General features: G+C 43.7%; 1 protein-coding gene across 1 annotated transcript; it reads left to right on the top strand.

Annotated features, from left to right (window-relative positions):
* The first annotated feature begins 15,804 nt into the window (after window positions 1-15,804).
* LOC139387835 (protein mono-ADP-ribosyltransferase PARP14-like) lies at window positions 15,805-54,031 on the top strand. Its single transcript, XM_071134095.1, has 17 exons — window positions 15,805-16,103; window positions 16,268-16,386; window positions 41,202-41,229; window positions 41,484-41,720; window positions 41,886-42,113; window positions 42,309-45,076; window positions 45,314-45,550; window positions 48,266-48,487; window positions 48,641-48,755; window positions 48,879-49,034; window positions 49,305-49,367; window positions 49,602-49,787; window positions 50,453-50,656; window positions 50,787-51,374; window positions 52,102-52,247; window positions 52,508-52,682; window positions 52,860-54,031. The coding sequence occupies exons 1-17, from the start codon at window positions 15,905-15,907 to the stop codon at window positions 53,141-53,143; spliced, it is 5,955 nt and encodes a 1,984-aa protein (XP_070990196.1). The 5' UTR covers window positions 15,805-15,904; the 3' UTR covers window positions 53,144-54,031.
* The last annotated feature ends 18,058 nt before the right edge of the window (window positions 54,032-72,089 follow it).

Below are 72,089 nucleotides of genomic sequence, written 5' to 3' on the forward strand. Positions count from 1 at the left end.
CCCCCATCATAATTAACATTATGATGATTATTATTTTTGTATATATTTATTTTACATTTGCCATGACTAGTAAGCCATACATCCTGACTCTATATGAGCTACCAAATATGTACCTGGGCACATTTGGGAGGGGTGGGACCACATACATTTCTATGTAATTGAGGAAAGAACATAATTGCTATATTGTAATTAAAATCATTGACCCATAAGAGAACACATGAACAAAGCAAGGGATGACCCATATAGAATTAAAACAACATTACTCTTAATGAGAAATATAATCTAATAAACAAATATTTGCATAACCAAAGACATAACAACTGGCTCCAACATTGTATTTAGCTGGGTATTGTTATATAAATATTCATACACATAGCTCATATAAACAAAGACATTCCGTCGTAAGAACACATACACCCAGCCATAAGACTGACCCCCTCTTCCTTATATAAACACACATCTCATCTCCCTCTAACTGGCCGGTCCCAAGAGCAAAGAACTTTTGCTGTGCACCAATGGGGCCCGCTCTGGCTAGAGCAAGGCCCGCCTCCAACCCTCCGACCAGTCAAGAAGACCGAAACGACAAGACTCCACCTACTTTATTCTATGTATAAAAATGTATGTAACCATTGTATAGGCCTCTTTTTCACCTGGCTCCTTGCCGAGTTATGTGAACTAGGTCCGTGCACGTAAAACTGCGGGACAAGATATCCCCGACTCATTAAAACTGTCTTTCGTTACAACTGAAATCCACTCTGTCCAGCGTCCGTGATTTGGTCTCAACTCTCCAGTATTTGAACACTAACAGAATTGGTAGCAGAGTTTGGTTGTTCTCGAATTCGATCTATTATAAGTTAGTGTGAGAGGACGAGACTGATCACGGCTAAAAAATCAGACGGAAGAGTGACTTCCCCAGCCATTCATCTTGCCTCAGGAAATCTGATCGGAGCGCTCTTTATAAAGGTGAGCAGAGCCCGTTATATCGAAATCTGCATATTGTATTATAGCCTAAACCAAATTTTGATCAGAAAGTACTGGGCGTGAGTATGAATCGGTGCCCAAATTTTTTACATAAGAACCTAAGACATTGATCGGGGAGATCTTGTTTTGCTCGTTTTTATTTTTTATTTGTATTTTTATTTTTTATCAATTGGCCTATTATTAGAAGTGTAGTATGCACGTAAAAGTTCCTATTGAATAAGTTCTAAACTGTTTAATTGGTTGTGTTTAGAGATTTAGTTAATTAATAGATCGACTGAATCTGCATGTAAAAGTTCCTATTAAATAAGTGCTTACTGTTTAATTGGTTTTGTGTAGAAGTGTAGTATGCACGTAAAAGTTCCTATTGAATAAGTTCTAAACTGTTTAATTGGTTGTGTTTAGAGATTTAGTTAATTAATAGATCGACTGAATCTGCATGTAAAAGATCCTATTGAATGAGTTGTAAACTGTTTAATTGGTTATGTTAGAGGTGTAGTCGAATAGATATAGGATATGTAAGTTTGGCCTTCCACTAGACAGAGATCGGGAATGATGTGGCTATTGCACATCAAACAATAAACATAAGATGAACCAGAGTTGACATTCCATGATTTGGAGATGGGGGAAATTAAATTGAAAGAAACGTTTGTCGCGGAGTAGGTTGGGATACGTAACTGGGCTATTATGCACACGTGCTGGTAGACAAAGCCACCTTAGTATCGAATGGAATACTGATTTTCGTTTTTTTCATTCCTGTTGATATTGCCTAAAGTTTAAAATTATTCTGACAATTGCTATAGAATCGCTGGAATTTACTGATATAAGTTCATAAAGGAACTTACTGAATTGTTTCTAGAAAGTATTTAAATAAGCCGCCGAGCTTAGTACAGACTTTGTTTGACAGACGCTAAAAGCTACACACTGATTTTTGGGTTTTTCTATTCTATCCATATTTCCTAAAGATATGTAATTATTCTGACAATTGCTATAGAATCGCTCGAATTTACTGATATAAGTTCATAAAGGAATTTACTGAATTGTTTACAGAAAGTATTTAAATAATTCACTGAACAACTCTTGGTTGTCTAGACATTCTATCTATATTTCCTAAAGAGCTAGAATTACTCTGAAAATTGTTATAGAACCGCATATATTCACTGATATATTGTTCCAAAAGGAAATCGCATAATCATTTATAGAAAATACCTAAACGAATCGCTGAACAAATTCAAATAAAATACCGGTGAAATACACACGTGGCGGGCGTCACATACTGATAACCCCCTTTGTCTCGACCAGGGACAGGCTACGCATACAACGATAGAAATAAACACCACATAGTAAGAATTGAATATACCTAAATAACGCATTATACACATTATCAGACGAACTAGATAAAATGTCTGCAGCTACCACGCCCAAACTAAAATTCAATGATTATTTAGATCAGAGTATGATTGATAGAGCGGGAGGTAAAAAACAGTATGGGAAAGTGGAGAAAGTGTGGAAAGGATTACGGATAAGATGGACACAAGCAGGTTATTTTAGCGGAGGACCACCTACAGGGGGGAAACTCCAAGATATGCAGACAGAATTAGAGGACGCAGTAGAGCATGCAAAAGCGAGTGAGGCGGAGAGAAACAACATACACAGGTTCAAAAAAGTAGGTACAAGAGAGAGAGAGAGAGAGCAGAGGGGGAGCTCAAGATAGGTACATGGGCCATACAGGAGAGTAGGAGGGTGCTGCCCAAAAACACACCAGACATGATGGGCGTGGCTATTGTGGCGTCGGGGGATGTTAAAGCTCCGCCTGAGAACTTGCCCACGGCTCCCCCTGTGGCCGTTTCTCCCTCACTATATCCACAATTGACAATGGAGGCAGTTCAGCCCCCGCCATACTCAAAGGGACAAAATCACCGGAGCCCGTCACACAACCCATTCCTGCCCAGGGCACCTCCCACAATACAGGCTCCAGTTCTGAGAATAGACCAAGGGGAGTTAAAAGGGGAAATTACCCTGGGGATAACGGCTGGCCATATGGTATGTGAACAGTTCGAAACTGGGATTCCAGGAGCAGGAGACCTCCCCCAGGAACGGAGGCCGCAATGCTCCTCTGTGAACTCTCTCACCTCTGAAACCAGAGGACACCTACAAACAAGATTAGATTCAAACCACTTCTATCAGACGGATAGGGAGGACTGTCATCAGAACATGGACATCGAAAACGAAGAAGAAATTGACATGGTGCTCACCCCAGCTCCGATGGGAGCTCCAAACGTGACTAAGATGCAGGAGCTGCTGAAATCATCAATAGCTCGAGATAAGGAACTCAGGGAGCTAATAGCTAACCAAGATAACAACAGAGAGGGAGCCTACCGTGTGGAAGGCATAATGAGAGGAACAGTAACCAAAGTTACCGAATCAATGGGGTCCGAAACACTCCGTCGGTCCTCCAGAATTGCTGATAGAAGAGAGCGAGAGCAGGAGATGGCAGGACAGTACCCCCTGCGACCGACACCAGGTGATGCACACACTGTGGAGTACCAGCCCTGGAAAATGACTGATTTAACAACACTGATGGGACAGATGCCTAGCCTACATGGAGGAGCTTCAGCGTGGCTACTTCAACTGCAGACACTTACGTCAGGCCTGCAACTCTGCCTAGGAGACATGAAAGCACTTCTAGCAAGAGCCACCGACCACGGAACCATGGAGGCCCTCATGACAGCAGCTGACCTTGGATGGCGGGCCCCAACACTGCCCATAGACCACTTCCGTACCAGATTATGGGAAGTTCTACGGAGAGCATACCCTACAGAAAGAAACCATGCCACCTTATCCTCCTTTACAATCAACCCAGGTGAGCAACCTGCAGCATACCTGGACAGGGCTAAGACCACATGGAGATCGGTCCACGAAGAACCATTCGATCACACTGATACCACACTCAGCATGTGGAAGGAAATGGTGGTCAACGGGTGTCCCGGAGATGTTAAAACCAAACTCAGAGGAACGGTAGGGTTGTTTGCACTTCCTCTGACCCAATTCAACACTCATGTGCACCACCATGTGACCCAGCACAACAAGGAAAGAGGGGGTGCTGAGAGCCAGGTGCAGTCCCTCCAGGTACAACTCCTGAAACTCCAATTGAAGGAAGCACAACAAGGAGAAAAACCTAAGAAACAGATGGTGGCGGAAGAAACGAAGGAGACGGGCACCAAAACAGACATCTCTCAAATAGTGGCCCAGACTATCTCCCAGATGATTCAACAGCAGGCCGGTCCTCAACCAGCCAACCCGGGGCCTTGGTATCCCCCGCAACCACAATTTGCATACCAGCCGCAATGGATACCAGGCCATCCAAAAAGAGGGGTTTGTTTCAACTGTAGAACTCCAGGGCACTACTCACGAGAGTGTCCATACCCACTCACACCACAACAACGCCAGTGGAACTCTACGAGAGGTCCATATGGGAAGGAAAGGGGTGGAAATAGACCTCAACAGTACGAACATCAGCAACCAGGACCCACACCCATGCATCAGCAACCCGCATACAACCAACCGCAGTTCCAGGGAATGACTGGGAGCACCATCCCCTGGTCATAGAAATGCCAACCACCCACGGCAGAAGAAGGAAACAGCAACTCCCAGACGGTTCACATGTCACCCTTCAATCAGCCATCAACCCTCAACCAGCATCGGCCAAATTAGCTGAAATCATCGGATTGACGCAGGTCCTCATCAGAGGAAAAGGAAAGACTGAATATCTATACAGACTCAGCCCATGCCCATGAAGCAGGCCACACTGATGGACCCAGAACTTTTATGAGAAACACATGGCCCCACACACGAAGGCAAACTAAAGACCCTCCAAAAAGGCCTCGCACATCTGGTGGCACCCTCACATAAAAAATATGACTGACTTATTTTATGACGATGATTTATTTTGTGACGAATGCAATGGTTGTGACAGACACAACCCAAAGAAACCATATCAAACACCAATGGGCTCATACGTAATTCCTAATGCATGTTTTCAGGATATTAGGATAGACTACACCGACATGGGCCCCGAAAATTTATCTAAAGGCAAACTCTATCTCCTAGTCATAGTAGATAGGTTCTCCAAATGGGTAGAGGCAATACTAACAAAAGGGGAGGATGCTAGGTCAGTCTTTTAAGTGGCTACAAACCAAACTAATACCCAGGTATGGCATCCCAAGACAAATCAAATTTGACAAATGGCTCACATTTAACAAACACCTGAGACAGGTGGAAGAAAGATTTGGCATAACCCACAGATTTGGATCTGTGTACAGGCCCCAATCCCAAAATCTGGTGGAACGTCAAACCAAAAGCTAAGATAGCTTTGGGATAATGACTGGTAGAGTCATGCATGGTCCACCAAGGGAGGGAGGTCATATGCCCGCCCTTGATGTACAACAAATTGTAATGTCTAATTATGTGAAAAAACTGACGGTTCTCTCTGCAGCACTCTCTACCCAGGTTCACAAGGTCCAGGAGGGGGAGCTGCCGGGGGACACGCCACTACTGAAGGTAAAGGTTGGTGACGGGGTGAGGGTTACAGTCCACAAGAGAAAGTGGCTGGAACCCAGGTGGACTGGACCGTACGAAGTGAAGGAGGTTACTTCACACTCAGTCCAGGTCAAAGGTAAATCAGGCACACCTTGACACCGCCTTACACATTGCACCCCAGCCCCAATTCCTTCTAGAACACTGACTGAAGTCAGAGCTGATTTGAGCGGCCTAAATTCGATTCCAAATGAAGACACTCCTTCCTCAGGTGATGCGGCATCAAACTCCGCCTCCCCTGAGAAGGGAACCTCGCCCAGTTAGAGGGAAATTTCTCCCTCTCTGGGTGAGGCTGGGGATATCTGGTCCCTTATTTGTGATATTCCTACTGATATTTGGAGTAACCCTAGGACTTTCACATGGTTAATTGAACAACTATTTCACCCTGCCACATCACATACACCAACCCCTACACATGTCCCTAACTCCTTTCCTGATATCACTCCCTCCAATCACTCCCGTCCCAAACGTAGCACTACACCTACAGACCCACCATGCAAACCAGACAAGGTTAGGAGCACCACCTTATGTATACCCACGATTGCAACCGCCACCTTTCTGCTATAGTTTTCACGTCTAATAGACGTGAAGAGGGGGATTTGTTATATAAATATTCATACACATAGCTCATATAAACAAAGACATTCCGTCGTAAGAACACATACACCCAGCCATAAGACTGACCCCCTCTTCCTTATATAAACACACATCTCATCTCCCTCTAACTGGCCGGTCCCAAGAGCAAAGAACTTTTGCTGTGCACCAATGGGGCCCGCTCTGGCTAGAGCAAGGCCCGCCTCCAACCCTCCGACCAGTCAAGAAGACCGAAACGACAAGACTCCACCTACTTTATTCTATGTATAAAAATGTATGTAACCATTGTATAGGCCTCTTTTTCACCTGGCTCCTTGCCGAGTTATGTGAACTAGGTCCGTGCACGTAAAACTGCGGGACAAGATATCCCCGACTCATTAAAACTGTCTTTCGTTACAACTGAAATCCACTCTGTCCAGCGTCCGTGATTTGGTCTCAACTCTCCAGTATTTGAACACTAACAGTATAAAACTTTAATTTTGGCAGTAAGGTAATTGAGAATAACAATAGACAATAGTTATTGTTGGTATTTTAGAGATAAATATAGTGAAGGTTCATGAATGTTAAAGATTTGTTCACAGTGAAGATTTTGAAAGAGGGGGATTAGAACCCAAAAGTTAAAGAGGTAAGAAAGATCATAAAGGTATTTTCAGATTCAGGTTTACGGGGGTAATAACTTTAAGGAAATCACTATTCACACTTTGTGGATTATAAACATGTACAGACATAGAGAACTATCACATCAAGGAGGTGTAACAGTGATGAAGGGCTATTCAATGTACAACAGTAGTCTTCTGTAGCAAGCAATACGTGTTAAATATGTTTACATACATCCATGGTTGAATGGTTTCATGAACTCCTTTAGAGGTTTTGCAAGTACGTTTTAACAGGCCTCTTTCAGCAGTCTGAATTAACCTAGAGGTAACCAAAACATCAACGTTTATAGAGGCTTGGAGATTTTTTCCACAAGTAAGGTGCAAAGAGCTGCTTTACCTAACTCTGTACAGACCAAAGGAATATCCAGAGCTAGCAATGCCTGAGACTGTGTATGATAACTCCAACTCCGACTCCTACCTCTAATGGTTATTGTAGACCAAATCAAAGTTTATTGGTCACATACACATGGTTAGCAGATGTTAATGTGAGTGTAGCGAAATGCTTGTGCTTCTAGTTCTGACAGTGCAGTAATATGTAACAAGTAATCTAACAACTACTGTCGTAGCAATTTCCTGTATTACTAAATGAGGAGAGTTACAAACCACACACCAGTCAGAGTTATACTTAAACTTAATCTTTAATTAGATTAAGCTTTTGCAATAGCATTTGACTCTCAACAATTCACTATCTCTAATGAAAAGTTGAGAATGTCAACATAATGGCAACTGAGATCTTTTATAGCAAAGATACACCCCTCTCAACTTACATGACGAACCACAGATCTTAGGACTTCACAAAGGGCCTTTTACTTGAGTAAGGAGTATCCCATAGCCAGATAGCATTAGCTATAAATTATCGTTCAGTTTGGTCTCTAAGACAAGGTTCTAATCTCGTTCCTGGTACTACCGCACTATCTGGAATGCTCTTTAGGCTTTATTGGCCAAAGACATCGTAAATCTCCTCTCTCATAGAGGCCCATCCTCAGTGGAACACACACACACACAATAGTCGACAGATTATATTCTGTCATAAAACAACCATTCTAATGCAATACAAAGATCATAAAATAATCTTACAAGCACTAACATAATCATGCAATTTTCCATGACACTACCTAATACACACACATCTAAAGGGGTGAATGAGAATACGTACATAAAAATATATGGATGAGTGATGGCTGAGCGGCATAGGCAAGGTGCAATAGATGGTATTAAATACCGTATATACATATGATATGAGTAATGTAAGATATGTAAACATTATTAAAGTGGCATTATTAAAGTGACTAGTGATTCATTTATTAAAGTGGCCAGTGATTGGGTCTCAATGTAGGCAGCAGTCTCTCTGATGGCCTTGAGATAGAAGCTGTTTTTCAGTCTCTCGGTCCCAGCTTTGATGCACCTGTTCTGACCTTGCCTTCTGGATGGTAGTGGTGTGAACAGGCAGTGGCTCGGGTGGATGTTGTCCTTAATGATCTTTTTGGCCTTCCTGTGACATCGGGTGCTGTAGGTGTCATGGAGGGCAGGTAGTTTGCCCTTGTGGGGCCCCAGTGTTGAGGGTCAGCAAAGTGGAGATGTTGTTTCCTACCTTCACCACGTGGTGGCGGCCCGTCAGAAAGTCCAGGACCCAATTGCACAGGGCGGGGTTGAGACCCAGGGCGTCCAGCTTGATGATGAGCTTGGAGAGTACTATGGTGTTGAATGATCAGCTGTAGTCAATGAACAGCATTCTTACATAAAGTGCCTTGCGAAAGTATTCGGCCCCCTTGAACTTTGCGACCTTTTGCCACATTTCAGGCTTCAAACATAAAGATATAAAACTGTATTTTTTTGTGAAGAATCAACAACAAGTGGGACACAATTGTGAAGTGGAACGACATTTATTGGATATTTCAAACTTTTTTAACAAATCAAAAACTGAAAAATTGGGCGTGCAAAATTATTCAGCCCCTTTACTTTCAGTGCAGCAAACTCTCTCCAGAAGTTCAGTGAGGATCTCTGAATGATCCAATGTTGACCTAAATGACTAATGATGATAAATACAATCCACCTGTGTGTAATCAAGTCTCCGTATAAATGCACCTGCACTGTGATAGTCTCAGAGGTCCGTTAAAAGCGCAGAGAGCATCATGAAGAACAAGGAACACACCAGGCAGGTCCGAGATACTGTTGTGAAGAAGTTTAAAGCCGGATTTGGATACAAAAAGATTTCCCAAGCTTTAAACATCCCAAGGAGCACTGTGCAAGCGATAATATTGAAATGGAAGGAGTATCAGACCACTGCAAATCTACCAAGACCTGGCCGTCCCTCTAAACTTTCAGCTCATACAAGGAGAAGACTGATCAGAGATGCAAGAGGCCCATGATCACTCTGGATGAACTGCAGAGATCTACAGCTGAGGTGGGAGACTCTGTCCATAGGACAACAATCAGTCGTATATTGCACAAATCTGGCCTTTATGGAAGAGTGGCATGAAGAAAGCCATTTCTTAAAGATATCCATGAAAAGTGTCGTTTAAAGTTTGCCACAAGCCACCTGGGAGACACACCAAACATGTGGAAGAAGGTGCTCTGGTCAGATGAAACCAAAATTGAACTTTTTGGCAACAATGCAAAACCTTATGTTTGGCGTAAAAGCAACACAGCTGAACACACCATCCCCACTGTCAAACATGGTGGTGGCAGCATCATGGTTTGGGCCTGCTTTTCTTCAGCAGGGACAGGGAAGATGGTTAAAATTGATGGGAAGTTGGATGGAGCCAAATACAGGAGCATTCTGGAAGAAAACCTGATGGAGTCTGCAAAAGACCTGAGACTGGGACGGAGATTTGGCTTCCAACAAGACAATGATCCAAAACATAAAGCAAAATCTACAATGGAATGGTTCAAAAATAAACATATCCAGGTGTTAGAATGGCCAAGTCAAAGTCCAGACCTGAATCCAATCGAGAATCTGTGGAAATAACTGAAAACTGCTGTTCACAAATGCTCTCCATCCAACCTCACTGAGCTCAAGCTGTTTTGCAAGGAGGAATGGGAAAAAATGTCAGTCTCTCGATGTGCAAAACTGATAGAGACATACCCCAAGCGACTTACAGCTGTAATCGCAGCAAAAGGTGGCGCTACAAAGTATTAACTTAAGGGGGCTGAATAATTTTGCACGCCCAATTTTTCCGTTTTTGATTTGTTAAAAAAGTTAAAAATATCCAATAAATGTCGTTCCACTTCATGATTGTGTCCCACTTGTTGTTGATTCTTCACAAAAAATACAGTTTAAGATCTTTATGTTTGAAGCCTGAAATGTGGCAAAAGGTCGCAAAGTTCAAGGGGGCCGAATACTTTCGCAAGGCACTGTAGTTGGCCATAGTTTCTAATCATAGTTTCGAATCATATTTTCTAGCCTGAGATGTTTTGATATAATAAGAGGGTTGAAAAGAACCTAAGAGGGCAGAAGCTATTTTCTACACACATTATGAAGAAAAACAATGGCTACTGCTCAATGGATAAATAGCCTTCATATTTTTTTAAACATAGATGTCAATGAAAACAATGAATACATATCAGTCCTAAATAATATATATATATATACAAAGATCACATTGAATATTCAACTCACCTTCAAAAAGCGCCTTGAGGAAGAAAAGATCCCCAAATTGTCTTTGAGCTATTCAGTCTTCAGGATGTTCTGGGATGATAGCTGTTGGAGAGGGGAAGGGCAGTTGAGTGAGCTGGGGCCTTTTATGGCCCTGCCTCTGGGAGCCTATCAGCTTGTGACATGATGAGAGAGTGAAAGAGGACCTACCTGTAAGATCTTTTGTGATATTTTGTGCTACAAACATACTTATATTTATAGAAGTTTTTGACCATTCATCTCAAGCACTCATGAAAAAAAATCAAACAATTATTGTCTACACTAAAGAATATGAATTTGGTATAAAAGATACAGTATCTACTCCATTTTTGGGACCCATGTTGACAAGATGTTGGGGAATCACTGGATGGATTTATTGGTCAACAGCATCTCAGTGTACAGCTCAATAAACATAATAGGTGTTTTGTTACATTTCAGTCTTCTGTGAAGTATTTAAAGTGTCATATTGGGATGGCTATGAAAAGCCAACTGACATTTACTCCTGAGGTGCTGACCTGTTGCACACTCTACAACCACTGTGATTATTATTATTATTATTTGACCCTGCTGGTCATCTATGAACGTTTGAACATCTTGGCCATCAATCGATCAATCAATCAAAATGTATTTTTGAAGCCCTTCTTACATCAGCTGATGTCACAAAGTGTTGTACAGAAACCCAGCCTAAAACCCCAAACAGCATGCAATGCAGGTGTAGAAGCACGGTAGCTAGGAAAAACTCCCTAGAATGGCCAGAACCTAGGAAGAAACCTAGAGAGGAACCAGGCTATGAGTGGTGGCCAGCCCTCTTCTGGCTGTGCCGGATGAGATGGCCAAGATGTTCAAATGTTCATAGATGACCAGCAGGGTCAAATAATAAATACCATGTACTGTTATAATCTCGACCCGGTACAGCCATAAGACGACTGGCCACCCCTCAGAGCCTGGTTCCTCTCTAGATTTCTTCCTAGGTTCCTGCCTTTCTAGAGTGTTTTTACTAGCCACAGTGCTTCCACATCTGCATTGCAGAGGGGAGATTTCTTGGAGGCGAGATTTCATTCATTGAAGGTAAATTCTTTTTAAAACCCTTTTATTTTCTTCAAAATATTTAGTACATAAATGCATACCTTTTACAATTAATTTTTTGTTGTAGGAAAGATTCTAAATGTATTTTGTTCATAGAAATAATGTTTTCAGTACGTTCTCTCTCTGGTTTTAACCTGATACAACCACACACACACCAACTTGGTGAGAGACAGAGAGGGCCAGAGGAATAGAGATTTCATTCATTAAAGGTAAATTATTTTTAATGCTCCTTATTTTCTTCAAAAGTGTTAATACCGAAATGCATACATATTGCAATTATTATTTTGTTGTAGGAAAGATTCTAAATGTATTTTGCTCATAGAGAAAAAGCCTTGGGGCTGTGCCCTCTCTCTCTCCTAGCGTGTAACCTGACACCCTGAGTGAGTGAGTGAGTGAGTGAGTGAGTGAGTGAGTGAGTGAGTGAGTGAGTGAGTGAGTGAGTGAGTGAGTCAGTCAGTCAGTCAGTCAGTCAGTCAGTCAATCAGTCAGTCAATCAGTCAATCAGTCAGTCAATCAGTCAGTCAGTCACCCTTTGAGGAGAGACAGAGGGCCAGAGTAAGATATATTTCATTCAATGAAGGTAAATACCATTTATTTTAAAATCTTTAGTACCAAAAAGCATACATATTGCAGTTATTATTAAACAATACTACACATTACTACACAATACATGTTTAAATTCCTTTCTTAGAGAAAAACAAGGCCTTGGGAAGGGCCAACACCCCCATCAGTCTCAAAAACCCTGTCTTAAAGCTGTGAGAGCCTCAGACATTGTCTCTTCCACACTGGATCTCCAGGGCTTTCCAGGTTTTTGTATGTTTTCTTTTCCATGATAGAACAACCTTCTTGCAGTTAATCCCAAGTTATGTCTTGAGGACAGAAGTTCACAATGGTGTAAAAACTGCTGCACTTGTTTCGTCATATCAAGCACACCATTAAAACAATCAGGTGAATCACAAAGAACGGCATCGATGGTTTTGTCATTGTCACCCAGACATGAAGGACACAATATACCTAGACTTGTTCTAGGAGACATGTTTTCTGTAGTTTTCTGTGGTTGATCTGTGTTAGACTTGTTATAGGACAAGTCTAACAGTTAATTATACTCAGGCAGACCGACCACGGAAATGACTTTTTCATTCTACAAGGGGTCACAAGCTCACTACCGAGCAGCTCCATAAGTTCACTAGAAAAATTCCCAACTGTTTCACATTTTTCACAGTTCAAACTCGGGCCTCCCCCATTCACTACAAACATTCCCAACTGTTTTTAATTTTTTTTTAAATGTTTTATTTCACTTTTATTTAACCAAGTAGGCTAGTTGAGAACAAGTTGTCATTTACAACTGCAACCTACCAAGATAAAGCAAGCAGTGTGACACAAACAACAACACAGAGTAACACATGGAATAAACAAGCGTACAGTACAATAACACAATTGAAAAAAATAAAGTCTAAATACAGTGTGCAAATGGCGTGAGGAGGTAAGGCAATAAATAGGCCATAGTAGCGAAGTAATTACAATTTAGCAGATTAACACTGGAGTGATAAATGAGCAGATGATGATGTGCAAGTAAAGATACTGGTGTGCAAAAGAGCAGAAAAGTAAATAAAAACAATATGGGGATGATGTAGGTAGATTGGGTGGGCTATTTACAGATGGACTATGTACAGCTGCAGTGATCGGTTAACTGCTCAGATAGCTGATGTTTAAAGTTAGTGAGGGAAATATAAGTCTCCAGCTGAAAATGTTTCACATTTTTTCAAACACATTTTCTTTCAGTTCAACAAGGTCACTACACATCAATCATCAGGCCATTACTTTTTATTGCAAACATTTCCTTTACTTTGAAGAAACAGATGCACTATCATGTTACATAAGCACACCCTAAATAGCATGAGGACATCCTGTCAAGGGCATAAACATAAGACACAGACATAAGTAATCGATCACTTTCTGACACATATCGTCAACTATATTCTCTCTCTCTCAGCTTTCCAAGAAAACAAAAATGTTGACATTTATGGTCTGTTTACATATACACAGAGCATACAAAACATTAAGGACACCTGCTCTTTCCATGACATGGACTGACCAGATGAATCCAGGTGAAAGTTATGATCCCTTATTGATGTCACTTGTTACATCCACTTCAACCAGTGTAGATGAAGGGTAGGAGAATGGTTAAAGAAGGATTTTAAGCCTTGTGACAATTGAGACATGGAGTGTGTATGTGTGCAATTCAGAGGGTAATTGGGCTAAACAAAAAATTTAAATGCCTTTGAACAGGGTATGGTAGTATGTGCCAGGTGCATCAGTTTGAGTGTGTCAAGAACTGGAATGTTGCTGGGTTTTTCACATAACAGTTTCCCGTGTGTATCAAGAATGGTCTACCACCAAAAGGACATCCAGCCAACTTGACACAACTGTGGGAAGCACTGGAGTTAACATGCTCCCTCCCCATCATGACAGTGCAGCTGAAGCAAGCCTCACAGTCCTGACTCATTTATTTTTCAGAAAGCTACTCTGAGAAACGCCATGCTCTATTAGAGACAAAAAAAGAGAAACAGAAACACAGAGAGAGGAAGATATACTCATGACACCTTGCCCCTTTCTGTATCTAGGTTTCTATCTCACCCCTTTTCCCCCCATTTTTATCTCCCCCCTACACATCCGTCTGTACTGCAGCATAAGTGTGAATGATAGCATGCGGAATGTGAAGAGAGCGGTAATGCAGAGAATTGGAGCCCCCACTATAAAAAGAGGAGACCAAAAACTAATAAGAGCCACAGCTTCAATCCATGGAGTCAGGAGGAGTAAAGAAACAGTATTAAACAGTAAAAACTACAACAGGACAGGCAGGATTGAGTGGAAAAGTAATTTATCTCTGAAACACCTAGCAAAAAATCGAAACTCTGCCGCAATATCACAATATACTTTATTCAGGCTCCGCTTGTTTACTCTCCCTCTGTCCTTCTTGTCTGGCTTCCGGAGGAGTACACAGTATCAATCTTTCTGGATTTAGAAATTATTTCGGATCAATTTATTTTCCACACTTCTCTGTAGGAGTGTGTGTTCATGTTGTATTTTCTCTGATGCAGTGTTGGTGTTTTTAACATATTATAAACTATGGGAGTAATAAAGGTTTGCTGTGCATTTTATTCACGTGATAAATAAAGCTTCAATCTACAGGATGTTTTACTCTGTTTTACTCTAAAACATTTTACCTCGAATGACAGTCAGGTCAACAGATCGGAAAAGACAAGATGGAGACAGACAGAGAGATGGATAAAGACAACAGACGGGTAGAGAAGTAGAGGAAATGTCTACAAAATAGATTTTGTGTTTGTCAACTGAGGTACAGTGTATTAAGATCTTTCCCAGTTGAGCTATTTTTTCCATCATATTTTTCCATCATATTTCCTCTCTTTTGAGGATATTAAAAATATTAGAAGCTTTAATGATGCTTCAATTTGGAGACAGCTAACAGCCCCACCCCAGCCTTAGCCCATGCTGTCCCTCCCTCCACTGTGCGTCATCGGGTAGTCCTATACCTGTGACTCAATAGACTACGGAATGTTTACCGCCAGGAGAATGCAGTCTGTCAGCATACAGTATCTGTCAGTGTCCTGAGCAGCAACTGCCCCACCTCATCCTTAGCCCATGCTGTCCCTCCCTCCCTTGTGCCATATTTCCCTCTGTGCATCATCTGGTAGTCCTACACCTGTGACTCAATAGACTACAGACTGTTTACTGCCAGGAAAATGAGTGCAGCGCAGCAGTTAACTAGTGTAGCAAATTTGGGGGGAACCCCCGACCAGGACTCGAACCTGGATCCAGTGACTGTCAATCTGTCTTTCTGTGTAAGGGCCCATGGAAAGAGAATGATTTACACACAGAGAGACAGAAAGAGGATTCCCTCATTGCTCCAGCTCTCAGAAAATTCTAGCAAAGGCATTATCTGAGGCATAGTGTCATCTGCTGTTGAACATGTGTACCTTCCTCCTGTGAGGTCCTGTCCATTGGGACATCTTGCCTATGTCTGTCTGTGATCACGTAAGAGCATTAACTAACAATCATTATTTTTGTTAATGGTTAAGCAAGTGAAAATATAATGAATATAAATCGTTTCCATTCGCCATTTTGTTTTAAACAACATGTTCTTAAGTTAAACACATTACTTGAGAAAGTATAGGTTAATAAGTTTATATCCCACGGCCTACTCATATAAGGCATGGTTATATGATCAGTAGGTCCACTGTACACACGATTTCCTCGTCAACCGAGTCTGAAACGAAAGTGAAACAGTGGATGCAGTGAAAGAATAGGACGACGCGTTTCATACCCAAACAGTATTCGCATGAGGGGTGAAACGATGGATGAATATCCTTATCCCATCACTATAGACGTCAGTTGGACAAACTCTGTCTCTAAAGGGATACAGAACAAGCTTCAGATTTATTTTCAAAGTAAAAAGAAGTCGAGTGGAGGGGACTGCTTGGTGCACTACGAGGATCAACGCTCCACTAGCGCAACTGTTTATTTCAAATCTGAGGATGGTAAGCAGATCACCACGGATGACGATTTGTATCGTATAGTTGTCATTTTATAGCCCACTGTAGGATATCATAATAGTGAAATAGTGTTAACCATACAAATGTAAATATGTACAAGTGACTTCCAGTAAAGTGACGTGTGCATGATGTCGCATTTGTCTCCACAGTCAGGGAAAGCGTTCTATCGAGAGATAACCACGAAATTACTGTAGACAATGAAACTGTGAAGTTGCGCTTGTCATCATCATCATCCGGGGGAAATCTGAAAGAGGCTTGCACTCTGTCGGTGAGTAGTTCATGTCAGTGGTTCCCAAACCTTTTATAGTCCTGTACCCCTTCAAACATTCAACCTCCAGCTGAGGATCCCCTTTAGCACCAGGGTCAGCGCAATCTCAAATGCTGTTTTTTTGTAAGCCTGCCACACGCACACTATATGATACATTTATTAAACATAAGAATAGGTGTGAGTTTTTGTCACAACCCGGCTCGTGGGAAGTGACAAAGAGCTCTTAAAGGACCAGGGCACAAATAATAATAAAATAATCAATAATTTTGCTCTTTATTGAACCATCTTAAAACCTTATTTGTTCATCGAACATTCGGAATAACTCACCACAGGTTAATGAGAAGGGTGTGCTTGAAAAGATGCAAATAACTCTGCAATGTTGGGTTGTATTGGAGAGAGTCTCAGTCTTAAATACTTTTCCACACAAAGTCTGTGCCTGTATTTAGTTTTCATGCTACCTAGGGCCGAGAATCAACTCTCACATAGGTACATGGTTGCAAAGTGCATCAGTGTCTTAACAGCACAATTTGCCAAGTGTTAGGGTTGCGTAAATTAGAATCTGGTATCAGGATAAATATAACAATGAGTCACCGATTTTATACTATGTATTTTTTTATTAGCTAAGTAATAAATGGCAAATGCAACTTTCGTATATACGGGCTCACTGTAATACCACGCAGGGCAGAACAGAGAACTGACAAGACGTATGTATTCTTTATACTGTGATAGACAGTTCCAACCCGTCTGTTGGCCTATCACAGTAGAGACTGGGCGTGGTTTAAACTTGCTCAGCCTATTGCAGGCGCTCAGGCGGGTCCCTGCCTCTTGGCGCTTCTGTTGATAGATGTAACTGTTGCTGTAAAGAACATCCATGCGCTCATATCGTTATCTCGCACCTGGCTCCTGTTATCTAACAAAAGACCGCTTGTTCTCGCAACACCCCGCTCTGAATGTGCCCCCCTCCCAACTAATTTGAACAGTTCCTGTCTTCATGCTTCTCTGTATTTTTCCATCATGAGAAAGTCCCATGGCCCTGATACTTTTAACAATGTTTCAAGTCAGCTATGTTGCATAACACATACACACATCCACATCCAACAATCCCCCTTTTTCACAACCCCAAGGGTGTGAACAAAAATTCAGCAATGAATCATATAACAGTGACAAAGTTTAAAATACCTTCATGTCCTCCATTCGATCCCACTATGTACTAGATTGGCTACCAGCCACCTAGGAACTTACAACCCTCATGTCAAAAGAGAACAACAGCTCGTTTAAAAACAGAATAAAGAAAATGGTGTCAAATTTAAGTCCCCCTTTTGACACCCCCTAGGGTGTCACTCATTATCCGTTATTTCAGCGGTCCCAACATAGTAATATGTTAATAGCATTTCATGAAAATAACAAAAACATAATTATTTTTATTTTTATTTATTTTTTACAGAAAAACAGAAAAGAAAAATCAACCAAGAAAAAATACAAATCAACAATGCTTTTGTCTCCCCCTTTTGACAAAAACAGGATAAGACTATATTGTTTATTGACATGTAAGATGTAGGATAAAACATTGGTCATGGAAAACAGAGTAAAGCAGAGCAAAGCATTATTATAAACCATCTGGTCCTCTCAGCTACTCCTATCCTGCACCAGGTGGGCACCATGCCACCCAGGGACTCCAAACCTTCACAACAGGGAGAACAAACATTCTGGAAAGAAAACTTATCATAAAACAAAAATGTAAAACAAGGAACTGTGGTGGTGTAATATTTATTCCACTACCTCACCCACAGCATACCATGGGTCATCCTCAGTCAGTCCCATCCTCCCCTGAAAGCATGATTCAGTATCAGCATCTCCAACTGTATCATCAAGCAAAGGCATCATGCCTGAAGCCTTCACCACATCTGTAACAGACTTCTTAAAACACGGTATGATGCAAGCAGCACAACACATCAATAACAAAAATACAAGAATTAGGGTCAGAAATCCAGTAACCACCATACCAGTGTACTTACCAAACCAGGCTCCCAACCAAGAGAACAGTCCAGACTCCTCCACCCCCGCCATGGTCCTCATCTCAGCAGATAGTGCACCAAGCCCATTAAGGGCCTTAGATATACTACCCTCTGGACTGGTGTTATTAGGAATATACGTGCAACATTGTTCACCGAACATCTTACAGACACCCCCCTGACTGGCAAGAAGCATATCCAAAGCAAGTCTATTCTGTCTGGCAACCCTAGATGTGGCCTCGAGCTGTTCAGACATACCAGTGAGTGCATCACGGGAGTAATTCACAAAACGCTGTTGATTATAGTAGATATAATTCATCCATGCAGTCTGTCTAGCATCCACTATGGCTGGACCCATAATAGGTAGTAAGTGCCAGAGTCCATCATTCCTACCCAAGGCCTGAAACTCATGAGGAACCCCCACTGGCACTCCCAACAGGTTAGCGTGTATGTCAACTACATCCTCTGTCCATGGAGCACTACGTCTATGTCTCTCATGGGATGGAATGTTTTCAGGTCCCCTGGATACAGAACCCAACAGCTGTTCAGCAGTAACATCAACAATGATCAGTGGAATTATCAAACTGGTCAGAGCACACGTACCTTGCCAGTCTCCTCTAAGAATGGGTCTCAGCACTCTTTTGGATCCACAGATCCACCACACATCAGCCAGACCACTAGTTTGGTTTAGGCCTGTAACTGGCCAAGTGGAATTAATGGTTATGTTACTACTGCAATCAGCTTCAGGCAATCTCCCATAATCAATGCCATTACCTGTACCCATGATGCAACTGTAATTGCCCCCATATGCCTTAACACACCAAGGGGCTCGATGAGGAGGTACGGTAGGAAACACAAGGCTCAAAGAGGAACAGAGAGTTGAATTGGGCTGAACCTGGTAAAAAAAACTCTCAGAATACACAACCACCCCTCTCCTTCTCCTATAGCAAATGGGTGTGTAGCCAGAACAGGTATAGCATGACCAATGTTTCATGTAACTCATGCAGTCCTTTCTTTTCAGGGTCTTAGCTGTATACCTCATATAAGACAGCCACAAATTGTCCCTACCATCAAAACCAGTCTCAGTGCCTAATTGATCAATAGCTGAATAGTCTCTAACATTAATTACCTGAATGGAATTTTTAACACAGTGGTGGCAGGTTCGGTCCAGGGGTGGTAGAGGAGTGTGTCTGGCCCTGGTTCATCTGGGACCTCTGGTTTTGGCAGCACCTTAATAGAAAACACACCCATCGTGTCTGTCTCGGTCCTTTGTAGTCCGAGGGTGTAAGTGCCTGCATCAGAGAGCTTAATAGTTTTGATGGTTAGTAGGATTTCATCACCTTTACAAAGTTCAACAGTGCTCCCAGGTTTTCCCCATATCATGGAAAACCTATCCACCTTTGTGGGATCCCCTATGCTATAAGGATACCCTCTTCTCCAATCCCAGAACTGTCCCAAGTCGGTTATCATGTAATCCCCATACGGACACCCTCCCAATTTAATATAATTTAATTTATAATTTTCGTCCACTTGTTCTGTAGACATACATTCAGCACTCCACGGGTCAGAACCTGGAATCCGCTGGTACCTCACCATCTATTGCCATCGATTTCTCCAGAGTCCTGGAAATAAGGCCTCATACACAGGGAATTAGACAACAGCCCCATAAAACTAAAACAGTCACACAGGTGAATGTAGCCCATAATACAGTGATCCTAATATTTTTTCCCATTTTCCGAACATGCTATCAAAACAATTAGTCAGAGGTATCCACCCCAGAGTTTTCTGCCAAACCGTGAGCCAGGGTGGTCAAACCAGCTGAGGCTTCGGGCACTGATTCGTCCGGAGCTGTGTTATTTGGGATGTAAGCACAAACATGGTCCCGATAATCACGCATACTTCTCCCTTTTCAGCCAATAACTTATCTAATGCAAATCTATTCTGCCAAGCCATCAGGCTGGTTGCTTCAGTCTGTTCTGCAAAACCTTTAATAGCATCTCTGGTATAATTGTTAAAGCGCTGTTGATTATAATAAATATAATTAATCCAGTCCACGTCCGTGGAACCCCAATGTTATCAATGTATACTTTGTCCTTCCATACTGGGTGAGTGGATTCATATAGCCCTCTCTCTCCAAATGAGCTATGACCTGTGTCCACGATCAATATGGGAACCTGCACCGATATATGCCATAATGGCTCAGTGTCCTAGACTGCCATGTAGTTAGAGACTCCCATTTTGGGCTACATAAAACTCCATTGAGAGATCCTTCCCAATCTCTACTCTAACTTCCTGTCTACCCAGATCTAGGGATCTCTTATGCTTATTTTGGAACAAAATCCTCATCGTTTAAACCCTGGGTCAAATTAGGACGTGCTGTATCAGGAATATGTCACCCACGATAAGACAGCTCAGACGAACAGCTTCCATGTGAAGCCCCACCCTTTCCCCTAGAACACATCACTTAGCAAGAGCCAGACACATCGTCACTTCTATGAACAAAAACAGGGGTGACAGGGGTGGGAGGGTTACTTCATTCGAGAGATGGCCCCCGGAATTCTGTTAATTCCAGTTCTCCTCTCGAACACTGTTTATTGTTTGACAGTGTCAGTGTGTCTTACCCTCCCGCCGTGCGATATGACTCCGGGTAGCTCTTTAGTTGAAGTGTACCTATGATGCAATAAATTGCAAATTAATTACTTAAAAATAATGCAATGTGATTTTTCTCGATTTTTGTTTTAGATTCCGTCTCTCACATTTGAAGTGTACGTATGATAAAAATTATAGACCTCTACATGCTTTGTAAGTAGGAAAACCTGCAAAATCGGCAGTGTATCAAATACTTGTTCAAGCTCCAAACTGCATTTCAATCATTTTTTATCTCAATCAGTTTCATGGGAATATGCATTAAGATCTTCTTGAATTACTGTTTCGTGAGCGAATTAGAAACGATGATGTTACATACTATTTACCTTGTATTTTGTTTCAATCAAAGCATAGGCTGTTTCCTGCTTGGTGGCGTGAGCTGTTGAGTTTTGGCCTCATTAGAACTAAAAACATTGACATTTAGCTTCACTGAGCATCCTAAAAGAAATGACTGAGGTGTTTATGGTGTAATAGTAATTTAGTCCAACTACTAATCCTAGAGTATAACTGATCCCCAAAAATGGAGGAGGCAGGTGGCAGCGGGAGGAGGTAGGGAACTGGTCTGTCTGCCCAATATAAAGGATCAAAACTGGCGGAGGAATAAAAATAGCATAAATAGGAAAGTATACCAGTTTCAGTTGAGGACCAGGGTGTTGACAACTGTGCCATACAGATTGCAAAATAGTTGGAAAGAGATTTTTGATGTACTGATTCCATGGTATATGAGTTGATATAAAAGAAAAACAAGATTCAAGACTATATAAAATGATTATATAGAATTTTTGCCACCATCAAAATGTTGAAAAATTGGGGCATAAAATCATCGAAGCTCTGCAGATTTTGTTGTGAGGATACAGAATCAATAGACCATTTATTTTGGTATTGCCCACAGGTAGCCTGTTTCTTGTCTCAGGTTCAGGAATGTCTGAAAATGCAATCTGTGGCATTGATCTAAAATTGACCCTAGCAAAAGTACTGTTAGGAGATCTGGAGAGACCGGGTCAGTCAATTACTAATACTTTAAGTAAAAGTATTTATCTTAAACTCGCAATGAGTTGATTCTATTCGATTAGATAGATTGAAATTGTACGTTAAACATCACAGAATAGTTGACAGATAGTCAAAATAAAACAATAATAAGTAAGTTTATGACACTGAGGGGTAGTGTTTTTACAGCTAGTGTTGGTTTGCCTGAGGCTGATGCCATGCAGGTGTTTGTTCACATGCATATACACACATTCTCATTCAAATAAATGCATACAAGAACATGCACATACATGTAATAGTGCCAGATGGAGCATGAAAATGTGAAGAAAAAAAACGATATATATATGAAAAAAAAAATGTGAATCACATTTTTATTTGGCGTATCCCTGACCTCTGGGGGTAAAAAGTTAATTCGAGTTGCCTCTTCATTAATTGATCTGCCCCCCTTCCCCCTTCATAAATAACATAATGTAAAAAAGTAGATTTTCAGCCCAGGCCTGATATTCTAACATGCTGACCAGTCTGACTGCCCATCCGCATGCTGATTTTTGTCCACCCACATCAGACGCGATCAGGACATGCAGGTTGAAATATCAAAACAAACTCTGAACCAACCATATTCATTTGGGGGCAGGTTGAAAAGCATTAAACATTTATGGCAATTTAGCTAGCTAACTTGCTGTTGCTAGCTAATTTGTCCTTGGATTTAAACATTGGGTTGTTATTTTACCTGAAATGCACAAGGTCCTCCACTCTGACAATTAATTCACAGATAAAAGGGTAAACTGAGTTTGTTTCTAGTAATCTCTCCTCCTTCTTCTTTGGACTTTATATGGCAGTTGGCAACCAACTTTAATGTAGGAGAATATAACACATTGGATCTGGTAAAATATAATACAAACAAAAAAACATATGTTTTCTATTTTTGTCCCCAATCATCTTTGAAATGCAAGAGAAAGGTCATACATTCAAATAGAATTTTAGGTGTAACTTAGATGTTGTCCACAAGATGGCAGCAGTGTGTGTGCAAAGTTTCAGACTGATCCAGTGAAGAATTACATTACTACAAAACATTTTGTATGAAGTCTGCCAGGAGTTTGCCTAAATGTGCCGAATTGGTACATTTATACATTTTCAAGTACATAACTATAGAGAACATGCAAAAATGCTATTGTAATAAAAAAGTTTACACACTCCCAGGAATTGTCATACATGATGGATCATGTATGATCATCATTCCCTACAGAAAATACACTAAGCTTCCCACATCTAGATAGCCGGGCGGGGGATGTGGAGCCAGAGACAGCATTGGTGTCAAACTGTAGAACCAGTTCCTACATTTGAAAATAAAGGTTAAGGAATACCAATCCCATAGTGGATAACGTGCATTACCACCACCAACTGGACTGGAGTCTGGACCTCAGTTCATCTTTCAATCACCCACGTGGGTATAGGCTCCTAAAAATCAATAAGGAGATGGGGGAGGCGGGACTTCCAGCACGTCAAGTGTCACAAATAGAACCAAGTTATATTTTAGCGCCTGTCTACGCAGCCACTTGTGAGTAGTGTGGGTGCAATGATTGAATAACATGTATGTGTACATTTATTTTGCAAAGCTTGCGCACGCTACTCGAGCGGTGTGGTCAGCATGTAACATGCTAACCAGACCGCTTGGCAAGTTCGTCCACCATCGATCACATGTTGATTTTGTCCACCCACACCAGACGCGATCAAGACACGCAGGTTGAAATATCAACATGAACTCTGAACCAAATCAAACCAAATATTTTTTTCTTTTTTTCCCCTGTTATTGTGGGTGTAGTGAAATGCTCCAACAGTGCAGTAGTATCTAAAAACGATTCACAACAATACACATCAATATAAAAGTAGAAGAATGGAGTTAAGAAATATATAAATATTAGTTTGAGCAATGTCGGAGTGGCATTGACTAAAATACAGTAGAATCGAATACAGTATATACCAGAGGTATGGACTCGAGGCACATGACTTGGACTCGAGTCAGACTCGAGTCACAAATATGATGACTTGCAACTCGACTTTGACACGAATGACTCGCGACTTAACTTGGACTTGAGCCTTTTGACTCGAACTGACTTGATACCATCTCCAAGCCCAAATATGAAAAATTATGCTATTGAAAAAGTGTGCAGCACATCAACTCTTAATTTAACGGATTACAGTTTGAATCAGACAGCAGCCAATCAAATTGTGCCAGCTGAGAAAAAGTTACGTGTGGCAGTGCAGAGGAATGTCGGCAAGTGAATTCAGATGGAGCCCTTGGAAAGATGATACCCCCAAAAATGTTGGATATAAAGACTACGCTGTATCAACAAAAAACGGATTGCAACTTGCAAAACATGCGGGAAGATAATGACAGACGGAGGCGCAACAACTTCCAACTTTGTTTGACATTTGCAGCTGCACAAAGAACGGTAAGTCGGGGCTAATATAGCCGACGGCTATATCATTCATAACTTTGCCAGTGTAGCATGTTGGCTAACGTAACGTTAAATCAATGAGCCTCCACACAGTCAGTCAGTGCGGGAACGTTATCATTGCACCCAAGATTGAGCTACAACTAGCTAGGCAGTTGGTAGCCTAAATCCTGCCTGATGTTGCGGCTGTTCCTAAAGCCATTGACATATGTTAGCCTACTGTAACCACATTGTGTGTGTGTGTGTGTGTGTGTTAAGGTTGGGTGATTGTGTACAAGCCTACATCGCCCAATTGCACCCCATAGCGATCCTCGATAGTCGAGGGGGGGGGGGGTCTTTCTCATGGCTACCCATGTATTTCCATGGAAATATAAAGTTTATTTGGAAAGTAATAAATATATTTTTAAAGCATTCATGATTTGCGTAAATGTAATATAATAACTATTAGTCTTGTTAAAAATATGAAATGGTATTACATTTGGTGAAGAGCACATTATGACTCAAAACTTAAAGTTTAGGACTTGAGACTTGACTTGATACTTCTCGGTCTTGACTTGAGATTTGACTCGTACTTGCCTGTCTTGGCTTGGGACTTGACTTGGGACTCGAGTGCTAAGACTTGAGACTTACTTGTGACTTGTAAAACAATGACTTGTTTCCACCTCTGGTATATAAACATATGAGAGGAGTAAAGCAGTATGTAAACATTATTTCAACTCAAATCAAATTCTATTAGTCACATGTGCTGAATACAACCTTACAGTGAAATGCTTACTTACGAGCCCCTAACCAACAATGCAATTAAAAAAAATAAGAATAAGAGATAAAAGTAACAAGTAAGAGCAGCAGTGAAATACAGTGCCTTGCGAAAGTATTCGGCCCCCTTGAACTTTGCGACCTTTTGCCACATTTCAGGCTTCAAACATAAAGATATAAAACTGTATTTTTTTGTGAAGAATCAACAACAAGTGGGACACAATCATGAAGTGGAACGACATTTATTGGATATTTCAAACTTTTTTAACAAATCAAAAACGGAAAAATTGGGCGTGCAAAATTATTCAGCCCCCTTAAGTTAATACTTTGTAGCGCCACCTTTTGCTGCGATTACAGCTGTAAGTCGCTTGGGGTATGTCTCTATCAGTTTTGCACATCGAGAGACTGAATTTTTTTCCCATTTACCCTTGCAAAACAGCTCGAGCTCAGTGAGGTTGGATTGAGAGCATTTGTGAACAGCAGTTTTCAGTTCTTTCCACAGATTCTCGATTGGATTCAGGTCTGGACTTTGTCTTGGCCATTCTAACACCTGGATATGTTTATTTTTGAACCATTCCATTGTAGATTTTGCTTTATGTTTTGGATCATTGTCTTGTTGGAAGACAAATCTCTGTCCCAGTCTCAGGTCTTTTGCAGACTCCATCAGGTTTTCTTCCAGAATGGTCCTGTATTTGGCTCCATCCATCTTCCCATCAATTTTAACCATCTTCCCTGTCCCTGCTGAAGAAAAGCAGGCCCAAACCATGATGCTGCCACCACCATGTTTGACAGTGGGGATGGTGTGTTCAGCTGTGTTGCTTTTACGCCAAACATAATGTTTTGCATTGTTGCCAAAAAGTTCCATTTTGGTTTCATCTGACCAGAGCACCTTCTTCCACATGTTTGGTGTGTCTCCCAGGTGGCTTGTGGCAAACTTTAAACGACACTTTTTATGGATATCTTTAAGAAATGGCTTTCTTCTTGCCACTCTTCCATAAAGGCCAGATTTGTGCAATATACGACTGATTGTTGTCCTATGGACAGAGTCTCCCACCTCAGCTGTAGATCTCTGCAGTTCATCCAGAGTGATCATGGGCCTCTTGGCTGCATCTCTGATCAGTCTTCTCCTTGTATGAGCTGAAAGTTTAGAGGGACGGCCAGGTCTTGGTAGATTTGCAGTGGTCTGATACTCCTTCCATTTCAATATTATCGCTTGCACAGTGCTCATTGGGATGTTTAAAGCTTGGGAAATCTTTTTGTATCTAAATCCGGCTTTAAACTTCTTCACAACAGTATCTCGGACCTGCCTGGTGTGTTCCTTGTTCTTCATGATGCTCTCTGCGCTTTTAACGGACCTCTGAGACTATCACAGTGCAGGTGCATTTATACGGAGACTTGATTACACACAGGTGGATTGTATTTATCATCATTAGTCATTTAGGTCAACATTGGATCATTCAGAGATCCTCACTGAACTTCTGGAGAGAGTTTGCTGCACTGAAAGTAAAGGGGCTGAATAATTTTGCACGCCCAATTTTTCAGTTTTTGATTTGTTAAAAAAGTTTGAAATATCCAATAAATGTCGTTCCACTTCATGATTGTGTCCCACTTGTTGTTGATTCTTCACAACAGTTTTATATCTTTATGTTTGAAGCCTGAAATGTGGCAAAAAGTCGCAAAGTTCAAGGGGGCCGAATACTTTCGCAAGGCACTGTAACAGTAGCGAGACTATATACAGGGGGGTACTGATACAGAGTCAATGTGCGGGGGCACCGGTTATTTGAGGTAGTATATGTACATGTAGGTAGAGTTATAAAGTGACTATGGAGAGATGACAACAGAGAGTAGCAGTGGTGTGTGGTGGGGGGGGGGGGGGGGGCACTACAAATAGTCTGGGTAGCCATTTGATCAGATCTTCAGGAGTCTTATGGCTTGGAGGTAGATGTTTAGAAGCCTCTTGGACCTAGACTTGGTGCTCCGGTACCACTTGCCGTGCGGTAGCAGAGAGAACAGGCTATGACTAGGGAGGCTTGAGTCTTTGACAATTTTTAGGGCCTTCCTCTGACACCGCCTGGTATAGAGGTCCTGGGTGGCAGGAAGCTTGGCCCCAGTGATGTACTGGGCTCTGTAGTACTACCCTCGATGTACTGGGCTCTGTCGTACTACCCTCTGTAGTGCCTTGCGATCGGAGGCCGAGCAGTTGCCATACCAGGCGGTAATGCAACCAGTCAGGATGCTCTCGATGGTGCAGCTGTAGAACCTTTTGAGGATCTGAGGACCCATGCCAAATCTTTTCAGTTTTGTCGTGCCCTCTTCACGACTGTCTTGGTGTGCTAGGACCATGTTAGTTTGTTGGTGATGTGGATACCAAGGAACTTGAAGCTCTCAACCTGCTCCACTACAGCCCTGTCGATGAGAATGGGGGTGTGCTCGGTCCTCTTTTTCCTGTAGTCCACAATCATCTCCTTTGTCTTGATCACGTTGAGGGAGAGGTTGTAGTTCTGGTACCACACGGCCAGGTCTCTGACCTCCTCCCTATAGGCTGTCTCGTCGTTGTCAGTGATCCGGCCTACCATTGTTGTGTTATCGGCAAATTGAATGGTGTTGGAGTTGTGCCTGGCCGTGCAGTCATGAGTGAACAGGGAGTACAGGAGGGGACTGAGAACACACCCCTGAGGGGCCCCTATGTTGAGGAGCAGCATGGCAGATGTGTTGTTACCTACCCTTACCACCTGGGGGGGCGGCCTGTCAGGAAGTCCAGGATCCAGTGGCGGAGGGAGGTGTTTAGTCCCGTCCTTAGCTTATTGATGAGCTTTTAGGCCTAAACAGTCATTTAAACATTATTAAAGTGACTATTGTTGCATTATTAAAGAGGCCAGTGATTCCAAGTCTATGTATATAGGGCAGCAGCCTTCAAGGTGCATGGTTGCGTAACCGAGTGGAAGCCGGCTAGTAATGGCTATTTAACAGTCTTATGGCCTTAAGATAGAAGCTGTTTTTCAGTCTCTCGGTCCCAACTTTGATGCACCTGTACTGACCTCACCTTCTGGATGATAGCGGGCTGAGCACGTGGTTGATGTCCTTGACTATCTTTTTGGCCTTCCTGTGACATCGGGTGCTGTAGGTGTCCTGAAGGGCAGGTAGTTTGCCCCCGTTTATGCGTTGGGCAGACCGCACCACCTTCTGGAGTGCCTTGCGATTGAGGGTGGGGCAGTTGCCATACCAGGCTGTGATACAGCCCAACAGGATGCTCTCAATTGTGCATCTGTAAAAGTTTGTGAGGGTTTTAGGTGACAAACCAAATTTCTTCAGGCTCCTGAGGTTGAAGAGACGCTGTTACACCTTCTTCACCACACTATCTTTTTGGGTGGACCATTTCAGATCGTCAGTGATGTGTACGCCTTCTGCACTGCGGGCCCGTCAATGTGGATAGGGGCATGCTCCCTCTGTTGTTTTCTGAAGTCCACGATTAGCTCGTTTTTTTATTGTTTTTTTTAACCTTAATCTAACTAGGCAAGTAAGTTAAGAACACATTCTTATTTTCAATGACGGCCTAGGAACAGTGGGTTAACTGCCTCGTTCAGGGGCAAAAAGGCGAAAGGCCTGTTTAGACTTCATCCTGTTATTTCACTGACAGATTTCCTGCGCATTCCCAACTGTAGGCTATGCCTTGTTATTGGACTACACTCCACAGCTAGGCTATTTTTAAAAAGAAATAAACTATTGATCCTCTGTGTCTAACCTTCTCATGGCTAGGCAATTCTGAATTATTTCATTTATTTCTGAGCACACAGCAGTAATTATATGACTTTGGCAAAGGTATTTCAATTGATCAGGGGTGGTGCAGCTCCTTCAGAACCCTTCGCGATGCTATGATTCCATTAGGAAATAAAAAAAGAAGTGCAACGCCGTAGGAGATGAGAGTTGCAGGCTCATGTCTATCAGAGCAGAGAGATCATAGAAAGTGAATCTAATTCTAGTTCTGTGATAGATACATGGGCACCTTTCACACAACCATGGTCACGCTCGTTTAGAGAATGATTGGACCAAGGCGCAGCGTGCATAAAATTCCACATGTTTAATAAATATGAAACTCAACAAACAAAACAAAATGAAACGTGACGTTCTGGGCTGCTCACAGCTACACAAAAACAAGATCCCACAATCTAAGGTGCGAAAAGGGCTGCCTAAGTATGATCCCCAATCAGAGACAACGATAGACAGCTGCCTCAGATTGGGAACCATACCCGGCCAACAAAGAAATAGAACAACTAGAATGCCCACCCAAATCACACCCCAACCTAACCAAATAGAGAAATAAAAAGTCTCTCTAAGGTCAGGGCGTGACACACGCGTTGGTCTCAAACATAAATTACAATAACACTATGTTTACATCCACAGTAGTAATTTGATATTAAAATGATTATGGCAGTAGGCAGATTGTAATAGTCATGTAAACCCCTTACTCTGCTTATCTTAAACGGCGTAGCTTATCTTGAGCGGCGTATGGTCGCTTAAACGGCGTATGGTCAAAATCGAAGTAAGCACGCGTCGATTAAAACACCTTTTTATCGTTGCAATCTTTTGAATTATTAGGAAATGTAAACACCTTAATCTGCAAACCAGCTGTATATTTGATTAATGGATGTGCTAGCAGCAAAGGAGCGAGCCTACTGTAACTCTATAGCGCAAATTAAGTGAGTTTGGAACAACTGAATGTATGCGTCTTAGAAGTAGTTTTCACATACAAACTTTATATGTCTGAACCCAGAATCATATATGTTTGCCACAATTAACATGGTCAATGTGATCCACCATTCCAGTGTTTAATTGCTATATTGTAATTACTTCGCCACCATGGCCTATTTATTTCCTTAACTTACCTCATTTGCACTCACTGTATATAGACTTTTTGTTTTCTTTTGTTCTACTGTATTATTGACTGTATGTTTTGTTTATTCCATGTGTAACTCTGTGTTGTTGTATGTGTCGAATTGCTACTCTTTATCTTGGCCAGGTCGCAGTTGCAAATGAAAACTTGTTCTCAACTAGCCTACCTGGTTAAATAAAGGTTAAATAAAAAAAATACTTTTTTTTTTTTTAAATGTGGTAGAACGTTTATTTTGATTGGCGATTTTATGCATTTATCAGAGTGCCATCAAGTTGCCTGATTTCAGATGTAAACAGGATTATTAGGGTAATCGTTCTTCTTGCAAAGCATGTAAACATTTTATTCAAACTGTTATATTAATCTGATTATGTTGCATGTTGAGCAAACCATAAACTCAGCCCGGCCCAAACCGAAACAACTCTTACATACTGACCACACCACTTGCATCGCGTGTGCAAGCGTTGCAAAATAAATGTACACATGAATGTTATTCAATCATTGCACCCACACTGCTTGCACATCAACGAGCGTCTGTGTAGCCAGGCGCTAAAATAGAACTTGGTTCTATTTGTGACTCATGACACACGGCAAGTCCTTCTTCTGCCATCTCCTCCTTGGTTTTTAGGAGTATATACCCACGTGGGTGATTGAAAGATGACCTGAGGTCCAAACTCCAGTCCAGTTGGTAGTGGTAATGCACCTTAAAGTTGGCTGCCAACTGCCATATAAAGTCAGAAAAATAAGAAGTCTGAAGGAGGAGATATTACTAGAAACAAACACGGTTAACCCTTTTATCTGTGGATTCATTGTCGGAGTAGAGGACCTTGTGCATTTCAGGTAAAATAATAACTCAATGTTTATATCCCAGGACAGCTAAATTGCCATAAATGTTTAATGCTTTTTGACCTGACCCCAATTAATATAGTTACCAACAATGACGAGACAGGGAGAGTGGTGCCAGGAAAATAACCTCTCACTCAACGAAAACAATACGGCAGGGTAGCGGCATGGTAACTTAGTGGTTAGAGTAACTGAAGGATGCAAGTTCAAACCTCTGAGCTGACAAGGTACAAATCAGTCATTCTGCCCCTGAACAGGCAGTTAACCCGCTGTCATTGAAAATAAGAATAGGCATTAAAAATATATATACGTATATATATTCTTTTTTAAATCGGCGCCCCAAAATACCGATTTCCGATTGTTATGAAAACTTGAAATCGGCCCTAATTAATCGGCCATTCTGATTAATCGGTCGACCTCTAACCTTGACTTTGGAAGAATGCTTTTGGTCATTGTCCATTTGGAAGACCCATTTGCGACCAAGCTTTAACTTCCTGACTTATGTCTTGAGATGTTGCTTCAAAAGATCTACATAATTTTCCTACCTCATGATGCCATCTATTTTGTGAAGTGCACCAGTCCCTCCTTCAGCAAAGCACCCCCACAACATGCTGCCACCCCCGTGCTTCACGGTTGGGATGGTGTTCTTCGGCTTGCAAGCCTCCCCCTTTTTCCTCCAAACATAGCGATGGTCATTATGGCCAAACAGTTCTATTTTTGTTTCATCAGACCAGAGGACATTTCTCCAAAAAGTAGGATCTTTGTCCCCATGTGCAGTTGCAAACTGTACTCTGGCGTATTTTACGGAAGAGTACAGCAGTTGCTAAGCGGTCTTTCAGGTTATGTTGATATAGGACTCGTTTTACTGTGATTATAGATACTTTTGCACCTATTTCCTCCAGCATCTTCACAAGGTCCTTTGCTGTTGTACCGGGATTGATTTGCACTTTTCGCACCAATGTACGTTCATCTCTTGGAGACAGAACGCGTCTCCTTCCTGAGCGGTATGACAGCTGAGTTGTCCCATGGTGTTTCTACTTGAGTACTATTGTTTGTACAGATGAACGTGGTACCTTCAGGCATTTGGAAATTGCTCCCAAGGATGAAACAGTCTTGTGGTCTACAATTTATTTTCTGAGGTCTTGGATGATTTCGTTTGATTTTCACATGATGTCAAGCAAAGAGGCACTGCGTTTGAAGGTAGGCCTTGAAATACATCCACAGGTACACCTCCAATTGACTCAAATTATCAATTAGCCTATCAGAAGCTTCTACAGCTATGACATCCTTTTCTGGAATCCCCAAGCTGTTTTAAGGCACAGTCAACTTAGTGTATGCAAACTTCTGACCCGCTGGAATTGTGATACAGTGAATTATACGTGAAATAATCTGTCTGTAAACAATTGTTGGAAAAATTACGTGTGTCATGCACAAAGTAGATGTCCTAACCGACTTGCCAAAACTATAGTTTGTTAATTAACAAGAAATTTGTGGAGTTGTTAAAAAACGAGTCTTTGTGACTAGGGGGCAGTATTTTCATTTTTGGAAAAAAAACGTTCCCGTAGTAAACAGGATATTTTGTCAGGACAAGACGCTAAAATATGCATATAATTGACAGTTTAGGATAGAAAACACTATAAAGTTTCCAAAACTGTAAAAATATAGTCTGTGAGTATAACAGAACTGATGTTGCAGGCGAAAGCCTGAGAAAAATCCATTCCGGAAGTGCCTCATGTTTTGAAAGCGCTGCGTTCCAATGAGTCCCTATTGAGCAGTGAATGGGCTATCAACCAGATTACTCTTTCTCCGTATTCCCGAAGGTGTCTACAGCATTGTGACGTAGTTTTACGCATTTATGTTGAAGAATACCCGTAAGCGGCTACATTGCGCAAGTGGTCACCTGATGCTCCCAGAGAGATTCTCGCGTAAAATACAGCGGTAGCCATTACTCCAATCGGTCCTACTGAAGAACTAATTGTCCCGATGGATATATTATCTAATAGATATTTGAAAAACACCTTGAGGATTGATTATAAACAACGTTTGCCATGTTTCTGTCGATATTATGGAGCTAATTTGGAATATTTTTAGCCGTTTTCGTGACTGCAATTTCCAGGCGATTTCTCAGCCAAACGTGAAGAACAAACGGAGCTATTTCGCCTACAAAAATAATATTTTTGGAAAAAAGGAACATTTGCTATCTAACTGGGAGTCTTGTGAGTGAAATCATCTGAAGCTCATCAAAGGTAAACGATTTAATTTGATTGCTTTTCTGATTTCCGTGACCAAGTTACCTGCTGCTAGCTGGACAAAATGCTATGCTAGGCTATTGACAAACGTACACAAATGCTTGTCTAGCTTTGGCTGTAAAGCATATTTTGAAAATCTGAGATGATAAGGTGATTAACAAAAGGCTAAGCTGTGTCTCAATATATTTCATTTGTGATTTTCATGAATAGGAATATTTTCTAGGAATATTTATGTCCGTTGCGTTATGCTAGTTAGTGTCAGGCGATGATTACGCTCCCGCATGCGGGATGGGGAGTCACTAGAGTGAACTTCTGACTTCAACTGTATATATTCACGACATGACCAAAGCTGCTAGAACAGCCTCTAATCTTCTCGGAAGGCTTTCCACTAGATGTTGGAACATTGCTGCAGGGACTTGCTTCCATTCAGCCACAAAAGCATTAGTGAGGTCGGGCACTGATGTTGGGCGATTAGTCCTGGCTCACAGTCGGCGTTCCAATTGATGGGGTTGAGATCAGGGCTCTGTGCAGGCTAGTCAAGTTGTTCCACACCGATCTCGACAAACCTTTTTCTGTATGGACCTTTCTTTCTGCACTGGGAAATTGTCATTCTGAAACAGGAAAGGGCCTTCCCCAAACTGTTGCAACATTGTTGGAAGCACAGAATCGTCTAGAATTTCATTGTATGCTGCAGCATTAAGATCTCCCATCACTGGAAGTAAGGGGCCTAGCCCAAACCATGAAAAACAGCCCCAGACAGTTATTCCTCCTCCACCAAACTTTGCAGTTGGCTCTATGCATTGGGGCAGATTGCGTTCTCCTGGCATCCGCCAAACCCAGATTTTTCCGTTGGACTGCCAGATGGTGAAGCATGATACATCACTCCAGAGAACGCGTTTCCGCTGCTCAAGAGTCCAACGGAGGCGAGCTTTACACTACTCGGCCATGGAAACCCATGTCATGAATCTCCAGACCAACAGTTATTGTGCTGATGTTGCTTCAAGAGGCAGTTTGGAACTCGGTAGTGAGTGTTTCAAACAAGGACAGACAATTTTTACACGCTACATGCTTCAGCACTCGCCGCTCCATTTTGTGAGCTTGTGTGGGCTATCACTTCGAAGCTGAGCCATTGCTGCTCCTTGACGTTTCCACTTCACACTATCAGCACTTACAGTTGGAGGTAGTTTATATACAGTACCAGTCAAAAGTTTGGACCAGCTACTCATTCAAGGGTTTTTCTTTATTTTTACTATTTTCTACATCGTAACCAAAAAAGTGTAAAACAAATCAAAACATATTTTAGATTTTAGATTCTTCAAAGTAGCCACCCTTTGCCTTGATGACAGCTTTGCACACTCTTGCCATTCTCTCAACCAGCTTCACCTGGAATGCTTTTCCAACAGTCTTGGAGGAGTTCCCACATATGCTGAACACTTGATGGCTGCTTTTCCTTCACTCTGCGGTCCAACTCATCCCAAACCGTCTCAAAAAATCAAATCAAATCAATTGGGTTGAGGTCAGGTGATTGTGGAAGCCAGGCCATCTGATGCAGCACTCCATCACTCCATCAAATATCCCTTACACAACCTGGAGGTGTGTTTTGGGTCATTGTCCATTTGAAAAACAATTGATAGTCCCATATAGTGCAAACTAGATGGGATGGCGTATCGCTGCAGAATGCTGTGGTAGCTATGCTGGTTATGTGTGGCTTGATTTCTAAATACATCACAGACAGTGTCACCAGCAAAGCACCATCACACCTCCTCCTCCCTACTTCACGGTGGGAACCACACATGCGGAGATCATCCATTCACCTACTCTGCGTCTCACAAAGACATGGCGGTTGGAACCAAGAATCTCAAATTTGGACTCATCAGACAAAAGGACAGATTTCCACCGGTTTGTCCATTGCTTGTGTTTCTTGGCCCAAGCAAGTCTCTTCTTATTGGTAACCTTTAAGAGTTGTTTCTTTGCAGCAATTCTACCATGAACGCCTGATTCACGCAGTCCACTCTGAACAGTTGATGTTGAGATGTGTCTGTTACTTGAACTTTGAATAATTTATTTGGGCTGCAATTTCTAAGGCTGGTAACTTATCCTCTGCAGCAGAGGTAACTCTGAGTCTTCCTTTCCTGTGACGGTCCTCATGAGAGCAAGTTTCATCCTAGCACTTGATGGTTTTTGCGACGGCACTTGAAGAAACTTTCAGAGTTCTTGAAATTTTCCGGCTTGACTGACCTTTATGTCTTAAAGTAAGGATGGACTGTCCTTTCTCTTTGCTTATTTGAGCTGTTCCTACCATAATATGTACTTGGTCTTTTACCAATTATGGCTAACTTCTGTACCACCACAACACAACTGATTGGCTCAAACGTATTAATTGAAATGCATTCCAGGTGACTACCCCATGAAGCGATTAAGATAATGTCAAGTGTGCAAAGCTGTCATCAAGTCAAAGGGTGGCTACTTTGAAGAATCTCATATATAGAATATCTCAAAATAATAAATATATTTTGAGTTCAACACTTTTTGGGTTACTACATGATTCCATATGTGTTATTTCATAGTTTTGATGTCTTCATTATTATTCTACAATATAGAAAATGGTTTATTGTGTCCAAACTTTTGACTGGCACTGTATATCTATCTATATATTTAGCTGAAATTCTCATGATTTTACAATCTTTTCGGACCAAAAACAAAAATCTAAGCATGCAGCTGTCCAAATTTTGCAAGATTTTAGTTTTGGCTTAACAGAGTTTAACTGCAGGCTAAATTAGTGCTGTCTTGGCTCGACAGGCTAGCCAGGGCTTCAAACTGATGGATAATTGTCATGTACTGTCATGTTGTGTCTTGTCTCTGCCCTTTCCCTTCACCCTGTCTCCCTCTGCTGGTCGTTGTTAGGTTACCTTTTCTCCCCCTCTTTCCCCCAGCTGTGCCTTGTCTCCTCCTAACCACCTCGTCACCCCGTTTCCCACCTGTTCCCTTTTTCCCTCTGATTAGGTCCCTATATCTCTCTCTGTTTTTGTTCCTGTCCTTGTCGGATTCTTGTTTGTTGTGTTTCATGCCTGAACCAGACTGTCGTCATGTTTGCTGTAACCTTGTCTTGTCCTGTCGGAATCTGCCGGTCCGTCTGAGCCTACCTATGTTTGGTAATTAAAGAAGCTCTGTTTAAGTTAATTCGCTTTTGGGTCCTCATTCACGCACCGTAACAGAAGAATCCGACCAAGAATGGACCCAGCGACTTCGGATCCTCTCCACTCAGCCGTCGGGATCCAGGGAGCGATGCTAGGCAGACACGAGCAGGAAGTGTCTGCTGCTCGACATGCCGTTGAGACCCTGGCCACCCAAGTCTCCAACCTCACAGAACAGGTTCACCATCTCCGCCTCGATCCACCGGCCACTTCCTGGGCTTTCGAATCTCCGGAGCCCAGAATCAATAACCCGCCGTGTTACTCTGGGGAGCCCACTGAATGCCGCTCGTTCCTCACCCAGTGTGATATTGTGTTTTCTCTCCAGCCCAACACTTACTCCAGGAGCACTGCTCGTGTCGCCTACGTCATATCTCTCCTTATTGGACGGGCTCGTGAGTGGGGCACGGCAATCTGGGAGGCAAGGGCTGAGTGTACTAACCAGTATCAGGACTTTAAGGAGGAGATGATACGGGTTTTTGATCGATCTGTTTTTGGGGAGGAGGCTTCCAGGGCCCTGTCTTCCCTATGTCAAGGCAATCGATCCATAACAGACTACTCTATTGAGTTTCGCACTCTTGCTGTCTCCAGTGGCTGGAACGAGCCGGCCTTGCTCGCTCGTCTTCTGGAGGGTCTCCGCGCAGAGGTAAAGGATGAGATTCTCTCCCGGGAGGTTCCTTCCAGCGTGGATTCCTTGATTGAACTCGCTATTCGCATTGAGCGACGGGTTGATCTTCGTCACCGAGCTCGTGGAAAGGAGCTCGCGCTCTCCGTCGCCCCCCTCTCCGCATCACTACCATCTTCCTCTGCCGGCTCGGGTGCTGAGCCCATGCAGCTGGGAGGTATCCGCATCTCGACTAAGGAGAGGGAACGGAGAATCACCAACCGCCTCTGTCTCTATTGCGGTTCCGCTGGTCATTTTGTCACTTCATGTCCAGTAAAAGGCCAGAGCTCGTCAGTAAGCGGAGGGCTACTGGTGAGCGCTACTACTCCTGTCTCTCCTTCAAGATCCTGCACTACCTTGTCGGTCCATCTACGCTGGACCGGTTCGTCAGCTTCCTGCAGTGCCTTAATAGACTCTGGGGCGGAGGGCTGTTTTATGGACGAGACCTGGGCTCGGGAACATGACATTCCTCTCAGACAGTTAAAGGAGCCCACGGCCTTGTTCGCCCTGGATGGTAGTCCTCTCCCCAGGATTCAGCGTGAGACGCTACCTTTAACCCTCACTGTTTCTGGTAATCATAGTGAAACCATTTCTTTTTTAATTTTTCGTTCACCTTTTACACCTGTTGTTTTGGGCCATCCCTGGCTAGTTTGTCATAATCCTTCCATTAATTGGTCTAGTAATTCTATCCTCTCCTGGAACGTCTCTTGTCATGTGAAATGTTTAATGTCTGCTATCCCTCCTGTTTCCTCTGTCTCTTCTTCACAGGAGGAGCCTGGTGATTTGACAGGGGTGCCGGAGGAATATCACGATCTGCGCACGGTGTTCAGTCGGTCCAGGGCCACCTCTCTTCCTCCACACCGGTCGTATGATTGTAGTATTGATCTCCTTCCGGGAACCACCCCCCCCCGGGGTAGACTATACTCTCTGTCGGCTCCCGAACGTAAGGCTCTCGAAGATTATTTGTCTGTAGCTCTTGACGCCGGTACCATAGTCCCCTCCTCCTCTCCCGCCGGAGCGGGGTTTTTTTTTGTCAAGAAGAAGGACGGGTCTCTGCGTCCCTGCATAGATTATCGAGGGCTGAATGACATAACAGTGAAGAATCGTTATCCGCTTCCTCTTATGTCTTCAGCCTTCGAGATCCTGCAGGGAGCCAGGTTTTTCACTAAGTTGGACCTTCGTAACGCTTACCATCTCGTGCGCATCAGGGAGGGGGACGAGTGGAAGACGGCGTTTAACACTCCGTTAGGGCACTTTGAATACCGGGTTCTTCCTTTCGGCCTCGCTAACGCTCCAGCTGTCTTTCAGGCATTAGTCAATGATGTCCTGAGAGACATGCTGAACATCTTTGTTTTCGTTTACCTTGACGATATCCTGATTTTTTCACCGTCACTCCAGATTCATGTTCAGCACGTTCGACGTGTCCTCCAGCGCCTTTTAGAGAATTGTCTTTTTGTGAAGGCTGAGAAGTGCACTTTTCATGCCTCCTCCGTCACATTTCTCGGTTCTGTTATTTCTGCTGAAGGCATTAAGATGGATCCCGCTAAAGTCCAAGCTGTCATTGATTGGCCCGTCCCTAAGTCACGCGTCGAGCTGCAGCGCTTTCTCGGCTTCGCGAACTTCTATCGTCGTTTCATCCGTAATTTCGGTCAGGTGGCAGCTCCTCTCACAGCCCTTACTTCTGTCAAGACGTGCTTTGAGTGGTCCGTTTCCGCCCAGGGAGCTTTTGATCTCCTCAAGAATCGTTTTACATCCGCTCCTATCCTTGTTACACCTGACGTCTCTAGACAGTTCGTTGTCGAGGTTGACGCGTCAGAGGTGGGCGTGGGAGCCATTCTTTCTCAGCGCTCCCTCTCTGACGACAAGGTCCACCCATGCGCGTATTTTTCTCATCGCCTGTCGCCGTCGGAACGTAACTATGATGTGGGTAACCGCGAACTGCTCGCCATCCGGTTAGCCCTAGGCGAATGGCGACAGTGGTTGGAGGGGGCGACCGTTCCTTTTGTCGTTTGGACTGACCATAGGAACCTTGAGTACATCCGTTCTGCCAAACGACTTAATGCGCGTCAGGCGCGTTGGGCGCTGTTTTTCGCTCGTTTCGAGTTCGTGATTTCTTATCGTCCGGGCTCTAAGAACACCAAGCCTGATGCTTTGTCTCGTCTCTTCAGTTCTTCAGTAGCCTCCACTGACCCCGAGGGGATTCTCCCTGAGGGGCGTGTTGTCGGGTTGACTGTCTGGGGAATTGAGAGGCAGGTAAAACAAGCGCTCACTCACACTCCGTCGCCGCGCGCTTGTCCTAGGAACCTTCTTTTCGTTCCCGTTCCTACTCGTCTGGCCGTTCTTCAGTGGGCTCACTCTGCCAAGTTAGCCGGCCACCCTGGCGTTCGGGGTACGCTTGCTTCCATTCGCCAGCGTTTTTGGTGGCCCACCCGGGAGCATGACACGCGTCGTTTCGTGGCTGCTTGTTCGGTCTGCGCGCAGACTAAGTCCGGTAACTCTCCTCCTGCCGGCCGTCTCAGGCCGCTTCCTATTCCCTCTCGACCGTGGTCTCACATCGCCTTAGATTTTGTCACCGGACTGCCTTCGTCAGCGGGGAAGACTGTTATTCTTACGGTTGTCGATAGGTTCTCTAAGGCGGCTCATTTCATTCCCCTTGCTAAGCTTCCTTCTGCTAAAGAGACGGCACAAATCATCATCGAGAATGTTTTCAGAATTCATGGCCTTCCGTCAGACGTCGTTTCGGACAGAGGTCCGCAATTCACGTCTCAATTTTGGAGGGAGTTTTGCCGTTTGATTGGGGCTTCCGTCAGTCTCTCTTCCGGCTTTCACCCCCAGTCTAACGGTCAAGCAGAACGGGCCAATCAGACTATTGGTCGCATCTTACGCAGTCTTTCTTTTCGCAACCCTGCGTCTTGGTCAGAACAGCTCCCCTGGGCAGAATACGCCCACAACTCGCTTCCTTCGTCTGCGACCGGGCTATCTCCTTTTCAGAGTAGCCTCGGGTACCAGCCTCCGCTGTTCTCATCTCAGTTCGCCGAGTCCAGCGTCCCCTCCGCTCAGGCTTTTGTCCAACGTTGCGAGCGCACCTGGAAGAGGGTCAGGTCTGCACTTTGCCGTTATAGGACGCAGACTGTGAGGGCTGCTAATAAGCGTAGAACTAAGAGTCCTAGATATTGTCGCGGTCAGAGAGTTTGGCTCTCCACTCAGAACCTTCCCCTTAAGACGGCTTCTCGCAAGTTGACCCCGCGGTTCATTGGTCCGTTCCGTATTTCTCGGGTCATTAATCCTGTCGCAGTTCGACTTCTTCTTCCGCGATACCTTCGTCGCGTCCACCCGGTCTTCCATGTCTCCTGCATCAAGCCCGCCCTTCGCGCCCCCGCTCGTCTTCCCCCCCCCCCCCCCCCCATCCTTGTCGAGGGCGCACCCATCTACAGGGTCCGTAGAATTTTGGACATGCGTCCTCGGGGCCGTGGTCACCAGTACCTCGTAGATTGGGAGGGGTACGGTCCTGAGGAGAGGAGTTGGGTTCCCTCTCGGGACGTGCTGGACCGTGCGCTGATCGAGGATTTCCTCCGTTGCCGCCAGGTTTCCTCCTCGAGTGCGCCAGGAGGCGCTCGGTGAGTGGGGGGGTACTGTCATGTACTGTCATGTTGTGTCTTGTCTCTGCCCTTTCCCTTCACCCTGTCTCCCTCTGCTGGTCGTTGTTAGGTTACCTTTTCTCCCCCTCTTTCCCCCAGCTGTGCCTTGTCTCCTCCTAACCACCTCGTCACCCCGTTTCCCACCTGTTCCCTTTTTCCCTCTGATTAGGTCCCTATATCTCTCTCTGTTTTTGTTCCTGTCCTTGTCGGATTCTTGTTTGTTGTGTTTCATGCCTGAACCAGACTGTCGTCATGTTTGCTGTAACCTTGTCTTGTCCTGTCGGAATCTGCCGGTCCGTCTGAGCCTACCTATGTTTGGTAATTAAAGAAGCTCTGTTTAAGTTAATTCGCTTTTGGGTCCTCATTCACGCACCGTAACAGATAATACATTATTTTTATGGCTACTATTAAACAGCATACTTGTAAAGATGCCCATTGGTTAACTATTTGACATATACATTTAGTTTGTTTTGCTTGTTTTCCAGCTTGGTGCTACAAGCAATGAATTGTCAGGTAACATCTTTTCCTTGCTTCTGTGGTTGTTGATGCATTCCCTTGACCTAATATTATTATATTGAATGTTTTGCCTAATACATTTCATAATGATCCCTATTGGCATATCATTAGACAGTGTTGCAAAAGGCAGCCTTATCAGGCCATATCTACTTGTAAATTTGTCGTAGGCAGAAATGTGCCGGTGAAGTCAGAGAAAGGTGAAATTATGAATGAGGTTATTGGATATGAATATCTAGTGTGTTTAATCCCAGATGTGTCAAGTGAAGCACAGGAAGATCCCAACTCTGAGAGTGGGCCTGGAGAGGGAGGTGGAGCTGAGGTGTCTCCTCAGAGCTCTGCTGTGGTGCTGGAGAGAGTTCCTGAGAGCATGTCGAGAGACTTGCTGTTGTTGCTGGTGGAGACCATCTCTGGCCTGGAGGAAGACAACTTCTCACTGGAGGTCATCAGTGAGACAAACAGAGCTGTTGTGACCTTCAATAATCCCAAAGGTTGGTCACTATTTCAAATTATCGATTTTTTTTAAACAACAAAAAATAAACAATGAATTTAATTTCTGAAGCATTTTAAAACAGATCTCTCCCTCACATGACGGGATTATATTTTAAAAAACTGTTGTGCATGATATTAAGGATATGATTGCCTCCTGTCTTTAGATGTGGAGCGTTTTCTCACTGAGAGCAAGAACAACAAGAGTTTCCAGAAGCAGGGTTTGATTGGCCGGTTGCTAGAGAGGTGCCAGAGTGTGAGAGTGGAGAACCTGGCCTCGAACATACTTCAGGATATGCTGGAGCTCTACATTGAGAAGTGGGCTGGCCCAGCAAAGGACATCACTGTGTTTCGTGAGGAACAGGCAGCCATTGTCACCTTCCATGCACCAGAAGGTAAAACCTGCTGTTTGAATGAGCTGTTTTATTAAATAAATGTTAATCCATTTGTTTATTTGGTAATCTATTTATTTCTATTATAAGAATAATTTAATGTAGCATTGCTATTCTGTTGCTGGCCTCGACAGAAATATTCAGTTTCTGCCCTCAGTTCATGCTATAACAGACAGTTCGTTATCTATGTCATTTCAGTTGTGCACACCACTCTAGATAAACGTCTTGTAATTGGCAAAGTCCCAGTCAACGTGTATCCATATTACGAGTCCTTAGGAACTGCCTTGTATGGAAAGGAGAGGCCAATGTGGAAGATGCCTGACCCCTTCATAGAGTGTGTGCATTCTGCCATATGGAAATTCCTCTCCACGAAGAGACAGTTTTCCCGCATCACTGACCAGATGAAGGCCCACTTCTGTCAAGTAGACATGGATACTCCTGAGGTAAAACTCAGTCCTTTGCCAACCCTGCTAAGGCAGAAAGGACTAACAAGCAAACATGTAGATGGATGGAAGCAGAATGCCTTGATCGTCTTCCGTGACATCATGGCCCAATATGCTGTGTTTGAGTGTTTTGCAAGTGCCCCAGCGTGGAAGGCAGTGGAGAAACAAGTCCGCTCGGTGGTGAAAGAGGATGCTGTCCTAGCTATGGATGCCTCCAAAGGGTCTCTGACAGTTGCAGGTCTGGCCGAAGACACAAAGCGACTCCAGGGGCTGGTGGAAGACCTCATGCAGAGGGCCATGAGTCGGATAGAGAGGCAGAAGGATGGCATCTCGGAGGAGATGGACATGTCCCCTGCCATGTTCTATATCCTACAGCAGGAAGGACTTCTGAAGCGCGCAGCAGACGAAGCCCCAGAGATGGGTTTTTCTTACAGAGACGACACCAAGAAGTTGGTTCTCTCAGGTCTTGTTGCAGAGGTGTACAAGATGAAGAACTGGATTCTGGAGAGGGAGCTCAAGATGAATAAGAAGCAGCTGAATCTGGACCCCCAACTCCTGGACTTCCTGAGGTCAGTGGACAGTATGGAGATGTCCCAGGACCTGTTCACGTCCCGGGGCATCAACGCTGTGTACAGAGTGGAGGGTGGAAAGGTACTTCTGACTGGTAGCTCAGACAGAGCATTGGCTGATGCAGAGCAGAGGGTGAAGACTGCCCTGTCCCTGCAAAGCCTTATGGTGGAGGATCAGGAGGTGCTGAGGAAGCCTGAGTGGAAATATCTGAACAACCAGCTGGTGGATGCCTACAACTCCCTAAAGAAAAGAACAGTGGTGATAAAGCTTCACCCAGAGAGGAGAGACAGAATCATTGTGTCTGGCTTCCTGGACCCGGTCAGAGAGGTCAGCAATAGTCTCCGGGACTTTGTTGAAAACTATTCACGAGTCGAAGAGGCTGTCCTTCTCAAGTCCTGTGCCGTGGTTAAATTCATCCAGGAGAACAAATCCCAGGACTGGGAACATTTTGCCAAGCGTGATGAGGTGAACATCCACTTTGACCCCAGAAGGCCCAAAATGGTCCTTTCTGGAGCGCGTCTCTACGTCAAGAAGGTCAAAGAGATCTTTCAGAAGATGGTAGCACCTTTCTGCACTGATAAGCTCACCATCATGAAGCCTGGAGCAAGAAAGTACTTTCAAGAGGAGGGAAGAATGTTTGTTTCCATGGCGATGAAGGAGCATGGCTGTGTGGTGCTGCTGCAGGAAGACTACATGCTGGAGGAAGAAGAGGGCGATGATGAAGATGGGGAGAAAGGATTTGGCCCATCATCCTGCTGTGAGGTGAGGACACACAATGGAATCCTGGTCTCCGTCAGTAAGGCTGACATCTGCAAGTTCAAAGTGGACGCAGTAGTCAACGCAGCCAATGAAGACCTGCAGCATATTGGAGGCCTGGCTTTAGCACTACTCAAGGCTGCTGGTCCACGGCTGCAGGAGCTCAGTGATCAACATGTCCGTAATAACCGCCGACTGCAGCCAGGAGACGCCATTGTGACAGATGCAGGCAATCTGCCCTGTAAGTATGTGGTCCATGCAGTTGGTCCACGGTTCACAGACTTTGACCAGGGAACAGCCATACAGCGTCTGAAACAAGCTGTGAATGAGAGCCTGAGGGAGGCTGCGAAGGTTAACTGCTCAACTGTTGCCGTCCCGGCCGTCAGCTCTGGGATATTCGGCTTTCCTCTGGACCTGTGCACTGAGACCATTGCTGTGGCAGTGCGTGACTACTGTGAGAACCTGAGTGGTCAGACCTCCCTGACTGAGATTCACCTGGTGGACAACAGTGACAACACTGTGAGAGCCCTGGCCAGCGCTGTCCAGAAAACGTTCAATGACCTGCACCCAAAAATGACCATGCCTCCGCAGGGTGCACATAGGGGAAATGGACATCGGGGAAGTGAACAATGGGGAAGAGGACAACGGGGAAGAGGACAACATAGTTACGGACATCAAGGACCTGGATATCAGGGACAGTCAACATGGGGACATAGGCAATGGGAACATGGAGATGGAGGTAGAGTGGGAGGAGGAAGTGCAGGTAGAGGAGGGAGTGGAGGTAGAGGAGGAGGAGGTAGAGGAGGTGGAGGTAGAGGAGGTGGAGGTAGAGGAGGAGGAGAAGGTAGAGGTAGAGGGGGAGGAGAAGGTAGAGGAGGAGGTGGAGGAGGTGGAGGTAGAGGAGGAGGAGAAGGTAGAGGTAGAGGGGGAGGAGAAGGTAGAGGAGGAGGTGGAGGTAGAGGAGGAGGTGGAGGTAGAGGAGGAGGTGGAGGTAGAGGAGGACATGGATATAGGGGAGGAGGAGTTAGAGACGGCATAACTCACAGAAATTATCATGAAAACCAAGAGGAGCAGAGGAGAGAGTATGGCCAAGAGAGGGAGTTTGAGGGGGCAGGCAGTGGGGAAATCCTACAGACCAATCGCACACAAGAGGGTCTGAAGATCATTCTGAGGAAGGGAAATATCCAGGAGGAATATGTGAGTACACATACCGTAGTTATCAGAGCACCACGTAAACCATTGATACATGTATTATAAGTAGTACATCAGATAACCCAGAGTATAAGGTGTATAATTTGTTTACTTTTCATTCTACTTTTCTTTATCTGGAATGACAGCTGTCTTGTAGAAGTCATAATTTAAGTTTGAATAGAAATACATAGCTGTCCCCTTCTCGCTTCATGAATGTTTGGTCATTTGTTTTGAAACCTCTAGTCTGAGGGCATCGTCAACACCATCTCTGAGGATTTGGACCTGAGTAAAGGTGCTGTGTCCAATGCTATCCTAAAGGCAGCCGGTCCTGGGCTCCAATCAGCAGCCACAGATGAGGCTCGCGTCAACAGATTGGCCTATGGTGACGTTGTGGTCACCGACGGTTACAACCTGCGATGTCAGAGGGTGATCCATACTGTCTGCCCCCATTGGGACCAGGGAGCTGGCTCAGCAGAGAAGGTAAGCTATGAGTTTTTGACAGTGTTTAATTTGTAAATCGGGAGGTCCCGGAACACATAGTGAGTGTGAGGGGTGGGGGTATCCAGAGGGCTCTGAGGTACTGGAACACATTGAGAAAAAAAGTGTCAAACACAACGTAGCAGCACAGCAGACAGAGTAAACAGCCAAATAGCCTACTGTCTATGTTGGTTAAATGGACAGCACTCTCCAAGGTGCTGTTCTCTCCAAGGTGCTGATTAATTGAAAGCATGTTAAACGTCACTGCAGTATGCCCACATACTTGAGTATAGCTGCAGGGCTTACACAAGTCCATATTTCTTATAGTCAAATTTTCTAGACATCGATGTATAGCAACATTTTTAGACGACACTGCAGAACACCCGCCATATGCACACATACTCAGCTGTGGGGCTCAGAAGACCCCAATTTAATATCATTTTCAAGACATCAATGTAGCAGTAGAACAAATATCACAATATCAGAATATAACTTCAAATAAAATACATCTCTGTCGGCGACAGCAGAACACACATATGAGAATATATATGCCTCCTGCCATTGTGATAATATGAAGCACATATTCAGATTACCGTAATTGCTGGACTATTAAGCGCACCTGAATATAAACCGCACCCACTGAATTTTAAAAAAATATGTATTTTGTACATAAATAAGCCGCACATGTCAATAAGCCGCAGGTGCCTACCGGTACATTGAAACAAATGAACTTTACACAGCCTTTAAACGAAACACGGCTTGTAACAAAAATAAATAGGTTTTTAAACGAAACACGGCTTGTAACAAAAATAAATAGGTTTTTAAACGAAACACGGCTTGTAACAAAAATAAATAGGCTTTTAAACGAAACACGGCTTGTAATAAAAATAAATAGGCTTTAACGAAACGCGGCTTGTAACAAAAATTTCAAAAAATAGCAGTAAACAGTAGCCTACCAAGAAAGTCATTGGTCACTATCTTCCTCCTCCTGTGCACTGAAACCACTGAAGTCATCTTCTTAGGTGTCGGAGTTGAATAGCCTCAGAATTGCTTCATCCGATGTTGGATCGTTTTCATTGTCGTTCTCGTCACTTTCATCCGGAGGCAAATTCAACACGCAGCAGTCCAGCCTTTCGAAACCCGTTGATGATAGTGGATTTTTTGATAATGCTCCATGCTGTCAGCAGCTCTATTTCATTTTCCAACAGCCAGATCGATCGCCTTCAACTTGAAAGCTGCATCATATGCATTTCTCCGTGTCTTTGCCATGATGAGGGTGACAAAATAACTACCGTAATCAGAATGATGGGAAGTGTGAGCGTGCTCGATTTACGTCACATTATGTGACGGTGCTCAGTTTTTTGGCGGCATGAATCTTGTGAAAGCGGGAAAAATTCATAAATTAGCCGCGTCATTGTATAAACCGCGAGGTTCAAAGCGTGGGAAGAAAGTAGCGGCTTATAGTCTGGAAATTACGGTACTTTCACAGTACAGAACAAGTTTGTAAAGGGGAAAAAATGTCCTACCTTAGTTTTCCAAACCTCCAGCAAATACTCTCCCCATGTCAAGTCCATTTAACTCCTGAGAGTCCATTTCTTGCTCAAAGCCATGAGCGGGCCTGTGGCTGTGACCTTTAGCCTCCTTCTAAGGCTTTTCTGAAGACTGGCATTTTTTTATTGTCCTCTTTAGCCTCATCTACAAGACTTGCTGCCACCAAATGTTCCCTGATTCGGGCATGTTCAAAAACCTTGTTATACGTCTGAGGCATAGGATGTTAACTTACTGTACATTGCACCCACTTTTTTGCTAGTTTAATCCCTCCAGTCGTTTCTAGACCCAAGCTATCTTCCCTTTTGCATGTGGTACAGCCCAATTTTGATTTATGAATGACAAGCATGGGGTTATGTGTTTGCTTGAACTGCAAATTGCACCTGACCGAGCACTTTGTCTGTGGATGCACTGCCCCCCACCTCCCAGCTCCCCGTCTGCCTCTCCATCTGAGTCTGACTCTCTAGTAGGCCTACTAGCTAGTGGAGGTGGTGATGCTGAACTGTTGGGATTAGCAGCGTTGCTAGCTTAGGCATTGTCATCAGGAACAGTTTGCACCTCACTCCTCCTGCACTGACAGTTCTCTGGTTTGTTTTGGGTTCAATTGACCATCTTTCTCTAGATTTTTGGACTTGAAAAATGTCAAACTCGATTGCCTTTTCTTTTCCATTTTTTATTTGGCTTTCCCAAGATTCAAATTCAGTAGGGAGACGACTAGCCTAGGCTATGTAACGTGATTACGTAGGGACCTCTTCACTAGCTGACCACCTACCAAGACCTGTGTCGAGATCAGTTACTTACCCCACCCTTCCTCCCAATAACATTTATGTACAAATAAAAGAGCAGGTATAGAATCAGTGTGGCAGGAAAGGATGAAGGATCCCCACGCTTTTACATGGTCTTTCTGTTGGGAAGGAGAAATAACGAGGAGGCAACTTGATTTAACGCTGATCGCTTTTATTAGAATGTATACAGTGCGAACAGTGAAACAATTAATAAATCATGTTGTGAAAGGTACCGGATCCGTCCACATAGGTGCCGGAACAAACCAAGGCAAATCTGATAGATGCCGTAACAGGTTCCAGCTCAAATTAAGTACTGGTTATTGAGAGTGCATAGAATGGTTTTAGTAAAATGTTTCTAAAATTGTCCATGTGTTTGTGATTTAAGATATTGAGAACGATGATCAGAGATTGCCTGAGTGTGGCAGTGAAGCATAGGCTGGCATCCCTGTCTTTCCCTGCAATTGGAACTGGGAACATGGGATTCCCTAAGGGCCTGGTGTCCAAGCTTCTTCTGCAGGAGGTCAAAGACTTCAGCCAGAGAAGAAACTCCACACACCTTAAAGAGGTGGCCATCGTGGTCCACCCCAGCGACACCCAAACTGTGGATGTAAGTTTGAAGATGGAAAATTATTTAAAAGTGGATTCAGTGTATATCATCACACAGAGGTAGTATTGTTGCATAACCTCACCTTTTCAGTGTGTGTTGTGCTCTTAAATATGTTTGATAAATACTCAACACTTTTATATATCCTGTTTACAGTGCTTTGTCAGGGAATTCAAAGGTCAGACACAAGGGTATACTTGGCAGAGTTCACAAGGTGCTGGCCAATCACAACATTCCAAATCTCATGTTGGCCAATCACGGCAGCCCTCTGGTAAGCTTAATTCACAGCCTTCAAAGTCTCCCCAAAAATATTCAACCACTGAGACCCTGCTGCCTATTTAGAGCGTGCCTGTTTCCACAGAACCCCCTTGTCTAAACATGTTATTTTCATTAGGCGCAGGCTTCTTTGGACAGGTGTCATCCCCTTCTCTGGGTGTGTACAGCATGCAGATTGGTCACATTACTTTTAAAGTGTCATCAGGAGATATCACCAAGGAGTCCAGTGATGTCATTGTCAACTCCTCCAATAAGGACTTTAACCTCAAATCAGGTAACTTGTACCTCTGACAATAGCATAGGTGCAGTAACCAATGTTTCATGTTTATGAGGCTACTAAGACAAATATTAAGGAACACCTTATAAGGATGTTTAACATGTACACATCTGAAATGTTGGAAATCCAAATGAACAGTGTTTACAGCTACACAATCAGGACGCAAGCTAAATCCCATACACCCCCACAGACACACAACTTATTTAATGGTACAATTGTTGACTTAGAATAAAGAGCCATATTGTACTAATGTCTTTGTTTCTTCAGGTGTATCCAAATCCATTTTAGAAGGAGCTGGATTGAAGGTGGAGTTGGAGTGCTCAGAGATTGGTGTGTATCCATGTCCTTGAGTCAACATATACTGTAGTCATGTTTCTGGTCAAGGAGACTGGTGTCATGTTGGATATGAATGAGATGACATTTCAGTACTGTTTGATACTGTCTGGTAAAAGTCTAAAGTCAGTTTCTAATCCATGGGTCCTACAGCACTGGTGTGCATTGATTTTACATTTTAGTAACTTAGATTCTTGACATCTAAACCTTTCCTTTTATGCTTTTCTACAGTCAGATCCCCAAGCTTCCAACCATGCAGGATGATCGTGACATCAGCAGGATCTCTCCCATGCAAACACATCATGCACATTGTGGGACAGAATGACCCTGAGATCATTAAAGAGACTGTGTACGATGTTCTCAAGAAGTGTGAGGAGCGAAAGTTCACCTCAGTGTCCTTCCCAGCGCTTGGAACAGGTACTCTGCTTTAAAGGTCTTTATTAGACTACACTGTCTTGTGTAGTTGCATGTTTTTATTGTACTTGTTGCCTGTTCTGTTGTGTTCTTTGTGTCTACTGTAAGGTTGTAAAGTGGCCATATGCTTTGCTTCCATGTGCTCTGAATGGGACTACCTTCTACTTTTCCTAGCCTAATTTTCAAAAAATCTTGTTCTTTCTTCATCTTTCTGCTCCTCCCACCCAAACATACTTTGCCTCATTCTTTTACTTGTTTTGTTCTCTTCCTTGCATCTTTTTCTTGTCTCCTTCACTTCCTTTCATATTTTCCTTGTATCCTTCCCTTCCATATTTTTCTTGTCTTCTTCCGTTCCACATTTTTCTTGTCACCTTCCTTCCCTTTCATCTTTTTCTTGTCTCCTTCCCTTCCATCTTTTTCTTGTCTCCTTCCCTTTCATATTTTCCTTTTCTCCTTCCCTTTCATATTTTCCTTTTCTCCTTCCCTTCCATATTTTTCTTGTCTCCTTCCCTTCTTTTATTATTTTCCTTGTCTCCTTCCCTTCCATATTTGTCTTGTGATTTGTCACTCTCAGGGACAGATTTGCTTTCATCATGTCATTGTCTATCTGTACTTCTGCCTCCATAGCCATGTCATTGTGTGTCTGCCTCCGTCTGTCTGTCTGTCAGGCCAGGGTGGGGCGAGTCCCTCTGCTGTTGCGGACGCCATGATTGATGCAGTGGTGGACTTTGTGAAGAAGAAAATTGGACAGTTTGTGAGAAGTGTGAACATCCTGATATTCCAGACTGCCATGGTGACTGAGTTCCACAAGAGCATGAAGAGGAGAGTGGGAGAGGGAGTGGAGGAAAAGGAAATTTTTACCAGGTTTAAAGGTCAGTGAGAACGGACGTGTGCGAGGTAGAATACAATATGAGCTCAATGTGTACTGATACAATATAGTTATTATAATCATAAGTGACATTTTGTCAAGGAGTTTATGTTGTGTGTGCTCTTTCTTCATAGATTCGCACTCTGCCCGTGAGAACTTTGTCATGGAAGGAGAGGAGTTTGCCCCGACTGTGTTCCAGCTGTGTGCAGAGAGCCCCCAGGCTGTGAGCCGTGCCCGGGACTGGGTTGAAAAACTCATAGTGAAGGAGCAAACTGAGAAAACCATCAAGAACCCGTACATCAGCCAGCTGAGCCAGGGGGATGTGGAGAAGTTGCAGGCCATGCAGAGGAAGCTGACGGTCAGGATACGCCTGGAGAGGAAGGGCCCAGACTCCCTGATCCGCCTGGAGGGCCTGAGCCGCGATGTGCTTACAGCAGACAGCCTCATCAGCAACATGGTCCTGGACCAGGAGAGGGCAGAGAACCGCAGACAGGCAGCTTTACTGGTGAGCAGCCTGGTGGAGTGGCAGTACAAAGACCACAGTGGAACAATGGTGTCTTTTGACATGCTCACCAACTACATCCTGGAGGAGGCTGTGAGAGGCAACAGCAAAGTGACAATCAAGATCAACAATGAGGATTATGAGGCAAATGTAGCCCACAAGAGAGCTGTCAAGATTAGGGGCATAAGAGACATTGAGTTACTGAGAAAAGACCTGAAAGGTGAGTTCATCCATAATAAATACTCATCTGTCTAGACTGCATTAAAATGAAATTATGGAGAACGGTGATATTAAATATAAAAGAATGTCTTATTTTTAAGATCACATTTTTTGTGTAATTTTGTGGATGCATACACTATATCAGGGGTCTCTAACCTTTTTTTGTTGATCACAATACCTACTTTATAGCTTTAAAATAGGCACATTCTTCTCATATCCTCTACCCTACAACGCGTCCCCGGGTTCTTGGTGTACAAGAGATGTTTTCTGTCAATATACCTGGTAAAATAAGGGTTAATAAGCAGTATTTGGCATGACAGGACTCCCATAATTATCTCACTTCCATAATCCTGTTTTCTCTGTTTGAACTATTTCTGTACTCCCAATATTGCAATTATTCATAGATTAACAACTAAAATAGATTTTTTGGAGTGCAGGTCAATGCTTACCTCACATCAGAAGACAATTTTTTAGGTAAAAAAATAAGAACAAAAAAGCATTTCGATTTTTTTGTTTAATTCACCTTTATTGAGCATCTAGCAAGAGAGGAATGTGTCGTTCTAGCGATGTTTCTGCGGTTAGGCCTACTGCTGCAGCACATGTCATGGAACTGAGTATATCATCAATATGTATTTATAGTTGTGAATGATTGAGTCTTTTTAATGACAATACTTATTGCGGAATTAATTGACACCTAAATGCCAAATTCTCTACTGTGTTTCGTCCAGACGATGCATCAGTGTCTCTACCTGCACACTGGGATGACATGAAGGGTTCCCTCTTAATGCTGGTCCCACTAACTCCAGGATCCAAGGGATACAATGGCGTAGAGAAGGAATTTCGGAAGACTTTACTCACTGACACCATCATTACAGTATGTTTGTGAAAATGTATACCTGAATATAATTTGCATTCCACAAAAGACTGAGTTTCTATGGTGACGTTATACGAAAGCCTCACATTTTTGCTATCATTTCAAAAAAAATTACATTAAAGGCAACAAAGCTTTGTGGATTTTTTTTTCAAGAATGGAACTGTAATTCCTGGAACCAGTGAAATGTGTAATTCCTATTCCTTTGCTGTTCGATACATAAATCACTGTCGATGTATACGTGTTTCGTTTGCTATTTGAAGATTGAACGAGTCCAGAACGATTCACTGTGGAAGAGCTACCAGATAAGAAAGAAGCTCCTGGAGGAGAAGAACAAGCACACAAACAACGAGAAACTGCTGTTCCATGGCACCAGTTCCGACTCCATCTCCCAGATCAACAACCATGGCTTCAATCGCAGCTACGCTGGAACACATGGTATGAGAATGGTCTCATGGAAACATGTCTGATGACCAATATTCTTTACTGTTATATTGAGACCTCTTCCTAAGAGAGGAGGAGCTTGATGTTGAGACATAAATCCATTTGATCAATTCGGTATCATTGTTGTTAATTTTTTTAAAACTCTTTAAGAACAATATGTTTTTCGTCCAGGTGCTGCATTTGGCAATGGGTCATACTTTGCTGTGGACTCCAGTTATTCAGCAAGGGGAGATTCTAAAGCTGATGCACAAGGGAACAAGCGCATGTACCTGGCCAGGGTTCTTGTTGGAGACTTCACTCAGGGACAACCAGGCTTGATCGTTCCTCCTGCCAAACCTTCAGGGAAGGATGCTGATTTGTACGACAGTGTCACAGACAACACCTCCAATCCAACCATGTTTGTGATCTTCAGTGATGTGCAGGCTTATCCAGAGTTCCTCATCACATTCCAGTAAATCAGATTTAACTGTACCTTCATTAGTATATCAATACTTCACAACAAATTGCATATGTCTGTGTAAAGATTTTTAAAGGTATGTGGGTTAGTTGTAATAGCCATGGCTGAGGTTAGACATCCTTAGAGTAACCAGTGGTGTAAAGTACTTTAATAAAAATACTTTGAAGTACTACTTAAGTTTTTTGGGGGTGGTTTCTGTACTTTACTATATTTATATTTGTGTCAAATTATACTTTTACTTCATTACATTCGTAAAGTAAATAATGTAGAGGAGACTGGGGATGGTTGAACACGGGACAGTTGTAACCCTTGCAATTCACTGTGCACATGCTCAGTTTAGTCCTGAACCCTCATGTGAAAAAGTCCTTGTGATTATGTTAGTAAAATTATGATTAAATGACTGAACAAATCATTTTAAATGGAACCATAACTAAGTAAACTTATACTCTGTTTTATTATATCTGATTAACAATATGAGTTCATAAAATGGGATTGTGTGACACATACAAGGAGTAATTAAAGTTAATGAACACCATTCCAACTAGGAAGAAAGAAGTGGACTGTGTAAACAGATAAGGTCATTAACCTATGGTTGAACCGACGAAACTGAGCTCTGGGGTGTTTATGATAAGACAGTGAGTGCATTCCTAGGTTTTCTGTTAATTAGAACTGTCAGCTAAGTGGTGATTGATAATGTTGAGGGGTCAAAAGTTACCTGGGAGTGTGTTAGTAAGTTAGAATGAACTTTTCACCTCACTTTGTCCCGGTCAAGAGGAGGGGAGTCTGTTAAGCAATGAAATGACGTCATGTTATTTGTATATAAACTGTTGCTCGTGGTAACGTGGGAGTGCGCTCCGAGAATAAATTATGTTACCTATTATTGAAATGGCTGGTCTCCGTCTATTTTATGCAAACAAGAATCTTACAAATTCTCATAAAATATATTAAGGGTTTTCAATTAATGAAAACACATTGGCATAATTAAATTACAGTAACAGATTACCTCTTAAGATTTTGAGGTAAAAAAGTAATTATTTTGAACAAATTTGTAATGCATAAAGTGTTATAGTTCCATTCACCGAATTTATATCAGGTTTATAACCAGTCCGTGTAGAGATAGTTGATGCAAGTTAGCAATGCTAAAGTTTTAACATTTTAGCTCAAATGGAAGCTAACTAATGGCTGCAAGGGTCAGGGTTGGATATTGGATATTGGATATTTTTGGTACATGTTTTCTTTTACTTTCAGCATGCCGAGATCATGGAAAAGAAAGACAGACGGGAGTACCTCTCCACACTTTGAAAAGACCATCAAATGATGTAACAGAGCAGGGGAAATCAATCAGATCAGTTGCAAAGTTGTATGGTATTTGTCATGTGATGCTGTGCAGATTCTGCAAAGAGTGAAGAAGCTACTGGAGAAGGAGTTGAGAAAGCTTATAGACTACCGTAGTGGAAATAGGGTCTTCATTGATGAGCAGGAGCAGAAGTTTTCAGAGTATCTCTTGAGGCCAGCTGATTTATGCCCACTGATATCCAGGCCACCTCTCCGGATGCCTCCCAGCCCAGCTATCCAGCTGCCTCCCATGTCACCTCTCCAGCTGCCTCCCATGTCACCTCTCCAGCTGTCTCCCATTTCACCTCTCCAACTGCCATCCAGGCCACCTCTCCAGCTGCCTCCCATTTAACCTCTTCAACTGCCATCCAGGCCACTTCTCCAGCTGCCTCCCAGGCCACCTTTCCAGCTGCGTCCCATGTCAACTCCAACTGCCTTCCAGGCCACCTCTCCAGCTGCCTTTCAGGCCACCTCTCCAGCTGCCTCTCAGGCCACCTCTCCAGCTGCCTCCCATGCCACCTCTCCAGCTGCCTTCCAGGCCACCTCACCAACTGCCTTCGAGGCCACCTCACCAGCTGCCTTCCAGGCCATCTCTCCAGCTGCCTTTCAGGCCACCTCTCCAGCTGCCTACCATGCAACCTCTCCAGCTGCCTTCCAGGCCACCTCTCCAGCTGCCTTCCAGGCCATCTCTCCAGCTGCCTTTCAGGCCATCTCTCCAGCTACCTTTCAGGCCCACTCTCCAGCTGCCTTTCAGGCCGCCTTTCAGGCCACCTCTCCAGCTGCCTTTTAGGCCACCTCTCCAACTGCCTTCCAGGCCACCTCTCCAGCTGCCTTCCAGGCCCGCTGGAAACGCCTGATTACTCTTCTGATTTCAACCCAGTTGATGTACTCCCATTCAAGCACTCAGAAGGCCAAAACAAAATGTGCCCTGCCTAAAAAAACTGCTGGAAATAAGCAAGCCAAAACAAACCACACTGAACAACAACAAAACAAAACAGATTGAACCAGAAGAATCAGATTCCTCCAACGAGGAAAACTTCTGCATTGTGTGCATGGGGCACTTTAACAATTCCATGTCCAAGGAGGTCTGGTTGCAGTGCTGGGAATGCAAATTAAGGCCCCATCAAACCTGTACCACTGTCACAACGGTGACTGATTAAGTGTCCAACCTTCAGTCACACACCAAATAAACATGGCAATGTTGCTATAATGGTCTCAATAAAGACATTCAATTAGTTGCATGTCATGATTTATGCACTTTTTCAATCTGTTACAATTCACCCCTAGCACTGTTACAACTAACCCAGACCACTCCTTGTATTTATGACCACACCATGCATTTGCAGTTTGATTTACATAATAACCACACCAATTTGTAAAGGACAAATGTAGGTTGTATCAAGTTTTGAATACACTACCATAAACAATCTCTGAGGAACTGACGGAAAGGTGAGAAGTGTTACAGCCATCACTGGTCTCACCAACTATTTACTCCATACATTTTCCCTGACACCCAAAAGTACTCGTTGCATTTTCCAATTCACACACTTACTGTATCAAGAGAACATCCCCGGTCATGCCTACTGCCTCTGATCTGGTGGACTCACTAAACACATATGCTTAATTTGTAAATGATGTCTAAGTGTTGGCGTGCCCCTGGCTATCCGTAAATAAAAAAATAAAAAAGCTGTGCTGTCTGGTTTGCTTAATGTGAAGAATTTGAAATGATTAATACTTTTACTTTTGATACTTAAGTATATTTAAAACCAAACATTTTAGTATTTTACTCAAGTAGTATTTTACTAGGTGACTTTCACTTTTATTTTAGTCATTTTCTAAGGTATCTGACACGACTTCCGCCGAAGTTGGCTCCCCTCCTTGTTCGGGCGGCGTTCGGCAGTCGACGTCACCGGGCATTCTAGCCATCGCCGCTCCATTTTTCATTGTTCCATTTGTTTTGTCTTGGTCCCCGCACACCTGGTTTACATTCCCTAATCACACTGCATATATATATATATATTCCTCTGTTCCCCACATAACTTTTTGTAGCATTGTTTTGTTTTGTGCTTGTTGTATCGCGCCAGTCTGGTTTTTCACCCTGGGCATCGCCTGTACCCTATTTGGGGAATTATTGGTGAACCTTATTATTATATTATTGACGATATTTTGCATCCGTCTGTTTGTTGCTCTTGGCTAATAAAGTCACCTGATCACCTATTCTCTGCTCTCCTGCACTTGACTTGAATGACCAGCAGCGAAAACCCTGACAGTATCTTTACTTTTACTCAAGTATGACATTTGGGAGAGTGTAACTGCTCTTTATTGACATATAACTTACATTGCTTAGGGCCTGGGCCCGGTTGCATAAAACATCTTAAAGCATTTGTTTAAGATTACCAAGAAACACTCTGTGTGCCCCTGATTTAGCCCACTGAAGTAAAAGGTTATTTAGGTAAGCATTAAAATGGGACCATCTTTACAATAACCCATTCAAAAGAGGATGGCGTAATTGACAGAGACATACAACGTACATTCCATCCTCGGGCGCCGGACATCCTTGGACTTTCCCAACGGACATCCTGTAAAAAAAACGTATGTACAGTCGTGGCCAAAAGTTTTGAGAATGACACAAATATTAATTTCCACAAAGTTTGCTGCTTCATTGTCTTTAGATATTTTTGTCAGATGTTACTATGGAGTACTGAAGTATAATTTCAAGTGTCAAAAGCTTTTATTGACAATTACATGAAGTTGATGCGATACAAAGAGTCAATATTTGCAGTGTTGAACCTTCTTTTTCAAGACCTCTGCAATCCGCCCTGGCATGCTGTCAATTAACTTCTGGGCCACATCCTGACTGATGGCAGCCCATTCTTGCATAATCAATGCTTGGAGTATGTCTGAATTTGTGTGGTTTTATTTGTCCACCCACCTCTTGAGGATTGACCACAAGTTCTCAATGGGATTAAGGTCTCGGGGGTTTCCTGGCCATGGATCCAAAATATTGATGTTTTGTTCCCCGAGCCACTTAGTTATCACTTTTGCCTTATGGCAGGGTGCTCCATCATGCTGGAAAAGGCATTGTTCGTCACCAAACTGTTCCTGGAAGGTTGGGAGAAGTTGCTCTCGGAGGATGTGTTGGTACCGTTCTATATTCATGGCTGTGGTGTTAGGCATAATTGTGAGAGTGAGCCCACTCCCTTGGCTGAGAAGCAACCCCACACATGAATGGTCTCAGGATGCTTTACTGTTGGCTTGACTTTACCCCAGTCCTCAGCAGTCCAATCCCTGTACCTTTTGCAGAATATCAGTCTGTCCCTGGTGTTTTTCCTGGAGAGAAGTGGCTTCTTTGCTGCCCTTCTTGACACCAGTTCATCCTCCAAAGGTCTTCGCCTCACTGTGTGTGCAGATGCACTCACACCTGCCTGCTGCCATTCTTGAGCAAGCTCTGTACTGGTGGTGCCCCGATCCCGCAGCTGAATCAACTTTAGGAGACGGTCCTGGAGCTTGCTGGACTTTCTTGGGCGCCCTGAAGCCTTCTTCCAAACAATTGAACAGCTCTCCTTGAAGTTCTTGATGATCTGATAAATGGTTGATTTAGGTGCAATCTTACTGGCAGCAATATCCTTGCCTGTGAAGCCCTTTTTGTGCAAAGCAATGATGACGGCACGTGTTTCCTTGCAGGTAACCATGGTTGACAGAGGAAGAACAATTATTCCAAGCACCACACTCCTTTTGAAGCTTCCAGTCTGTTATTCAAACTCAATCAGCATGACAGAGTGATCTCCAGCCTTGTCCTCGTCAACACTCACCTGTGTTAACGAGAGAATCACTGACATGATGTCAGCTGGTCCTTTTGTGGCAGGGCTGAAATACAGTGGAAATGTTTTTTGGAATTCAGTTAATTTGCATGGCAAGGGACTTTGCAATTCATCTGATCAGTCTTCATAACATTCTGGAGTATATGTAAATTGTCATCATACTTTGTAAGTAGACTTTGTAATATTCGTGTCATTCTCAAAACTTTTGGCCACGACTGTACATATAATGAACATCAACAGTTGTTGACCATTCATATGTATTTGCTGGGAAGTCTTTTTTTTTTTTTGAATTTTACCCCTTTTTCTCCCCAATTTCATGGTATCCAATTGTTGTAGTAGCTACTATCTTGTCTCATCGCTACAACTCCCGTACGGGCTCGGGAGAGACGAAGGTTGAAAGTCATGCGTCCTCCGATACACAACCCAACCAAGCCACACAGCTTCTTAACACAGCACGCATCCAACCCGGAAGCCAGCCGCACCAATGCGCCGGAGGAAACACCGTGCACCTGGCCACCTTGGTTAGCGCACACGCCACAGGAGTCGCTGGTGCGCGATGAGACAAGGACACCCCTACCAAGCCCTCCCTAACCCGGGCGACGCTAGGCCAATTGTGCGTCGCCCCACGGACCTCCCGGTCACGGCCGGTTACGACAGAGCCTGGGCGCGAACCCAGGGACTCTGATGGCACAGCTGGCGCTGCAGTACAGCGCCCTTAACCACTGCGCCACCCGGGAGGCCTGAGAAGTCTTTTTGAAAGGTTAAACAGGTTCATTACAGTACATTCTCGGACTCTCTGTCCGGACATAACTGTTTGCAGACAGTTGTTTCAAAGACCCTCCACACACCCACACACTCACCCAATGATCCAATTAGCTCTCGTGTGGAGATAGAGATAAACAGATCAGGGAGACACACATAGAGAGACAGAGAGATTTCATCAGAAGGTAAATACAAATTTATTTTAAAACCCTTTTTTATTGTTTTCTAAATCTTTAGTATAGGCATTTAAACATATTACCATTCTTAAAGTTTACTATGAATGTATAGCCATGACGTTTTTTTAACTAAAAATCTATGTAAATCATACATATTATCAACACATAATACCACACTTTAGTACGCATTAAATGTTTATTTGTAAAATTATTTTTTGCTATAAGAAAGATTGTTTTTAAAATGTATTTTGTTCATGAAAATACGGTTTTGCTCAGGGATCTCTCTCTCGACAGACAGACACACCTCTTGGAGGAGAGATTTCTTTCATTGAATGTAAATTATTTATTTTCTTCAAAATATTTAGTAAATAAATGCATACATATTACAATTATTATTTGGTTGTAGGAAAGATTCTAAATGTATTTTGTTCATAGAAATAATGTTTTCCGTACGTTTCTCTCTGGTTGTAACCTGACACATACACACACACCCACAAGCAAATTTGATGAGAGACAGAGGGCCAGATGAATAGAGATTTCAATCATTAAAAGTAAATTATTTTTAAAACTCCTTATTTTCTTCAAAAATGTTAGTACCGAAATGCATACATATTACAATTATTATTTTGTTGTAGGTGTAACAGTGTTATATTGGTGATTCCCCTTTCCACATTATTGTTAAGCTAATGGGGTTTTGGTTTGCCTTCACCTACTCAACATGGCATCTTATTGGCTGGTTTGCGTAGCTTGCTTACGAGGGGGGATGTTCCAGTTAGAATCGTCCCAGTGAACAAGCACCAAACCAGCGGTAAGTTGTTGGTTGCAAAGCACTGTACATCAAAAGTGATTTTTATACTCTCAAGTGATGATTTAAATGTACAATTTATATCAAATTGTTTGTAAATGTTATTCGAACATCACACATAAGATGCAGCGGTTTTTGGAGAATATTTGTTGTGCATTTTGTTGTAGAGAATTCCCGCCAGTTCTAGCTAGCAACTTACTGTGTCTGGTGGGGGGGTTCATATATTTTGTACAGTGCGTGAGTGCAGAGTTGGATGGTGAGACGTGCATTGTATGACGTGCAATTTTGTGCCGTTCCTATCAGAATAAATCTACATGACTGGTGCTACATGTTGGAGTTCCGTGTCGATGACTGATTGTACACAACGCAAGAAGAGTACTGTTACATAGGAAAGATTGGGACTGTGACCTCTCTCTCTCTCTCTCCTAGCGTGTAACCTGACACCCGGCCTCTCACACACACACACACACACACACACACACACACACACACACACACACACACACACACACACATACACACATACACACACACACACACACACACACACACACACACACACACACACACTTTGAAGTGAGACAGAGGGCCAAAGTAAGTGTCACGCCCTGACCATAGAGAGCCTTTTAATCTCTATGTTGGTTAGGTCGGGGTGTGACGAGGGTGGGTAATCTAGGTTGTTTTATTTCTATGTTGGCCTGGTATGGTTCCCAATCAAAGGCAGCTGTTTATCGTTGTCTCTGATTGGGGATCATATTTAGGCAGCCATTTCCCCACTGTGTTTTGTGGGATCTTGTTTATGTGTAGTTGCCTGTGAGCACTCCATAGCTTCACGTGTAGTTTGCTCTTTGTTGTTTTTTTGGGCAGTTCACTTCTAATAAAATGTCGAACTGATTTCACGCTGCACTTTGAGCCAAATGTTATTACGACGATCGTGACAGAAGATCCCACCACACCAGGACCAAGCAGCGTGCCCAGGAGGAGATGGTATCCTGGGCTGGGGAGGAGATCAAGGAGGAGAAGATATCCTGGACTTGGGAGGAAATAATGTGAGGACACAAAAGCCTTCCTTGGAAGCAGACGTAAGGAGAGAAGGGAAGACAGCAACAACGCCGGGGTTCGCGGCCACAACGAAAGCCCAAAGAACGGGGCACACGGGGTGGTCGGCGGAGCCGAGGAGTGAACCAGAGCCAATCTGGGAGAAGATGGAGAAATTGGAGGAGAGTGAACGGAGAGAGTCAGAGACCGTCAGTGAGCTGATGGAGAAATTGGAGGAGAGAGAAATGAGAGAGTTGTTGTGTTGGTGTATGATGCCCTAAGGAGTGTGTCATCAGTTTGATGCCACCTGAGTCAGCTCTCCGTACTCGTCCCGAGGAGCGTGCTAGTAGTCTGGTAAAAACTGTGCCGGCTCCACGCACCAGGTCTCCAGTACGCCTCCACAGCCCAGTACGTCCTGTGCCAGCTCTCCGCACTCACCTTGAGGAGCTTGTCATCTGTCCAGTACCATGTGTGCCGGCTCTACGCACCAAGTCTCCAGTACGCCTTCACAGCCCAGTACAACCTGTGCCAGCTCCCCGCACTCGCCGTGCAGAGTGTGTCATCTGTCCGGGACAATTTGTGCCGGCTCTATGCACCAGACCTCCAGTACGCCTCCACAGCCCAGGACATTCTGTGCCAGCTCCAAGCACTAGACCTCCAGTGCACCTTCCCATTCCGGTACGTCCTGTGTCTCCTCCTCGCACTCGCCCTGAAGTGCGTGTCACCAGTCCGGCGCCACCTGTGCCGGCTCCACGCACCAGGCCTCCGGTGCACCTCCACAGCCTGTACGTCCTGTGCCAGCTCCACGCACTAGGCCTCCAGTGCGCCTTCCCAGTCCGGTACGTCCTGTGTCTCCTCCTCGCACTCGCCCTGAAGTGCGTGTCACCAGTCCGGCGCCACCTGTGCCGGCTCCACGCACCAGGCCTCCGGTGCGCCTCCACAGCCTGTACGTCCTGTGCCAGCTCCACGCACTAGGCCTCCAGTGCGCCTTCCCAGTCCGGTACGTCCTGTGTCTCCTCCTCGCACTTGCCCTGAAGTGTGTCACCAGTCCGGTACCACCTGTGCTGGCTCCACGCACTAGGCCTCCAGTGAGCCTCCCCAGTCCGGTGCGTCCTGTGCACGCTCCTCGCACTCGCCCTGAAGTGCGAGTCACAGGTCCAGGAACGGTGTCCAGTCCAGCCCCAAGGCCGGAGCCTTCCTCTACGCCGGTGCCCAGTCCAGGCATGGCGTCCGGTCCTGCTTCATAGCAGGAGACTCCCTCTGCGCCGGTACCCAGTCCAGGCACGGCGTCCAGTCCCGCTCCAGGACAGGAGCCTCCCACTGCACCGGTGCCCAGTACAGGCACGGTGTCCAGTCCAGCTCCAAGGCCGGAGCATTCCTCTGCGCCGGTGCCCAGTTTGGGCACGGCGTTCAGTCCCGCACCAAGGCTGGATCCTTCCCCTGCGCCGGTGCCCAGTCCAGGCACGGCAGCCAACTCAGCTCCATGGCCGGAGCCTTCCTCGGCGCCGGTGCCCAGTCCGGGTGCGGCGTTCTACCTGGCTCCATGGCCGGACCTGTGGTCTGGGAGGGGGCAAAGTCCCGCACCAGAGCCGTCACCGATGCTAGCGGATTCGCAAGCAGAGTGGGTACTTCGCCCCGCACCGAAGCCGCCACCGACGCTAGATGCCCACCCGGACCCTCCCCTATAGAGTCAGGTTTTGCGGCCAGAGTCCACACCTTTGGGGGGGAGGGGGGTACTGTCACACCCTGACCAGAGAGAGCCTTTTAATTCTCTATGTTGGTTAGGTCGGGGTGTGACTAGGGTGGGTAATCTAGGTTGTTTTATTTCCAAGTTGGCCTGGTATGGTTCCCAATCAGAGGCAGCTGTTTATCGTTGTCTCTGATTGGGGATCATATTTAGGCAGCCATTTCTCCACTGTGTTTTGTGCGATCTTGTTTAGGTGTAGTTGCCTGTGAGCACTCCATAGCTTCACGTGTCATTTGCTCTTTGTTGTTTTTTGTGCGGTTCACTTCTAATTAAATGTCGAACCGATTTCACGCTGCGCTTTGGTCCGAATGTTATTACGACGATCGTGACAGTAAGAGATATTTCATTCAATGAAGGTAAATTACAATTTTCTTTACATATCTTTAGTCCCGAAATGCATACATATTACAATTATTATTAAACAATACTACACATTACTACACAATGCATGTTTATATGCATATTTTAAAAAAAATACCTTTTCCATGATAGATCGATCTTGCCGTTATCCCCAAGTTATGTCTTGAGTACAGAAGGGACCATCTTCATAAATGTTCACAATGGTGGAAAAACTGCTGCACTTGTTTCATCATATCAAGCACACCATTAAAACAATCAGGAGCATCACAAAGAATGTCATCGATGGTTTTCTCATTGTGACCCAGCCATGAAGGACACAATACACCTAGAATTGGTCTAGGAGACATGTTTTTTTGTGGTTGAGCTGTGCTAGACTTGTCACAGGACAAGTCTAACACTTACTTATACTCAGGCAGACTGACCCCGGAAATTACTTTTCATTTTACAAGGTCACTACCCAGCAGCTCCATAAGTTCACTCGGAAAATTCCCAACTGTTTCACATTTTTTCAAACACATTTTATTTCAGTTTCTACAAAGTCACTACCCACCAATCATCAGGCTATTACTGCTTTACTTCAAAGAAACAGCTGCACTATTATGTTACTTAAGCACACCCGAAATAGCATGAGGACATCTGGACAGGACTTTTTGACACATACCGTATATTATATTCTCTCTGCTGAGAGTGCTATTATATGATACAATATCAGTACTTGTTGCATTTACAACATGTCTAATGAAGTGATAATGCCTGAGAAGCTGATGTTTGGAGGATATGTTGTCACAGGTGTTGTTAAGCCAGAGACCAAGTCGAGGACCGGAAAATTGTGACAGTGTATCCTCCAAACACCAGCTTATAAATTTTATACAACGGGTTACCAACATATTCAAATAATGATTGAAATATTTTCATAAAATGTATTTATACATTTATTTATACTATTTCATCCTTCCACAATATATAGTCCCGACACAACTCTAGGGTTGCTACCCAAGCCGGCTGGTCATTCCTTCTATCGGTTCGGTTGCCAGAGACGTTTTGTTCTGTATCTATGTCCTTCGTTCTAAATGTTCCATTCCCATACTGGCTGCCAACGTTCTTATCCCTTGCTTGCTAGCTAGCCAACTAACTTACAGTCACTGTCACGCCCTGATCTGTTTCACCTGTTCCTGTGATTGTCTCCACCCCCTCCAGGTGTCGCTTATTTTCCCCAGCGTATTTATCCCTGTGTTTCCTGTCTCTCTGTGCCAGTTCGTCTTGTATGTTAGTCAAGTCAACCAGCGTGTTTTTCCCGTACTCCTTTTGATATTCTCTTATTGATAGTTTCCCCGATGTTGACACCTGCTTGACTGTGGACTACTTTCCTGCCTGCCCTGAACTTGATTCTGCCTGCCCTTTGGTACCTTTTGGAATCTGAACTGGTTTTGATCCTTTTGCCTGTCCATGACCATTCTCTTGCTTTACCCTATTAGATTAATACATATTGTAAGACTCCAACCATCTGCCTCCTGTGTCTGCATCTGGGTCTCACCTTGTGTCATGATAGTCACGTCAAACAGTACGGCCAGAGTAACAACAGTAGCTCCATTTGCGTTTGTTTAAGCTGTTTTCTAGTGACATTTATTTGGACACGTCCATAACAATGAGCTAATGAGGCGCGATTTCGCCTGGTATAGAAAATGTGTTCTCTCGTCAGGACACTTTTTGTTGTGTTAACACAGAAAACACAATTACTTTAAACTGAAGCTGGAAAGACTGCAAACTAGCTGCACTTCGATTCTTATTACATTTTTTTCAAATTTACATTTCTTTGTATATATCCATAAAAATTCTGCCAGCTGATTCATGATTTAGACTGGGTGAGAAACGCTTTCTGCCTGTTTGCTTCGTCCCGATGCCAGACACTTTAATTACTATTGGACAGCTGGAGACAGACAGACAGCAAGATTTATACAAATCTCCGCTGTTGAAAACAAAATGTTTGTCTAAAAGAAATGTGAGATAATGTCTAAATGCTTTTTACAGTGGAGATCAAATTCATAAATTGCCTGGCTGGGCTGATGAGACAGTGGAATGCGCAGTCAAATGGCACAGAGTAAATAGGCATTTTAACGTCATAGATTTATCCAGTGGTAAGTTGTGGAATAGACACTGTCTGGAATGCGGTTTTAACCAATCAGCATTTTGGATTATACCCACCTGTTGTATAAATCCGATAAAATCAAATTGTATTTGAAATGTGCTGAAAACAGGCCTCAATGTAAAATGCTTACTTACAAACCCTTAAAAAACAATGCAGAGTTTTCAAAAAGTTAGAAGTTCTTTTCAACACCAAAAAATTATACAAATGAATAACTAAAGTTTAAAAAAGTAACACAATAAAATAACAATAACCAGGCTATATTATATACAGTTGAAGTCGGAAGTTTACATACACCTTAGCCAAATATATTTAAACTCAGATTTTTACAAAAGTTTATTCTAGTAAAAAGTTATTGTCTTAGGTCAGTTAGGATCACCACTTTATTTTAAGCATTTGAAATGTCAGAATAATAGTAGAGAGAATGATTTATTTCAGCTTTTATTTCTTTCATCACATTCCCAGTCGGTCAGAAGTTTACATACACTCAATTAGTATTTGGTAGCATTGCCTTTAAATTGTTTAACTTGGGTCAAATGTTTCAGGTAACCTTCCACAAGCTTCCCACAATAAGTTGGGTGAATTTTGCCCCATTCCTCCTGACAGAGCTGGTGTAACTGAGTCAGGTTTGTAGGCCTCCTTGCTCGCACACACTTTTTCAGTTCTGCCCACACATTTTTCTATAGGATTGAGGTCAGGGCTTTGTGGTGGCCACTCCAATACCTTGACATTGTTGTCCTTAAAACCTGCTTGGGAAAGGGGGCAGTATTTTCGCCACCGGATGAAAAGCGTGCCCAAAGTAAACTGCCTGTTACTCAGGCCCAGAAGCTAGGATATGCATACAGATTTGGATAGAAAACACTCTAACATTTCCAAAAGTGTTGAAATAATGTCTGTGAGTATAACAAAACTGATATGGCAGGCGAAAACCTGACTAAAATCCATCCAGGAAGTACCATTATTTTGAAATGGGTGTTTATCCATTGAAAGGGATATGACCCAGATTGCGTTCCCTATGGCTTCCACTAGATGTGAACAGTCTTTAGACATTGTTTCGGGCTTTTATTCTGAAAAATGAGGGAGAATTACTTTCTTTGAATGAGTGAACAGTGGAAAGTCCCAGAGCTGTTTGGGGCGAGCGCGCCTTTTGTTGTTTTTCCTTAATACCTCTTAAGGCTCCCTTGCATTTTTTCAACATTTTGTAAAAAATCGCGCAACATTTCAACGTCCTGCTACTCATGCCAGGAATATAGTATATGCATATGATTAGTATGTGTGGATAGAAAATACTCTGAAGTTTCTAAAACTGGTTAAATCATGTCTGTGACTATAACAGAACGTGAACAGCAAGCGAAATCCCAAGAAAAACCTGGTCACAAAAAAAAATAATATTCATCCGCCAGTCTCTGAATTGTCTATGGCAAGAGAAAATAGATGGCGATCAGTTCCTACAGCTTCCACACGATGTCGCCAGTACTGTCATTTTCATGGGATTTAATCCTTGGTGGAATGAGAAATAGACCCTTCCTCTCATCCAGTACACAGGAAGAGGCTTATGGGGGAGAGACAATGAACAATGATTTCAAGAGTAGCTGCTATTGAATACAGATCGCCCCGTGATCAATTTGATCGATTATTAACGTTTACAAATACCTAAAGTTGGGTTACAAAAGTATTTGAAGTGTTTTGTCAAAGTTTATAAGCAACTTTTTTGATTTAAAAAAATGACGTTGCGTTATGGAATGGTGCTTTTCCATGGATCAGACGGGCTATATAAATGGACATTTTGGGTATACATGGACAGATTTAATCGGAAAAAAGACCCAATTGTGATGTTTATGGGACATATAGGAGTGCCAACAAAGAAGCTCGTCAAAGGTAATGAATGTTTTATATTTTATTTCTGCGTTTTGTGTAGCGCCGGCTACGCTAATTCTTTTGTTTACGTCCCCTTCAGGTATTTTGGGGTGTTGCATGCTATCAGATAATAGCTTCTCATGCTTTCGCCGAAAAGCATTTTAAAAATCTGACATGTTGGCTAGATTCACAACGAGTGTAGCTTTAATTCAGTACCCTGCATGTGTGTTTTAATGAAAGTTTGAGTTTTATCGAATACTATTAGCATTTGGCATTGCGCACTTCCATTTCCTGTTGACTAGGTGGGACGCTAGCGTCTCACATGGCTCTAAGAGGTTTATTGACGACGCTATTGTCCGGTTGAAATATTATTGATCATATAGACAAAAAACAACCTGAGGATTGATTATAAACGTCGTTTGACATGTTTCTACGAACTTTACTGGTACTATTTGGATTTTTGGTGATTTTTGCCTGTTGTGACCGCCTTTGAGCCAATGGACTACTGAACAAAACAAAGGTTTTTGGACATAAAAAGGGACTTTATCGAACAAAACAAACATTTATTGTGTAACATGGAGTCTTGTGAGTTCAACCATATGAAGATCATCAAAGGTAAGTGATTTTATTGCTCTTTCTGACTTTTGTGACTAATCTACTTGGCTGGAAAATGTTTGTATGGTTTTGTGTGCTGGGCGCTGTCCTCAGATAATTGCATGTTTTGCTTTCGCCGTAAAGCCTTTTTGAAATATGACACAGCGGCTGGATTAACAAGAAGTTAAGCTTTATTTTGATGTATTACACTTGTGATTTTATGAAAGTTAAATATTTATAATACTGTAATTTCAATTTGGCGCACTGCATTTTCAACAGATGTTGTCGAAGTGTCCCGCTAGCGGCACGCCTTTCCCAAACAGGTTTTTAAGAAATTTTGCCACTACTTTGGAAGTATGCTTGGGTCATTGTCCATTTGGAAAACCCATTTGAGACCATGCTTTAACTTCCTGACTGATGTCTTGAGATGTTGCTTCAATATATCCACATAATCGCCAGCACAGCCCAGTGCGGTCTGTTCCACCCCGCCGCACAGTGCGCCTCCAAGGTCCGGTCCATCCGGTGCCTCCTCCAAGCACCAGGCCTCCTGTGGCTGCCCCACGCACCAGGCTGTCTCTCCGTCTCCTCCCTCCAGGTGCTTCCTCCTGTCCAGCACTTCCAGAGTCTCCCTCCTGTACAGGGCTTCCAGAGTCTCCCTCCTGTCCAGCACTTCCAGAGTCTCCCTCCTGTCCAGCGCTGCCAGAGTCTTCCTCCTGTCCAGCGCTGCCAGAGTCTTCCTCCTGTCCAGCGCTGCCGGAGTCTCCCTCCTGTCCAGCGCTGCCAGAGTCTCCCTCCTGTCCAGCGCTGCCAGAGTCTCCCTCCTGTCCAGCGCTGCCAGAGTCTCCCTCCTGTCCAGCGCTGCCAGAGTCTCCCTCCTGTCCAGCGCTGCCAGAGTCTCCCTCCTGTCCAGCGCTGCCAGAGTCTCCCTCCTGTCCAGCGCTGCCAGAGTCTCCCTCCTGTCCAGCGCTGCCAGAGTCTCCCTCCAGTCAGGAGCTGCCAGAGTCTCCCTCTAGTCAGGAGCTGCAAGAGCCGCCCGTCAGTCAGGAGCTGCCAGAGCCGCCCGTCAGTCAGGAGCTGCCAGAGCTGCCCTTCACTCCGACGCTGCCAGAGCCGCCCTTCACCTTGGCGCTGCCAGAGTCGCCCTTCACTCCGGCGCTGCCAGAATCTCCCGTCTTTTCGGGGCCCGCTGAAAGGGTCCCCAGTCCGGGGTCGGCGGCGACGGTCGCCGCTCCAAAGGCACCACCGAAGTGGGCACCAACGTCCCACGCCAGAGCCGCCACCGCTGACAGATGCCCACCCAGACCCTCCCCTATAGGATTAGGTTTTTTTGCGGCCGGAGTCCGCACCTTTGGGGGGGGTACTGTCACGTCCTGCCTGACCTTAGTTCCATTTTTATGTCTCTGTTTTAGTTTGGTCAGGGCGTGAGTTGGGGTGGGCATTCTAGGTTTTGTAGTCTAGGTTTTGTATTTCTATGTGTTTGGCCTGGTATGGTTCCCAATCAGAGGTAGCTGGCAATCGTTGTCTCTGATTGAGAACCATACTTAAGCAGCCTGTTTTCCCACTGTGTGTGGGTAGTTGTTTTCTGTCTTTGTGTGTCTGCACCAGACAGAACTGTTTTGTTTGTTCTGCTTTGTTGTTTTTTTGTTCTAGTGTTCAGTTTCTTTATTAAATTGATCATGAACACGTACCATGCTGCACCTTGGTCCTCTTCACCTTCTTCCACCTACGACAACCGTTACAGCGTGAGTGTGTGTGCAAATGTTAAGTGTGTCTCTGGTGATAAAGCAGCTCTCTGCATGGTTTTGCTGCCCCAGAAATCCCTCTTTTCTCTAGCCTCCGGCTGTCTCTGTCACATCCCATAATGCCACACACCGTTGACTGCTAAACTCCTGGAAGCGGCTGGAGATCCGGGGGCCAGGTTCCTCTAAGCGCTCTCAGTGTGGGGCTTGGCACACTCATGGTGGATTCTGCTGCTGGCACAGATTGTGTGTGTCTACCCCCTTAGTGTATGGATGATGTATGTACTCTATTTATTTCAGTCGCAGTGTATGCTGTGTCATAAATCTGTTCTTTAGTGCCATGCAGATTAGTGTCTTCATAGCGGGAGACAATAACTCTACATCTGTTTTTCCAGTCACTTGAAAGTTGATGAAAGTTCAAAGCCAAATTTCAACTCTAAAATGTTAAACTGTGGTGAACTATCATATTGTCCTATACTCTCTTTTCTTGTTTATTATCTCCCTGCTTTTCTTCCTACTCCAGCTCTATCTGTCATTGGCGACGTTCCCTCCAGCTCGTTGCTCATCCAGTTGAGCTGGCAGTTAGTGCTGTTGATGGTTAGTGGAGGGAAGGGTTGGCTGTTGGCTGTTTGCCAAATCGACTCAGTCATGTATATGAGCTTCCTCTCTTTTGAAATGTGTTTAATAATAAGACTATGGTTTTACTCTACACAACCCTCAAGACTTTTCTATTTCTCTCACTCCTTTGTGCAAAGACTCATTCTCCCATCTAATATATTAATGTCTTCATCTTTCTTTCTTCTTGCTCACCATTCAATTAGTTTCCTCTAACTGATCCAATTAACACTCATTTCAGTTGTATCTACCTTTCATAATAGCTACACACTTTACAAAAGCTGCTTAAAGCAAACCTTCAAAGAGGAGGTTTGACTGTATTAGTGATATGCTGTATGATATGCTGGTACTTGTTCTGACAGTGTGGCTGGCTATTTTGGAGTGCTATTTTTACCCTGACTCTCTTGATAAAGTGCTCCTCTCCTGGGAGACAGGGTTGTGTGAACCACCTCAGGTCATGAAAGAAGTGTGTGTGTTTGGGTTTATAAATAGAATATAAACACTTCATATATTTCAATGAACTGTTGGTATTTGTCGGTGACAAGGAAAGGTTATTGTGGTGGTAACCTTGTCTGAGGAATAATTGTCAGCTTTTCTAGACAGAGAAAGGTGGAGATAGAATTAGACGGAGTGAAAGAGCAGCCTCCTGCATTGACTGACTAAGTATTTCCCCAGTTCAGTGGAGTGAGAAACAGAATGTGGTCTAAAAGCTCGGTGTCTCCATACAGAGCCAGCTTACATAATGGGTCCCAATCCAGTGTGTGTATGTCTCTCTGGGTGTATTGTAAATGTATATTTGTATGCCTGTGTGAATGAATCTCTTGGTGTATGCGTGTGACCGCAGGCAGGCGTGCGTGTCCTCTGTGTCCCCAGCAGCTTCCTTCCTGTATGACTGATTGAGGTGTGTTTTGCCTCCTCATTCATTCACATAAAAATTAATCATTTTAACTTTTGCTGACAATTTCATTTTTGGGACATTTCTGACCCGGACAAAATTCCCCAAGCACTTCCCAATTGTTTGTGCAGTTCAAGTCTGCAGACATTTGCGCATCTCCCGTCAGAGCAAGATCTGTGGAAATGTGTGCAATCTTTGGAAATGTGTGCGTTTCTATCAAAGTAAGTGCCTTATTACGTTGTAATAGTTTCTGTATGTCGTTTCTATTGTAGCTCACTGTATGTATGGAGCATAATATTTTTGTGTTAACATTAATAAGTTAATTTTAGCAATCCTGGGCTTGAACGGAGAACAGGAATGATGAAAAGGGTGAAGGTAATGGATGGCAGGTGAAGGGAAAGGAAAGATTCAAGAATTGTTATCTTTATTTTACCAGGAGATCTCTTGAGGTTATATTTTTAAAGGTTTTTAGAAGCAGGGAAGAATTTGAAATGTGAGCGATTGTCACGTTCGAACCATCGTTCGTGTGTGTTTTCCTTGTTTTAGTGTTGGTCAGGACGTGAACTGGGTGGGCATTCTATGTTGGATGTCTTGTTTGTCTATTTCTATGTCTGGCCTGATATGGTTCTCAATCAGAGGCAGGTGTTAGTCATTGTCTCTGATTGGGAACCATATTTAGGTAGCCTGGGTTTCACTGTGTGTTTGTGGGTGATTGTCCTTAGTGTTAGTTTGCACCAGTTTAGGCTGTTTCGGTTTTCATTACGTTTATTATTTTGCACTGTTTGTATTTAGATTCGTGTTGCTATAGTCACAATAAACATGGATGCAATCTACACGCCGCATTTTGGTCCGACTCTACTTCACAAGAAGAAAACCGTTACAGAATCACCCACCACAAAAGGACCAAGCAGCGTGTCAACAGGCAGGAGCAGCGCGAGGAGACGCGCAATAAGGATTTCTGGACATGGGAGGAAATCCTCGACGGGAGAGGACCCTGGGCTAAACCAGGGGAGTGTAGCCGCCCAAAGGTGCAGCAGGAGAAGAGGCAACAGGAGCA

The sequence above is a fragment of the Oncorhynchus clarkii genome, chromosome 29, assembly GCF_045791955.1.
Source record: "Oncorhynchus clarkii lewisi isolate Uvic-CL-2024 chromosome 29, UVic_Ocla_1.0, whole genome shotgun sequence".
In the NCBI taxonomy this organism is placed as follows: Eukaryota; Metazoa; Chordata; class Actinopteri; order Salmoniformes; family Salmonidae; genus Oncorhynchus; species Oncorhynchus clarkii.

What these genes read in the sequence shown, in the direction of transcription:
- LOC139387835 (XM_071134095.1), top strand. Translation starts at nt 15,905, where the DNA reads ATGAGGGGTGAAACGATGGATGAATATCCTTATCCCATCACTATAGAC. An exon ending in GCGACACCCAAACTGTGGAT is followed by an intron (nt 48,488 to 48,640) that starts GTAAGTTTGAAG and finishes TCCTGTTTACAG; the next exon opens with TGCTTTGTCAGGGAATTCAA. An exon ending in AATTTTTACCAGGTTTAAAG is followed by an intron (nt 50,657 to 50,786) that starts GTCAGTGAGAAC and finishes CTTTCTTCATAG; the next exon opens with ATTCGCACTCTGCCCGTGAG.